The 72,089-nt window shown below is 41.3% G+C and overlaps 1 protein-coding gene across 1 annotated transcript; it reads right to left on the minus strand.

Annotated features, from left to right (window-relative positions):
- Window positions 1-26,632: 26,632 nt before the first annotated feature.
- Window positions 26,633-37,427, minus strand: LOC140906105 (uncharacterized). Its single transcript, XM_073329612.1, has 3 exons — window positions 36,845-37,427; window positions 36,112-36,256; window positions 26,633-26,753 (listed from the first exon to the last, which is right to left on the minus strand). The coding sequence occupies exons 1-3, from the start codon at window positions 37,425-37,427 to the stop codon at window positions 26,633-26,635; spliced, it is 849 nt and encodes a 282-aa protein (XP_073185713.1).
- Between the last annotated feature and the right edge of the window lie 34,662 nt (window positions 37,428-72,089).

Genomic DNA, 72,089 nt, shown 5'->3' on the forward strand with positions numbered 1-72,089 from the left:
GGAGCTGCCTGAGGTAAGCACCGTCCGGAGCCCTCACCCCCTCCCATACCTCAACCCCCTGCCCCAGCTCTGAGCCCCCTCCTGCACCCAAACATCCTCCAAGAGCCTGCATCCTGAATCCCATCCCGCACTCCAACCCCCTGCCTCAGTCCTGAGCCCCTCCCCATAACCTGAACCCCTTATTTCTGGCCCTACTCTGAAGCCTGCACCCCCTCCTGCACCCCAACCCCCTGTCCCAGCCCGGTGAAAATGAGTGAGTGAGTGAGGGTGGGGTAGAGCGATGGAGGGAGGGGGTGGGGCAGGGCAGGGGACAGGGAAAGGGTATTTGGTTTTCTGTAAATAGAAAGCTGGCAACCCTAGTTGGGGAGGGGAAGCATGTCACAGCCTGCCTGGCTGTAAAGCACTGCAAGAATTTTGAGTGAGCATTACTACAAGACAGGAGAGTATCTTGTTAGATAAGTCAAGATTCTAGGATGCATATTATGATTTTAATTAGTTTAGTCCAATACTTCTGCTTACTACTACTTGAATCTCTATGTTTAGTTAAGTAAACTCATACTTGATTTCACTACGAACCTAGGAAAATGCTGCATGTTAAGCTGAGCAGTGATCTGAGGTGGAACTTGTAAATTGGGGTGTAAGCAGTGAATCAGTGAATACTGCTCATGTGCAATGGGTCAGTTGTTGGACACTTTAGAAGGACACTCAGAGGACTCGAGGGTTGGAGGTGTGACATTGTACTCCATATATTTTATGGAAATATGCTTATGAGTGTGAATATGATGTAACTGGAATATGCTTTATGCAAAAGGTCTCTTGTAAGTTATCATAATAAAGTTATAACCTACTGAATATATTCCACCTATTTGTATGAATGTATCATTCTTGTATCTGAAGCTAGAAATATGAACTATAAGTCTGAGGTCCTATTGTAATTTTGTAAAGTGTGGGCCCTTAATAGTGATTTAGAATCTTGATGGCTCCCATTGACTAGGACAATTGGTTGTAAATGGTTTATTTACCTGCACGCCTTCCTGTGTACATGTGGGCCGACCCAGGAAGAATGGAGACTAGGGGTCTTACAGTGATACTGGACACCATTCCACATGATACTGGAATCCATCTTAATCCTTGTACTTTTCCATGGATGAAACGGTGGTGGGGACAAGCAGAGACAAAAGATTCCTGCCTTGTGCCAAAGTTATAAAAGGGGGTGGAGCAGGACAAAAGGGGAGGCCAGTTATGAGAAAACCCCTGCTTACTACCTGAGATGTCTGCTGGATCTAACAAAAACTGTACCAGGGAAAGGATTGGGCCCAGACTAGGAAGGAGTCTAGTCTGTGAGAGAAGCTTATTGGAACATGTTTAAGGGTGAGATATTACCTGTAATCAGTTTCTTAATGTATTAGGATTAGACTTGCATGTTTTGATTTATTTTGCTTTGTGACTTACTTTGTTCTGTCTGTTATTACTCGAAACCACTTAAATCCTACTTTTATACTTAACAAAATCACTTTTGTTTATTAATAAACCCAGAGTAAGTGATTAATACCTGGGGGAGCAAACAGCTGTGCATATCTCTCTACCAGTGTTATAGAGGATGGACAATTTATGAGTTTACCCTGTATAAGCTTTATACAGAGTAAAATGGGTTTATCTGGGGTTTGGATCCCATTGGAAACTGAGTGTCTGGGTACTGAAGCCAGGTAACCTGCTGAGCTGTTTTTAGTTAAGTCTGCAGCTTTGGGGGCGTGGACCAGACCCTGGGTCTGTGTTGCAGCAGGCCAGCATGTCTGGCTCAATAAGACAGGGTTCTGGAGTCCCAAGCGGGCAGGGAAAACAGGCTCAGAAGTAATTTTAGCACATCAGGTGACAGTCCCAAGGGGGCCTCTGTGACCCAACCCATCACAGGAGGGTGCCGATCATTAACCTGTAGAGTAACAGCAAGTCAGGTGAGAGCAAGGTGCCTTATAACTCTGGGTACCTTGGAAAGCATCATGGTCCCCCTCTGTGTAAATACTGACACACACCCAAGTGCATCTCTTTGCACTGGTTCAAAGCTCATAGGCTTCAGCAGGCATTAGATTGTCCCCTTAGTGAGAGGAACCTTAAATTTTAATAGTAATCTAACACTACCACTAAACTGAATTAATAGTCATTTATAACTGAAATATTAAAAACTAATAAATGTACAATGATGGCATATTTTGATGGCCACCCAATGAGTGAAGTGATCCCCACCTCAATAATTTCACTCATTAAGGCTTGTATTAAACAACCTTGATTTAGACACATCATTTTCTTGTGGCTCCTGTGTTATGGTAATCTTCTCAGAGTAGGATTAGAGACTGTGGAAGAATATGTGATGCATGCTGTCACTCCATTGTATGCAATCATTTGTAGTCTGCCCAGGCACCATTAAAGTATCTACTAGAAAATTTCTGTGCAAAGAAAAACACCTTAAAAAGAAAAAGAAATCTCTTAAATATAAAAAAAAAACAGGTAAAGAGGAAGCTGCTATTTTGATTGTTTGCTGATGCAAAAGAGAGCAAAAAGAGCCTGCTTTTCTCATTAGGAAGTGTTGAGAACTAAAATGTCCATGTTTTAATGAGCCACCTTAATTCTAGTTAAAAAAGTATATGTTTTTGATAAATAAACAACTGTTTTGTAACTTCCTGAGTTTCCATCACTTTCTAATGGGATAGCCATGTATTTGTTCCTAGTTTCCAGAACTTAGAAGGATTTAAGAAAAGATTAGACATTTATGTATAATAAGTACATCCACAATTATATTAAACAGAATAAACATTTTTATGAGAGAGAGAAACTCTCATACTTCAGGAGATTAGCAACAATTGATGGAGGCTAGGAAGAAACTTCCTCTAAGGCAAGAGTTATTCCTAAATTGTTCACTATGGAATTTTGTGCTCCTTCTTCTAAAGCACCTGTACTAGGACACTGTCAGGCAGGATATGGGGCTTGGTGGACCACGGTGTAATCCAGTTTAACCATTCCTTTGTTCCTGTCACATAGCACAGAAGAAGGGACTCATATTCTCTAGGATTCCAGTTCCTAGCTCTATCTTGTCCTCAAATGAGATATATAAAAGCAAGGGCAGCATAAGACTAGGATATCATTAAAATCCTTTGATTTCTATGTGAACTGTTTCTCTAATAATTTCTAGTGATTTTATTGTTTAGAATTGGCATTTGCTAGTGTTAATACTAATGGAAAGCTAATCTATTGGTGATATGGCTGAGGTTTTGGAATGGTACACAGAAGAATACTAATGAATGGTTCTGTAGGTGGTATTGTAGTCAGAAATGTTTGAAAAGCGGTTCGAGCCACAGTCAAAACCCTTTGAAGTTCTCCTACTCCTAAACAAAACAAGGCAAGAATTAAATGAGTGTACAAATTCTGTTTTGTACCTGTGGCCAAAGAATTGATTTAATACAGTGTCCTTTTGAGATACAGTATTGTGATGTAAATGTTGTTCTAGTTGGGTACTGAAGAACCTGAGGAGATGTCCATATGGCATTTCTATGGCAACTGATGATTGCAGTTTCCATGCTTCATTGTATTTGATAGTCCAAGTGCTGCAGTATTTAGTTTGTCTCTGGAATCTGACTTGAGAGGTTGTTTAGCTGCTCTAACTCATTGAGTGGGAATGAACTGGGAGAAATTGCCATCTTCTAAATAGCCTAACAGAGACAGAGATCTACTAAAAACCTCCTTTGAGATGACCTGACAAATTAAAAGGAGAGATTGTTGGAAATTCCCTGATGAGACTGGAAAGATACCAAGAGAATGTCTTCAGGGTGTTAAACTCTGCAGGAGGACAATGATAATGATTCATAAAGTAATTAGACAAGGACAAGTTATCATTTTTGGTTAAGAAGTTATTTCTGAATTTTTTGCTGAGTATATATAAAATGTGTTTTCCCTCTGTTATAACAGGTGTATATAGTTCAACACTTGCTTCTATAATTTCTTGTACATATTTTGCCAGTAGTGTTTTATGTTAGACTTAAGAATAAACTTGTTTTGTCACTTTCCCTCACCTTCTGTCTGCTATTTATAACTATATAGAACTGTAATTAAGGAAAGAAGGAAGCAGTCTAATGTGACTGCCCTTGAAACAGCCTACGATAACACAGAGGGAATTGGGGATACCATTCTCTATGCAAGCAAAAATAGTTAATTGTCAATTAATTATTTATTAAACATCCCTCTAAAAGTGGATCACCCAAATTCCCTTGTTATAGGTGGATTTTGGGAGTGAAGGAGTCAGGTATAATGATGTCACTTTTAAAAAGTTGCTGTCATTATGTTGTTCCATCTATGGGCAGAATGTATCTTAATGATGGATAAAGTGTTTAATTTAACCATCTTTATGGGGGGAATTAAAAAGCAAAGTGAAAAATGCCCCATATAATAATCTCACACATCAGAGGTCTCCACAGAGAACCATGTATATTGTAGGACAGAGAATAGGAGAAAATAAATACTTTCAAACGTATTAAAACTAGGATGTACTCTTGTGTGCCTATCTTTTTTTTGAATGGTCCAAATTCACAATTGTTTACTTTGTGTAGTCTGTATATTAAGAAAGCTCTAACATGTAAAACTCTTCTCTTCATGTACCATGTTACAAATCATGCAGATGATTATTTCACAAAGTGTTCTATTCTGTTCTATTCAGGTATTTTACCACACCCAATGTCATGGTATCTGAATTCTTCCCAACAGCATTAAATGACATGACTAGAATCTGTCACATGTGGTTTACTCTTGTAGTTGTAGTCCCCGTTAGGTCAAAATGTTCTTCATCTTTCATACTTGAATCAGATAGTCTCTATTAATATTAGTTATATTTTTCTTGCAGTAGTCTCTTCTTCAATACTTTCATCAGATTTGGTATCCAGATTATAGTGATTAGTTACCTCCAAACGTCTGGCGTCCAAAATGTTCTGTTGAATCAGTCTTGGAACAAATATGTAACATCTTGGAGCTCATTCCCGTATGCCTTGTTCACCAAAAATTTCCCATTGAAATGACAAAGTTAATTATTTTCTTTGTCATGGTATAGAGCCAAATGCAGCCTGTCATTGTGGGTTTAATATCACTTAAATTGTACACTCTTCCAGGCAAAGACCACCTTTTTGCTATATGTGTAAACAGTGCTTGGGGCCCTGATGCCTTGACTGATGTCCTCTGCATGCTGTTGAAATACAAATGATTAACCATAATAAGTAAAAATTACTCCCACCTTATCCAGATTCTCAAAAATCTTGGAATTTCAGGTGCTCAACGCGTCCTGAAAGTCTTTTATATGCACGCTTACCGAATAGGCAATAGAAGGTGCTGAATTTGGCATTTTTTTCTATACAGTTGGACTAACCAAAGACTCTTGGTTTGTATCCAAAAGTGAAAATACTTTTGAATGTTGAGGTCTAGACTTGACCTCAACAGCTCTCATCATTGAGTAGCTGTCACATTTGATAACCTAATTCAAATCTTTTAGATCTCTACAAAGACTTACCAAATTGGGTTTTATATGGTGACAATACTATTAACCCAAGCAGTTGGGGTCTAAATTAGCTAAGTAACATCTAGCTTCATCTGTCAGTGCTACCAGGACTTTACATGGTGCATGTATTTTGGTGGTGTCATAAATTTAAAGGGAAGGGTAACCACCTTTCTGTATACACTGCTATAAAATCCCTCCTGGCCAGAGGCAACATCCTGTTATCTGTAAAGGGTTAAGAAGCTCAGCTAACCTGGCTGGCACCTGACTCAAAGGACCAATAAGGGGACAAGATACTTTCAAATCTTGGGGTAGGGGGGTGGGAAGGCTTTTGTTTGTGCTCTTTGTTTACGTGGGTGTTCTCTCTTCGGAATGAGAGAGGCCAGACAGAAATCCAACTTCTCCAACCCATCCTAATCCAAGTCTCCAATATTGCAACCAGTATAGGTAAACCAGGCAAGGCAGATTAGTTTATCTTTTGTTTTATGTGAATTTTCCCTGTGTTAAGAAGGAGGTTTATTCCTGTTTTCTGTAGCTTTAAGGTTTTTCCCAGTGGGGGATCCTCTGTGTTTTGAATCTGAATACCCTGTTAAGTATTTTCCAACCTGATTTTACAGAGATCATTTTTACCTTTCTTTTTTTTTTTTTTAATAAAATCCCTTTTTTAAGAACCTGACTAATTTTTCCATTGTTCCAAGGTTCAGGGGTTTGGGTCTTTGATGATTTTGGAACCGATTGGTTAGGATATTATTCTCAAGCCTCCCCAGGAAAGAAAGGGAGTGTGTAGGGCTTGGGGGGATATTTGGGGGGGTGGGGGGAAGGAAGACATCTCCAAGTGGTCTCTTTCCCTGTTCTTTGTTTAAAACGCTTGGTGGTGGCAGCATACTGTTCAAGGACAAGGCAAAGTTTGTACCTTGGGGAAGTTTTTAACCTAAGCTTGTAAGAATAAGCTTAGGGGGTCTTTCATGCGGGTCTCCACATCTGTACCCTAGAGTTCAGAGTGGGGAAGGAACCCTGACTGGCATACTGGAACTATGATGCATTATACCCTTAAAGCATCTCAGTCTGCTACACACCTCATGAAATTATTTAAGAATATCTTTTGCATGCTGTTTGTAGACAAAGTTATTCACCTTTTTGATAATCTGCACTTGATGCTTTTTCAACTAAGCACTCTTTAAAACACTGTTGACTAGCATATGTCTACACAGACATGCCAATATGATTTTGCCTCTTGAGCTCATTTTGTGCATACTATATGAAACAAATGTAGCATTTGATATTAATAATTTTGTATGTATTTGGTATGACTAATTCATTTAGCTCCCGTATCTATTTTGAAATTCACTTTGCGTGTTTATTTCCAGTTTCACACACCAATCTGTTGCTAAATCCTGCTTTATTCATGGGACCCCAAAATTACCTGTTTTGGTAACATCGTCATCCGAGCTTTGTCTTGTAGCTGTACAGTTATGAATATGTTTCCTTTTTATATTTCTTTGCAACTTGTGCTGAGATTGACACACTCTGGCAAAATGATATATTTTATGAGATACATGAAACAGCACTCCTTGCACTGAGCACCTTTGTGTCATGTTGTGATTGTCTCCATATTTTTTTGCAAACAAATCTGGCCCCTATCATTTGTTTACTCTGGCATTTTGTTTCTATGCATTCATATGTAGATGTACTTTTTCTTTCATGCCTTGATAATGCTTTCATTTTGGAAGCATAGTTTTTACTAGTTCAGTAAATATTCACTGTTCTTAGAGTATGTGAGAACAGTGAATATAAACTATATATAATGTGTGGTATAACCCAACAGTGAGGTCAAAACAAGGTTATTATGAGAAATGAACTTGAGGCTGTTGGGTTATTCCACACATAATTCAGTCTGTAATCACTCCACCTGTTCAATGTTCAAATTCACATTATTTAGGTTAATTGCACTGGTCTGTAACATCATTGTCAATGGCCCTACCTTGTCGGTGGTTTCTCATAGAGAAAATGTGCCTTGGGTCTTATTCTCATCTCATGTATACCATTAAACTCCATTTTCTTCAGTGGAATTACTCTGTAGTTGCACACGGATGACATAAAAATCAGGTCAATGTGACAAACTGAGTCAAAGAGCTACAAAGTAATCACGGCACAATGTCTTGACTATTCTTGGTGATGGTTTCATGGTGAAGTTGCATCCATATATAATAATATTTATCTAACAGTGTACTCACAGTGTGAGAATCTGAATAAAAGCAGGTTTCAGAGTACTGATGGAATATCCAGACACACTATATTGCAATGTTAGGAGATCATACCCAAAGCTGGAGCCCCTTCCTGCTAGATACTAGCTTTATTCAGATTGCTGGCATATTATAATAATTGGACCTACAAATTTATTCTAATTGTGAGCTCAACTGTAAAAAGTATGTGAAAGTTCATAAGGTGTCATAATAACCTATAATAACAAATGTTGATGGGAAAAGGTGTGAGAAGGAGACAGACTGAATTAATCTAAACAAAAAGGCCTACTGATATAACTCGAGGACTGCATTGAAATCATGCCTGGTAAAAACAGAAGATGCGGAACCTGAACTTAATGAACCAAAATGGGTGTGTCAGGTATTAGGCCTAATTGGGGGACAAATAATGAGGCGATGGGCAGTTCCACCCATCACTCTCTTTTTTTAAAGAAAGAGACTTTTGGGGGGGGGGGGAAATAAGAACAGATGGAGGATATTGGAGCAAACTTCACCATCATGACTGCGACCTTCACCATCTCCTGGGACCCGGGTCTTTGTCATCCTAATTCTGAGATCCTAATGACTGGGCCACAGAGAGGGACCCAGATAACATCACTACCTTAATTAGCACTAGCTGAATCCCAAACATCACCTGTGATGAAATGAGATCAGACTTTTACAACACCAGCTCCAACAATCACAGCTCCAGCTCATCTCAACTGACTTCTTCTCTTTTACCCCAAAGGACAATCATTACCATCTTTGATGGCGTATAAGAGGCTGTCAAAACTCTCTCCAGCTTAAGGGAAAGGGAACAAAAAATGTTGTTAAAATGGAAATCTTACTTAATACTTTACATTTCAAATGCCTTAACCATTTCCCCATGTTTTCTGTATCCTTAATGAAGGGTTAAAAACATTTTTAATGGTGTGTTTGCCATGGTGCTAAGCAGGCTGAGGTCTCTGTATACCAAACCCTGGACCTTGTTTAACTTTGGACAGAGACTAGCTTATGTTAACACCTTTGGCCCATTTATTGCATCTAAATTAATACAACAGGCGGCATTACTGCTCAGGATGCAAGTCCCATGCTTTGTAGCTGTCTGAGATGGTGTTTGGTGGTAAAATGGCTATGGTGCTATTCAGGCTGGAGTATTACTGCTCTAACCTCACTACAAGTATTAACTCTATAACAAAATCTAACTGCATTAGTTGGCTTTCAAAAACAAGCCTCCTGTTCATATTGACTCTTTTCTCTCTCCCCATTACATTCATTTATTTAGGTGTACCATGTTTCAGTTGGTATAATTACATTATGGGCCCATATGGTGAACATAGGACCTAAAAGTCAACCCAATAATGTACAATACTGGCTACCTAGTATTCAACCTAATTAAGTCAGGACTTATGGAGACTTTACTCAGTAATGCTAGAGCACCTGTTTTAGTCAGACTAGGAGGTAGATTGCTAAAGTGAACCACCAAGATCTCAGTCTATGGCCTGTCAGCTAAATAATCTGTTACCTTTAAATTCACTACAATTGAATTCTGCTTCTTCCAACCTCATGGGAACACCACAGCTCCCTAGAGTGGGAAGACTTCAGGCATTCATACAGTTAAATGATGGAGTTGGTTGCAAGTGTGGTAAGCCAATGAGAGACCTTAGGTTGGATTTTGTAGGATTTTTAGGATTCCATTTGTACTAATAACAGAGCAGACCAGCATGAACAACCAGCATAGTTCAATGAAATACTTTCAGGTCAAATTTTGCCAATGATTTATCTTTTGTGAATAATTCTTCACAAAACCTAATGACTAATAATTTTTCTGTAAAACAAACAAACAAACAAGCAAAAAAGAAAACAAGCCCCCAAAATAGATTTTTTTCAACAAACATTCCCCTGTACTGTTTGATTACAAACACTATAGCATTTTGCTAGGGCAGAAGGGACATAGTATGAAACTGAAAGAAAAATAGCTGTAAAAAACTGAATGTCTAATTAAATTTCAGGCTCCAAGTTGAAAGAAATGCAAAAAATAAACAGCACAAATAGGGAAGAATAAATTAGAGCAGACTTTTACTTTTTTCCCCCACTGTTGTAATTTAAGTTTACAGCATTTGTAACCTAAATAAGACACTTTCTAATATGAATTTTAACATGACAATGTCCATTAAAATAACCCTCAAAAGACTTTCACACATGTTTATACCCTATTAAGTACAAGCAGTGTTTTCTTTCTTTCTCTAGTATCTTCTGAAAGAGGTTAGTTGGTCTGATCTAATTTTCTTTTTTCTTTTTATCCAATAATACCTCTTTCTCTGAGGAGGAAGTTACATTTCCTATTTATTGAGCAGATATAATTAGAGGTGAGCCATATTTTTCAGAGCTGCTGTTGAAAGTCACTGACGCCCATCTCTCTTCCCTCCTCTCCTGCTACTTATCAGAAAGTAGACCAGGTACCATCACCTGATTGATGGCAAACTCCTGTGAGACTTCATCAGTGGTGTTTTCATAAAATGTTTTTTTCCTACAAGATTTTACAGAGTTCCTGGTTTGTACAAGATTTTTAGGACAGCAAATTTCTGGCTTGTGTTTGATTTGGATATCAGACCAAATGGATATTTTACCAAATGGAAAACATCTAAATTTTTCTAATGAGCTTCACTGAAGGAGTGAATAATGTTACTCTTCCCCCATCTGAAGGAGGCATGATATATACTTAGGAGTAACAGGATACTCTCTGGTAGCCTTTTGCATTTTTAATGTAAATGTGTTCATTTATGTATGCTATTTAGTTGAATCAAATAAAGAGAGGCTATTTTTTAAAAATTAGTGAACTTTATTAATCCAAAAAAAATGATTGAATTGACACAGTGAATGATAAACTGTACTATTCATTCACATTGCTTTTTGTTGTATCCCATTCCTTTTTCCATATTTATATGTTTAGGGACCTTGTGTTCCTGCCTGCCTGTAGAGAGCTTTGCTTGCTGCTATACAAATAACAATATAATCGTACCATGGCAAAAATGCAGCTAAGATCCTTCTCTGGTAATTTTACTTTTTTTTCTCCTCATTGATTCCCTTGGATCCTCTCAAACGTGAAAAGAAAAGGAGTACTTGTGGCACCTTAGAGACTAACCAATTTATTTGAGCATAAGCTTTCGTGAGCTACAGCTCACTTCATCGGATGCATACTGTGGAAAGTATAGAAGATCTTTTTATACACACAAAGCATGAAAAAATGGGTGGTTACCACTACAAAAGGCTTTCTCTCCCCCCACCCCACTCTCCTGCTGGTAATAGCTTATCTAAAGTGATCACTCTCCTTACAATGTGTATGATAATCAAGTTGGGCCATTTCCAGCACAAATCCAAATTCCTCCCCCCCCCACAGACCCACTCTACATAAAAGAATAAATGGACACAAATCAGATGTCAAGAATTATAACATTCATAAACCAGTCGGAGAACACTTCAATCTCTCCGGTCATGCGATTACAGACATGAAAATTGCGATATTACAACAAAAAAACTTCAAAACCAGACTCCAGCAAGAGACTGTTGAATTGGAATTCATTTGCAAATTGGATACAATTAACTTAGGCTTGAATAGAGACTGGGAGTGGCTAAGTCATTATGCAAGGTAACCTATTTCCCCTTGTTTTTTCCTACCCTCTCCCCGCCTCCTCAGACGTTTTTGTTAAACCCTGGATTTGTCCCGGAAATGGCCCACCTTGATTATCATACAGATTGTAAGAAGAGTGATAACTTTAGATAAGCTATTACCAGCAGGAGAGTGGGGTGGGGGGAGAGAAAACCTTTTGTAGTGGTAAACACCCATTTTTTCATGCTTTGTGTGTATAAAAAGATCTTTTATACTTTCCACAGTATGCATCTGATGAAGTGAGCTGTAGCTCACGAAAGCTTATGCTCAAATAAATTGGTTAGTCTCTAAGGTGCCACAAGTACTCCTTTTCTTTTTGCGAATACAGACTAACACGGCTGTTACTCTGAAACCTCTCAAATGTGATAATCCCAACTGGTTGTATTCTCCAAGGGCAGTAAAAAAATCTCACACCAATAAAGAAATTGTGATATCATCAGCCAAACTCTGGGAGTACTTCTGCCAGGGTATTTCTCAATGACGTTAATCTGTTCAGCAGTGCTGAACAAGACAATGAGAAAATAAGGAATTTGTTCTATACCAAGTGGAAAGAGCTCTTTCTTCATATTGATGCATTTCAAAGGAATACAAGAGATTTCATGTGGCTTTTTTTCTTACTAATCTGAGACACTGGCATATTGTTTTCTAGAATACTCTAGAAGTATTCGATAAGTTCTTGGGTTCCGTGTGTTTGTTTCTCAGATCCACATTTGGCGGCATCCCGTGACAGATCAGGGCTTTATTTAGGCAGACACTGGAGAATCCATTGTTATCAGCTGACATTGGGTTGTTCCAATCTGTGGCTATTTCAGCCTTTTCATGGGTTACATTTTTGTGGCTGTGGGTACAGTCAGAAACCTCAACATGAGTTTTGTCCCTTCTCTGTTCTTCCCCTTCCAATGGGATCTTTGTTTGTGTTTCAAGGCTCTTGAATACAAATGTTCGTTTTATCACTTTAATTTTCTACATGGAAACAATCTGTCTATTTGTAGTAGCTGGAAGGATTCCCTTGGCTTGGTGGTCTCCAGTTACTGTGGAGGTCTCCAGAGGCTGCAGGTGTCGCTGGTGCCTATGTCTACCATCATGGTTTAAACTGAGCAGCTGAAATAGAGATTTGATTTAAATTTAAAATATGTGGTAATCACTGTAAATTAAATAGAATTATTAAGACATGCTGTATAAATTCTTCATAATTACATACTTGTTATGCCACAGAAATTGATAGCTAATAATAGAATTATTGGTATTTATGGAACATGTGATGATTGTATTAGTATTGATATTTATGGAACATGTGATGATTATTCAATTAAATTGTAAATTAATAATCTAATATTAGGGTCTCTTAAAATGACCCAAGCTGTGGTTAAAAACAAAAAACCAAAACCAAAATAATCTACAACTTGCAAAAATAAATCTTACACCTTAGGTGTCAATATGTTTGACATGAATGCTGAGGTCTGATTTTTGTGCTTCTCACATGCATAATGAAATGCATTTCTTTGGAGCTGACCAGTGTATAAACTGCAGGGAGATGTTTTAATTGGATTCATTGTGATTAGGAGTTGTGGAATAGCAATGTTAGAATGCCACAACTGTTTGATAGGAGACATTTCAATCTGTCATCATCTTGTGTGCCCTGACCCCAATAATACACCCCATTCAACCTGAGACACAAACAGAAATGGTGAGGTAGGGTTAGATTTATTTTATTTTATTTTATTTTTTTAACACAGTACTAGTCACAGCTTCTGTGGGCTTTTGAGAGAAGAAAAAGATTTTTTATTCCTCATGCTGTTGATCTCCTGCCTACTGTTTTAAAAGGTGCTTTGTTTTCCTGAAACACAATAAACAAATAAAAGGGGGAAAATCCTTCTTTAGGTAACCTCAGAACAGAAGAACTTTGTGCATTATGCAGCCCAGGCCATGCCAAAATGCAATTTGGAGGGTGTCCAGCACTTCATTGGAAAGTAATGGTTTTCACTGAACTGAGTTATGACCAGCTGTTTACAGACAGTCTGTGACATACTGATAGAGCAGAACACCGTATGTTGCTTTCCAAATCAAATGATACAAGAAGTGTGACAGAGTGGAGAAACATCTGTCATTAGCAATTTTCAGCACGCTTCACTAATTCTGGACAAAATACGAGTAATGAACTTACCGCAGGAAACTTCAAATACTACGACTGCTGAAACAAGGATATAAACAGCTAGTGCTCCTAATGGTGTCTAATTTAATTCATTTGCAGTAAGAAACAAACAAAGTGGGTTATTTTGTTTTTGATCATGGGGTAGTAAATAGTAATGCTGATCACAAACGTTCATTTTAATCAAAGAAAAGGGCTCATGGAACTCAACTTTCTTCAAGTTCAGGCAGAAGTAATTATCTCTTTTTCTTACCCCTTAATTGTTGTTCATCTCTTTTTAGCAAGACAGTTTTAGGCCAAACAGGAACAAAGACAATCATTCCTCTCTTTCTTTTCAGTTTCCTTCCATGAGCAAAATCTCGAGTATCCTGGATAATATCACACCACCGAACTTTGGAGTGAGAGGGGATGATGGAAATAATACAGTACAGCACTGTCTGATGTTCCATTCATGAGGTAGTTCAGATTGCTTTAAACCTTCTGACTTTTTAGGATGTTTCTTGCCTATCACACCCTTTTCACGTGTTATATCACCATTAGTATGTTCAAAATCTCACAATTCCACTTTTTTTCTTTTGAAAAGCAGTGCTTTAATGAGTGCATGGCTCTTACGCCTTATGCACATTATTCTTTTCCGGTTGACATGTTCATGATATCTGGAGCCCAACCACTGTAACTTTGTAATGATTTTAGTTTTATGTCTCTGAAATCAATTGACTTGTTATGCCATTCTCATTCAGTGCCTACCACTAATAACAGAACAAAATCCTGAAACTGTTAGGATTAAGTGGAAGTCCACAGCGGGAAAAGGGGAGAAAATGAAAAGACAGGTTGTTACTCTTTATCTGAACTTTCAACTAATGTTCACACAAAGCTATAATATAAAATGTGGAGGACAGATTTAGTCAAATCCATTGGTGTGCCACCTATGGGACCTACTTTGGAATGCATCCCAGACCAAAGAGACTGAAAGCCATTCGGAACTGATGACTGTAAAATGAGTGTAGGAGGTCTTTGAGTAGCTGCGTAATTACAAAATTATTCATGATGAAAAAGCACTAATCTAGAATTCCCAGTTTCTTATAAATTTTACCGAGAACCCACATAAAAATGGTTTAACTTTCTAACACCTTGGATAAACCAAACTGCTCCCAGTACAATATATTGAGGAGGAAGCAAAAATTATTTGAAAATTTTTTAAATGAGATTATGCTAGAAATATTTTTCACACTCTTTTTTTTAATGAAGAAAAATTGAATGGTTCATAAATATTCCAAGTTCTGCAAACGCAAAGTTCCTCTGACTTTTATAGACACCTGCATAGGAAAGCAAGACAAAGGGAAAACCATAGATGTTTTTGAAACCCATCATTACGGTTGTGATCTAGATAATAAAGCAAGCAGACCCGAGCAATTCGCTAACAGTAACGCTATTCTTTACATAAACAGTAAATGTTTAGATTTTCCTGTTCACTGACTAACAGCACACATATCATAAACACTAAGCTGTTATAGTACGTTTCGTGTGTTGATTCACTTTAACAGTTGTTAGTGTGAAGACAGGAAAAGAAAAGTGGGTGTAATGAGACCATGTGCAGTATGCTGTGAAAACAGAGGCCCTTATTTGGCATAATGGGTTGCACCATAAGGGCCATAAAATTGTGCATGTGTTAGTATCATTTTAATTATTACGGGTGCCACATGTTAAGCAGAATAGCGGAACTACTAAAACAGCTTCAAAATCCTTACTGCTGATCGCTGCATTTAATTACAAATAGGAGCATTTGGAGATAGGTCACCATAAAACCCTTCTGTTGTCAAATGAGCTCAAATCTGACTTTTGTAATTATGTTTTTCTACCACAGATCCTGTTGAATAGCTATAGGGAATAAAATTTTAATAAGTACTGATTAAATACAGGTAAATCTTGCTTCCTGAGAATATTTATGAATGTTTTTCACCACTTCAATGAAGGTACTATCACTAGTTTTACTTTGGTCACTGCTGATCATTCAACCTTAATGCAAATAAGATGAATAAATTTATATGTGCCATGAAATATTGTTTTTTCTTGTGAAGCATAAAAGCACTGGATTTCAATTATTCATTATTTGCTAGGACTGTGTACAATACTGTAATCTTCTAGTACTGAAGCACTTTCATAATACCACTACATGTCACACACAGTACAATATTATAATTAACCTTCCTAAGGAAGAGTTTTAGTCTAAGACATTACAACTTTTGTAGATTTTTTTTCTCCTTTTCTATTATAACATATTTCTAAGATCATATCAGTAATGAAAAAATAATGCTCTTCATTAATATCAAAATGAATATCATAAATCAACTTATCAAAATGTATCAAGTATTTAAAGTCAGTAAGCATACAGAATATATAAAGTAGGGCTGTCAATTAATCGCAGTTAACTCACATGATTAACTCAAAAAATTAATCGTGATTTAAAAAAATTAATTGCGATTAATTGCACTGTAAATAGAATACCAAATTGAAATTTATTAAATATTTTTGGATGTTTTTGTACATTTTCAAACATATAAATTTCAATTGTACACTTTCTATTCTGTGTTATAGTGCTCACTTTATATTATGTTTATTACAAATATTTGTACTGTAAAATGATAAACAAAAGGAAGAGTATTTTTCAGTTCACCTCATACAAGCACTGTAGTGCAATCTCTTTATCATGAAAGTGCAACTTACAAATGTCTTTTTTTGTTACAGAACTGTACTCAAAAACAAAACAATGTAACACTTTAGAGCCTACAACGCCACTCAGTCCTACTTTTCGTTCAACCAATCGCTAAGAGAAACAAGTTTGTTTACGTTTACGGGAGATGATGCTGCCCACTTCTTAATTACAATGTCACCTGAAAGTGAGAACAGGCGTTTGCATGGCACTCTTGTAGCTGGCGTCACAAGATATTTATGTGCCAGATGAGCTACAGATTCATATGCCTCACATGCTTCAGACATTGCATGAGGACATGCTTCCATGCTGGAGATGCTCATTTAAAAAAAAAAGCATTAATTAAATTTGTGACTGAACTCCTTGGGGGAGAATTATATGTATCCTGCTCTGTTTTATCCACATTCTGCCATATATTTCATGTTATAGCTGTCTCGGCTGATGATTCAGCACATATTGTCCGTTTTAAGAACACTTTCACTGCGGATTTGACAAAATGCAAAGATACCAATGTGAAAGATAGCTACAGCACTCAACCCAAGATTTAAGAATCTGAAATGCCTTCCAAAATCTGAGAGGGATGAGGTGTGGAGCATGCTTTCAGAAGTCCTAAAAGAGCAACACTCCGATGCAGAAACTACAGAACCCAAACCACCAACAAAGAAAATCAGGCTTCTGCTGGTGGCATCTGACTCAGATGATGAACATGAACATGCATCGGTCCACACTGCTTTGGATTGTTATCGAGCAGAACCCGTCATCAGCATGGATGCATGTCCCCTGGAATGGTGGTTGAAGCATGAAGGGACATATGAATCTTTAGCGCATTTGGCATGTAAATATTTTGTGATGTCAGCTACAACAGTGTCATGTGAACACCTGTTCTCACTTTCAGGTGACCTTGTAAACAAGAAGCGGGCAGCATTATCTTCTGCAAATGTAAACAAACTTGTTTGTCTGAGCGCTTGGCTGAACAAGAAGTAGGACTGATTGGACTTATAGGCTCTAAAGTTTCACACTGTTTTATTGAATTCAGGTTTTTTTGTACATAATTCTACATTTGTAAGTTCAACTTTCATGATAAAGAGATTGCACTACAGTATTTGTATTAAGTGAATTGAAAAATACAATTTTGTTTTTTAAAAGTGCAAATATTTGTAATCAAATATAAAGTGAGCACTGTACACTTTGTGTTATGTGTTGTAATTGAAATCAATATATTTGAAAATGTAGAAAACATTCAAAAATATTTAAATATATGGTATTCTATCATTGTTTAACAGCATGATTAATCATGATTAATTTTTTTAATCGTGTGATTAATCGTGATTAAATATTTTTTTTTATCGCTTGACAGCCCTAATATAAAGCCCTTCATTTTCAGTTTTTACTGATTTTTTTTTTTTACTGAAAAGTTCCTGGACTTTACAAAAACTTAAATTTTTACTTATTTTCATCTGAATTTTGGACCACTCAAGTGCATGAAAATTCTGATTATGTCAAGAAAATCCAATACATTACATAAGGTAGATATGGTTATGTTTCTAATAAATGAGTCTAAGTGTAAATGTATGACTGCCGACGTAAGACAATGTAGTGGAAGATACATACATATGTACACACATGTGTATGTACTGTTAATAGGCAGTTCATAAAATAAACCACAGCATTAACTGCTTGTGCTTTCAGTAGTCTCACTTTTTCTATTTGTTACTTTTTTCTGTGCTCCTGCTCCTACAATATTAACCCTGATATATTTTTTGCACTGATTTTTACCCATTTTTTAAATTTTAGTAATAAACATGATAAATTTCCAGGAAATTTTAAACAAAATAAAAACTGAAAACCAGATATATATGTTTCTATTTTATGAAGATATTGTGTAGAAAGTTTTCTAAACAAAGATTAATAGTTGGGGGAGGGGAAATGACAAACCTATATTCACATGCAATATATTTTGTAAAGTAAATGACAGGTGGAAATAAAATAGATACATGATTTCTATATATTGTAAATTCAATATAGATTATAAGCCTAATTCTAATTTACACTAGTGTTAGACCACGAATAACTCTAGCAAAGACAATGGCATTATACTGATATAAAACCAATCTAAGCGTGAGATCATATTTAGAACCACTTTGACTCAATAGCTATATTATGTATCTATCTCTGTGTATTTGTTGATGGTTGACAGGGGCCTGCCTTGCTTTGGTGAAATATAAATCCCTTAGATAGACAAGATATGACCCGGTCACAAGGATCTTGCAGTTTAAATATTGTCACAAAATATGACAAGTTTCATGATGCTTAAACGTGTTCATATTTTATTTCAGTTGAAAGAGTGTAATTTCAATGGGATGAGATGTATCTTCATGAGAAATTGTCACAAAGGGTGTGAACTAGAACCCATTTTACCAGACAAATTAAAGAAACAACCCTATTAGCAAAGCATATGAGTGGAGTACTTAATCCACAGCACTTCAGAGGTAGTTAAACCCTGTTCATCTTGAGATGCAGCTCACTAACTCAGGAACAAGCTTCAGCCCTAGTGTAGATGTGCCTGAATCTAGATTCCATCAACATAATAAAAAGATATACAATGCTTCTTGTACACACATTGCAAAACTGTCATAAGAAGAACATTCTAATACCAGGGGCACTTCAGTGCACTACCGCTGTGTTTACAACTGTAGGGTAAACGGAGAAGCATTTAAACCTCATAACAGCCCAAATCTTGAAGTCCTGACTCAGGCAAAAATCTCATAGATTTCAGTATAGGTTTTCCCTAATACTGAGTGAATGTGAAGTGAATCAGGACCTCAGGTAATAGCCTAAACTGAATTAAAGGTTTATGAGTATCAACAAAAAAAATGTTTGCACGTACCTTTATGGGTTTACACCCGTCCCACCCTTTAGTCCCTGAACATGATTCTTATGAATAGTTATGCATATGCAACAAGGGGAAAATAACCACTTCCTATAGATCCAAGCTACGCAGTCACCAGAATGGCATGTATCTAATATAAATCTGAGTAGGTGAAAGAACAAACACTAACAAAAACAGATTTTTGGGCTTGATTCTGATCTCATTTGCACCAGCTGTACCAATATACTGTAATTCCATTGGTGCCTTTCCTGAGTTTCACCTGAGGAAGTGAGAGGAGAATCAGCCCCACATGATGATGTTTGGCCCAGGGCTGGAATTAAACATTGTTCGTAAACCTCACAAAACTGCCTCTCTCTAGTGTGTGAAATACTAATTGGACAATGTCCCCCCCACCCCCTCCATTTTTTCTCTGAAATTCAGGTTGCTGAAATCAAACACTTGACAGCAATTCTTCCACCGTCATTCTGAAACACTGTGTAGCTCTGGGTGTGCTCTTATTCCACACTGTAAAGGGTGCTTGGTGTGGGATGGAATTATGTTCTTGTAGAGGAAAAGCAATAATAAAGGCATGTCAGGAACACTCAGCTGATTAACTGTGTTGTAAATGGGGAGTGGGTGGAATAAAGGGAGCATTTTATTGTTGGGGCTTGTGACAGTATTGTGGGACCATTAATTGATGTTGCCATGCCATAGAAACAAGTTCTGTAATAAGGGAGATGAGGTGGAAATCAGCATGAACGACTGACAGATTATTAGGAATGATAACGTTACCTTTCGCTACCAGTGCTCAGACTATAGGCATTACATAAACTGCACAGGGAGTACACCCCTGCTACTGCATCTCCCCACTGCATCTCCCCTTTCTGGGCCCAGCGGGCCCTGGGGAGTAGTGTGAGAGAAGTCCCAGTGCTCCCCTGAGTGAAAGGACCTGTACGTGTGTGTGGCTCGCAGAAGGGCCTGGCACAAGTGGAAAAGAAGGTGGGTGCCTTCCTACCCATGCACACCCAGTGCAAAATGCTTACGTAAGTAAACAGTAAGGTGTATAGCCATAGCCTAGGGTAAGTTGGTACAGCTATATTAACTTCACTTGTAATGGGATGATTTACACCTGCTGAGGGATAGGGCTCATTAACTTAATTCTGCTTAGACTGATTTTACTACAGTATCTATCTTAAGGATTCCGTGGTAGCTCCCACCACCATAGTATCTGAGAGATTTTCATTAAAAACGTTTATTACAGTGCTGAAATTCAGTTATTCATGTGGCCAAGATGCTTACCTTATCATGCTTTGTACCTTAACCTGTTGTAGTACAACAAATACTTTCCTCATGGTCAAATTGCATTTTCTAAATGGACCACCAACCTAATTCTCAATTACAGAGGGACAATCTTCACTCACTGATATATTTTGCTTTCCACCACCAACTCTCTGTATAACTTTTTTCATGAGTAAGGTACCCACATGCATGGAAGATAGATATCTAAACTGTATTCTTAAATTCATTCACCTGAATTTGGGTTATTGCTGATTATACACTATATGTATCTTATGACTTTAAAAGCAAACTTTGTATTTGTGGATAATTTAAGCACTATACCCACATGTACAGTCACTCTTTTCTCAACCTATGTAGTATATAATTTTTTTAACATTAGCTTTAATAAAAATTTTAATTCTATTTCCCTTGGCTATGCTACCCATATTTTAAGGAGTAAACAATGAACAAGTTGGCTATTCAAATGTGTTTGAATTTCACAGTTTTGAGCACCTTATGTTTGCTGGTATTTTTCTCTTGAGTATTTTTATTACTAATTTGTACTGAAGCTTTGGAGGCGATTTCCATATTGATGGCAAGGTAAAAGGTTTTCTGAGTTCCTAGCTGTCCCTTGAACACTTTGAGGCATAAATCAATCAACAAATAAAAGTTCTGAACTGTGACTTTTAGCTGCCAAGGCCTTGGAAGATCTCAGTTATACTTACTAGGTACTTCGCTTCCAAAAATCCTAGTTACCGAGGCCATGCACATGGTCATGTTTTTACAATAATACAATTTGCATACTGTATAATATCATATTGCTGGTGACTCTGCTTTATGAGATTTGCCCCAAGAATGTTGACTCCATCCCATCAGCTACAACACAAAGTACCATATGAAGCAATGGGCCCTAAAAGTAACATATTTGGAAGGAAATTCAGTATGATGTTTTGCATTGTAACCGTTACATTTTAATGTAATCATAGATAATACCAAAAAAGCACAATCATCTCTTTATGTCATCTGCCAAAGGGTATGATTGCATCTCAAAAATCTTTCTTCTGTTTTCCTTTGACAAGGAAGATGTCTGCATTCATATTAGTGGCTGTTCTGCTAAGAATTTTGCAGTCACCATGTTGTTTGTCCAGTGCATGGCAAAGTAGTGCCCTGATCTTTACTGGGGTCTGTAAGTGCTACTGCAGTAAAAGTAATAACTAATAGTGCAGATGGGCTCAAACGAAAATCCACAAAGCAAACATCCCTGAACTTGGGGTTAGTCCAGATCTACTTTGTGACTTTGGCCCATCGCTACTAATTTGATTTCTTGTCTCCTTGAGAGTCTGTATGCTATGGGAATATTCCAGAAAACTGATTATTCCATCCTTTTTACTCTGGAATTTGAGTTCCAAATCCTGAAGCCCTTACAGGCCATTATCCTCTGATCCCACTGAGGATTACCAAAAGAAACTACACCATCTGCTCAAGAAACTCCCTGAAAAAGCACAAGAAAAAATCTGCACACACAAACCCGTAGAACCCCGAGCAGGGGTATTCTATCTGCTACCCAAGATCCATAAACCTGGAAATCCTGGATGCCCCATTATGTCAGGCATTGGCTCCCTGACAGCAGGATTGTCTGGCTATGTAGACTCCCTCCTCAGGCCCTACGCTACCAGCACTCCTAGCTATCTTCGAGACACCACTGACTTCCTGAGGAACCTATAATTCATCGGTGATCTTCCAGAAAACACCCTCCTGGCCACTATGGATGTAGAAGCCCTCTACACCAACATTCCACATAAAGATGGACTACAAGCCATCAGGAACAGTATCCCTGATAATGTCATGGCAAACCTGGTGGCTGACCTTTGTGACTTTGTCCTCACCCACAACTATTTCACATTTGGGGACAAGTCTGCGGCACTGCTATGGGTACCCGCATGGCCCCACAGTATGCCAACATTTTTATAGCTGACTTAGGGGACGAGAGCTAAGGAAGCGTTGTTCTAACACCCCTACTCTACTTGAGCTTCATTGATGACATCATCATCTGGCCCCATGGAAAAGAAGCCCTTGAGGAATTTGACCATGATTTCAACAATTTCCATCCCACCATCAACTTCAGCCTAGACCAATCCACACAAGCGGTCCATTTCCTGGACACTACTGTGCTAATAAGTGATGGTCACATAAACACCACCCTATACCAGAAACCTACTGACTGCTATACTTACATACATGCCTCCAGCTTCCATCCAGGACACACCACACGATCCATTGTCTACAGCCAAGCTCTAAGATACAACCACATTTGCTCCAATCCCTCAGACAGAGACAGACACCTACAAGATCTCTATCAAGCATTCTTAAAACTACAATACCCACCGGCTGAAGTGAAAAAACAGATTGACAGAGCCAGAAGAGTACCAGAAGTCACCTACTACAGGACAGGCCCAACAAAGAAAATAACAGAACGCCACTAGCTGTAACCTTCAGCCTCCAACTAAAACCTCTCCAACGCATCATCAAAGATTTAGAACCTATCCTGAAAAATGATCCCTCACTCTCACAGATCTTGGGAGACAGACCAGTCCTCACTTACAGACAGCCCCCCAACCTGAAGCAAATACTCACCAGCAATCACACACCACATAACAAAAACACTAACCCAGGAACCTATCCTTGCAACAAAGCCCGATGCCAACTCTGCCCACATATTTATTCAAGTGACACCATCATAGGACCTAATCACATTAGCCATGCCATCAGGGGCTTGTTCACCTGCACATCTACCAATGTGATAAATGCCATCATGTGCCAGCAGTGCCCCTCTGCCATGTACATTGGCCAAACCAGACAGTCTCTACGCAAAAGAATAAATGGACACAAATCTGACATCAGGAATCATAAAGTTCAAAAACTGGTAGGCGAACACTTCAACCTCTCTGGCCACTCAGTAAAAGATTAAGGGTGGCAATTTTGCAACAGAAAAGCTTCAAAAACAGACTCCGATGAGAAACTGCTGAGCTTGAATTAATATGCAAACTAGATACCATTAATTTGGGTTTGAATAGAGACTGGGAGTGGCTGGGTCATTACACATATTGAATCTATTTCCCCATGTTAAGTATCCTCACACCTTCTTGTCAACAGTCTAAATGGGCCATCTTGATTATCACTACAAAAGTTTTTTTCTCCTGCTGATAATAGCTCATCTTAACTAAATAGCCTCTCACAGTTTGTATGGTAATTTCCAACTTATCTGTATGTGTATATATATATATATATATATATATATATATATATATATATATATATATATATCTTACTAAATGTTCCATTCTATGCATCTGATGAAGTGGGCTGTAGCCCATGAAAGCTTATGCTCGAATAAATTTGTTAGTCTCTAAGGTGCCACAAGTACTCCTGTTTTTTTTGCGGCTACAGACTAACACGGCTGCTACTCTGAATCCTCTATTACTGGTACTCAGTAGGGACCTAATGTATATAACATATTGTTCAAGTTTGTTGCAGTTATATTTGCTGGAATACACAGGCAGCACAAGAATAACACTGGAGGCAACTTTACTGTAAGCTCCAAATCAGCAATGTAGCTGTATGAGTAAAGTATCCACAAAGGAAAGAAATAGTGAATGTCCATAATATGTCGGTGGTACTGCTGTCATGTGACAATACTGACCACTGAAAACTCTAGGCCAACATCACTCCATTCCTTTTGCTTTTGTAATCAGTTTGTTAAATTCATCCTCAGATCTTGGAAGTTTCATTTCACCATTTCAGAATAATAGAAGGGAAGGGACCCCGAGAGGTCATCTAGTCCAGTCCCCTGCAGTCATGGTAGGACTAAGTATTATCTAGACCATCCCTGACAGGTGATTGTCTAACCTGCTCTTAAAAATCTCTAATGATGGAGATTTCACAACCTCCCTAGGCAATTTATTCCAGTGCCTAACTTTCCTGACAAGTAAGAAGTTTTTTCTTAATGTTCAACCTAAACCTTCCTTGCTGCAATTTAAGCCCATTGCTTCTTGTCCTATCCTCAGAGGTTAAGGAGAACAATTTTTCTAACTCCTCATAACAATATTTATGTACTTGAAAACTATTATCATGTCTACTCTCAGTCTTTAAACAAACCCATTTTTTAGTCTTTCCTTATAGCTTATGTTTTCTAGATCTTGAATAACTTTTATTGCTCTTCTCTGAACTTTCTCCAATTTGTCCACATATTTCCTGAAGTGTGGCACCCAGAACTGAACACAATACTCCAGTTGAGGCTTAATTGCATGGAATAGAGCGGAAAAATTCCTTCTTATGTCTTGCTTACAACACTCCTGCTAATACATCCCACAATGATGTTTGCTTATTTTTGCAACAATGTGACACTGTTGACACATCTTTAGCTTGTGATCCTCTATGAACCCCAGATCCCTTTCTGCAGTTGTCCTTCCTAGGCAATCATTTCCCATTTTGTATGTGTGCAACTGATTGTTCCTTCCTAAGTCGAGTACTTTGCATTTGTCCTTATTGAATTTCATCCTATTTACTTCAGACCATTTCTCCAGTTTGTCCAGATGATTTTGAATTTTAATCCTATCCTCCAAAGCACTTGCAACCCCTCCCAGCGTGGTATTGTCCACAACCTTTGTAAGTGTACTATGTATGCCATTATCTAAATCATTGATGAAGATATTGAACAGAACCAGACCCAGAACTGATCCCTGTGGAACTCCACTTGATATGTCGTTGCAGCTTGACTGTGAACCACTGACAACTACTCTCTGGGAATGGTTTTCCAACCAGTTATGCACCCACCTGTTAGTAGCTCCATCTAGGTTGTATTTCTCTAGTTTGTTTATAAGAAGGTCTGCAAGGTAGTTTCAAAAGCCTTACTAAAGTCAAGATATACCACATCTACTGCTTCCCCCCATTAACAAGGCCTGTTACCCTTTCAAAGAAAGCTATTAGGTTGGTTTGACACGATTTGTTCTTGACAAATCCATGCTGACTGTTATTTATCACCTTATTATTTTCTAGGTGTTTGCAAATTGATTGCTTAATTATTTGTTCCATTATCTTTCCAGGTACTGAAGTTAAGCTGACTAGTCTGTAATTCCCTGGGTTATTCTTATTCACCTTTTTATAGATTGGCACTATATTTGCCCTCTTCCAGTCCTCTGGATTCTCTCTCATCTTCCATGACTTTTCAAAGATAATCGCTAATGTCTCACATATCTCCTCAGTCAGCTTCTTGAGTATTCTAAGATATATTTCATCAGGCCCTGGGGACTTGAAGACATTTAACTTGTCTAAGTAATTTTTAACTTGTTCTTTCCCTATTTTAGCCTCTGAATGGTAGTTGGCTACAAAGCAGCCAGTTGTGGTTCTGATACTCTTCGTCTCCTGCAAAGCTGCTTCAAGGATGTTGAGTGAGAAGATAAACACTGTATCCTATAAAGCATGAAGGAGAATATTTTCATCTCCAGATGTATTCCAATCTTTTATGTCCTCCAGAGTATCCAGACTCTATCGATCTATAATATGTGGGAAAATGACAGCATCATATCAATCAACCCACTGAGTGTCAGTAAATGTGAAGAGAAATTTATTTGCTATATGATTAGAAGCATTCTGACATGACATTCCTGCTAGCTCACTCTTTTTGCAGAGTTATTGATGAGTGATGGTGTTTGCAATTGTCCTCCAATAATCACAGATTGCGGGAACCTCATTAGATTAGTTGATCACCAAGGTTAGACGTTGACTCATGCAATGGACATTAAGAGTAGCTGTGTGTTCATGTGAATGAGTTCCTGAGTTCAAGAAAAGCATCCATCCATTTCAATAACTCTGGTGACAACAAAGTCTAAGTTCACCAGTCCACTGAGAAGCACTGTTAAGGTATGCAGATCAGTTATTCTCTTCTCTGTTATGCCTCTTACAAAAACACAGATCTTTATAGATTGAAAGACGTTCTTTCTGGCATTGTGCAAGTGCCTTAAGCAAAGGGTAATTTATTTCTTTATCCCCTCTGCTTGTTGTTTTGTCTGCAATCCACTTGTAAACTTTGAAATGAATAATTTAGTGTGTTGTTATTTCTTGACAAACAGTCATCTGATTTTGAATAGGTTTTTTTATTTTGTGCATTTTTGAACCATATTTTAGAGGATTTTACAACCCCTTCTTATCAACATCAACAAATGCATGAACACTCTTATTCAGTATTCCATCATTCTGAGCAGAGCAATTCTCTAAGATAGGACTGTCATCCCGGCTTCCACAAAATGGTGGTCTGCAATGTCCAGGAACAAGGGTTGTCAGTATAATTTTATATGGGCTCTTTCTGTTTCTCACAATTGATTTGGCTAAGCTGACTGCAAATATAAGATGCTCCATTAGTGTCTATCAGGGAGTTCTTTGCCAACTCTGTGTTCTTGTTCATCATATGCTGTTTTATTGTGATCTGAAAGTATATAGGACTGTAAGGTTTTTTTTCACTAATATCCGAATTTCTGTGAATCATGAGACAACAGAAAAGCTGTACAGATATTCAACTGATGATGAGCATGATGAAGATAGTGTTTTTCTGTAGTGTCTCTAGCACTGATGATGGAGTGAGGCACAACAAATGTGCAGTCTGGTACCCATATGTGCAGAAAAACATCTTGGCATTCAAGAACCCTTGAAGACAGCGCTCAGATAGGTGTTAATGGAGAAGGCCCAACAGAGAGTTACAGTGCTGGTAATGCAGCAGATGTAGATGGGGTGTAATTATGAACCATATTGCAGTAGAACCCAAAGACCCTCATTGGGATTGCCCAGAACAGACATATACGGGCACGGTTTCTGCCCCCAAAAGCTTGCTATTTAACTAAAGTCAAGATGAAACAAGTGAGAAACAATACAAAGGATGAGGGGAGGGAGGACAGCCTAGGGTAACAGTAATAAGTAAGACAAGCTTATGGCTTTACATAAGCTTCCTCTGTTCACAGTTAAATAGTATTGAATGTTTTAAGCATTATATTTTAGAGAAATTGGCAATTTAGGAATTCCCTGTCAACCCATAACCCTCTGTTCTCCCATCTTACACACAGTCCATCCTGGAAAGAGCAATTCAGCGTGCTCTGGCTATTATTTTTATATTATTTTATTGATTAACTTATTTCTAGAAACAACAGTTGTTAAAGAAGGATGAAACGTTGGAGTAGGTAAATTATGAGATGCCATCGTGCAGAAGCAGCTGAAGATGGGATAAACCAAGAGGATAATTCATGTACTGAAACAGGAGCAGATGTTAATAGAGACAGCTTGTCTGGTTGTTTGGATGATGATTCTGTAGCCTGTATTGACGGGGCAAGATTGTCAGACAGACTGTATGTGAAGTTCAGTGTTGCCTGTCTTAATCAGTTGTTAGAGGGAGGTGACGTTTTGTTGCGTGCAATTGTGAACTCAATTTTTTTAAATGGTTTAGAATGAACCACAACTATATTACCCAGCAGTGTCCTTCTCGAAAATGAAAAATCCAGTTGAAATATTATTTCCCTTTTATAAACAAAGAGTGACAGGAAGCCAGACTCCAGGATTCTGTGTCCTGTGCAGAGTTATTCTGCTGACTCACCCTGTCAGCAAGACTAGGAGGGGCTTATGAGGAGCTTAACAAGGAAGGATAGTCCCTCTGGATAAAATGCTACGTAGACAGGTCATTCAAGAAAAAGCACTAACAGCCAACATATTTTGGGAGAGAAGCTTCCTCAGATCGTAGCCTATATGGTGATTTTACATCTAGATGGGGAAAAAAATAAGTAGTGTCCGCCTGGCTTACACCAACACTCAAATTTACAACTTTCAGCTGAAATATTAAATTAATACATAAAAAAACTCACTTGAAAATGAAACATCCAGGTGCATAACTAGAAGTAGTTTTTTAAAATAATCAGAAGTGCCCCTTATCTTGTATGAAGCCCAAGGCTATTAGGGAATCCATGAGTTTTTTTGCAGACAGCTCAAGACCAAAGAACATCCCTAACAGAAGAATGATAAAGTTCATGAGTTGAAACTCAGAGAATGTCCTCTCCCCGCCATGGATTTTCCCCAGGTGTTAGGAAAACCTGGGCCCTCAGATTTTACTCAGTCCTTCTTCAGGCTCAACTCCCATTGACTTCAATAGTTTTGTCCGTAGAAGGAGCTCAGATCTGAATCGTTGTTAATTTTCTACTGTTAAAATACATTTTTCTGAAGTAAACAACTGATTTCAATGGCAGAAATTTGCCCCAATGGGCCAAATTAATTCTTGGTGTAAATGCATTGAACTCAGTCAAAGAGTCTCATACTTGAGTCTTGCCCTCTGAGTATGTTTTAAGAGAAACGTATTGAGCCATTTTAGGGCATTTCCATGTACCTCTGCTGTTTCTTGGAGGGAGAACTGTAGATTGTGGTTATCGAATACTAAAGACAGGTCAAATAGAATGAATATTGATGTATTTTGCCACTCTGTGCAAAGAAAGAGGTCATACACTAGTGCAACAAGTTCTGTCTCTGTACCTTACTCCTGGGAGAATTCTGTGCCACTGCACAAGTGCAGAATTAATGTCCCCCACAGATTCCCCCCCCCCCCAACAGAATAACTGATTCTGACAGGGAGGCAAAGGAAAGCCGTGAGAGGGGTCATGCTGCAATTACACCCTTTGACCACCAGGGGCTGATGTGGTGCCAGAAGAGAGGACAGCTGACATACAGGCTGGAACATCCACCTGTGGAGAGGGAGGGGGCAGAGGGTGCCTTCCTCATAGCACTCTGCCTGCATAGCAGGTGAGAAGACACGAGATATGGGGGGATGGAACACAGGGATAGTGCTGAGGGATAGTGGCGGGGACAGGAGCTAGTGGGGTGACAACATTGAATTAGGGCTGAATGAGAGTGGGGGTGCAGGACACATGGGGATGGGGCAGCTATGCCTGGATGAATGGGAAGTGGGGGTGCAGGGACACACGGGGATGGGACAGATATGCCAGACAAAATTGGAGATGCAAGGGGTCAATCAGGGTCTGCTTGGGGGAGGCTCTCCAACTCCCAAACAATTCTTCCCCCGTCCAAAAAAAACCTGTTCCAGACTTCTACCGACACCCAACAACTTGTTCACTCCCAGGCTCCTTCCCAGCAATTACTTCCCTTTCCCTCAGGTCCATTTCCTCTGAGTGCCCTAAGCCTTTGCACTGCTTCTACGAGATGAGGGAAACTAGTTTTTGTATTGTAGTTTAAATTAATTATTACTCAAAGTTCTATATTAACATGCCTAGTAAGAAATCTTTGTAAAAAAAAAAAAACATTTCCTGAATCTTTTTTTTGTTGTCTGTATTGTTACAGACATACTTGCTGACAGGTATTTTGAAATAAATTACCAAAATAATTGAAACTGGCATGATTATATTGTGTTACTTTGACAAAGAAAATATGCAGAATTTTAAAATATTGTGTGCAGAACTTTTAATTTTTTTGGTGCATAATTTTAATTTTTTGGGTGCAGAATTCCCCAGGCGTAGTACCATGTTCTAGCCTGAACCTGGACTCTGATGGTTTGGAGACCTTTATTTTTTTCACCCTTTGGTCAGTTTCTTTTGCTTAGCTGCTTAGGGGAAGGAAGGTTTGACAGAGTGGCAACTGACAAGGTCACCTGCACTGAGTGATGGGTTTCTTCAGCACAGGCTGGGCTATTGAATACTTGATTTTGTATATGTGTGTGCGTTTGTACATTTTACACTACTTGGTCAATGAAAACATATAGCCAGTTTCACTTTTGTTTATAATCTGTTTCTAACCAATTTTACTTGTTGGCACTAGAGCAATGTTGCAAACACTGCAGAGGAATGTTCCAGATGCATTTATATATATTTTTATGATGCTTCTCATTAGCATTGAATCCACACAAACTGTTTAAATTGAAATTTTAAAAAATCACAGTGTTTTTGTTGATCCTAGATTTTGTAAAACTCTGTTTCTACAAAACCTAAATTTTGGTCCTAATCTGAGAATCATATTGGACCCCTCTCTCTTTTCATCCTACATTAAAGCTGTTGCCAACCCTGCTCTATCTGTTCTTCCATTAAAACACCTCCAATATCTGTCCTTCCTTTTCCTCATGACTCCTAAACTCCTGTCTGTGCCTGGGTCATTTTGATTTAATTTCTGTAATGTCCTCCTCTCCACCCTCCTTGCTGCTTCTTCTCACTTTCCTGGAGTGCATCCAAAATCTGGTTGCTAACATCTTTTTCCTCACTTGCTGTTACTTAATTCCTCCACTGGTAATCTTCTCCCATTCTTCTCTTTGTGCCTTCTTCTAAACTACCGCTTATGTTTGGAGTAGCCTTCCACTTCCTGGGTGCCAGCCAGCCATCTTCTTGTCATTCAAATTCTTTATTATGTAAGCGGGGGAATAGTCCTGCTATTGTGGGGAACTTTCCTGGCTTCTGCACTACCCCGGTGAAGTGGGCTAGCTAAAGGATCTGAGTCCTTGCTCCTACTTCCTTTATCCAGTGGCCTCCCTGCCCTTGATGACTCCCCTTCCACTCTCCTGTCTGGCAGAGTCCTCGTAACCCCAACTAGGCTGGGCCCAGGATTCCTGGGGTGCTCTACCCCCAACCCTGCTGTGGTAACCTAGGACAGGGGCTAGGGTGTCCCCACTCCAGGGTACTCTCTCTGCACTGGGCACTTCTCTGACCCACTGACCATTACATAAAAGTTAAAGCAAGTGCAAGTTATTTAATCAACAATCAATTTTAAAAAGAATAAGGAAAAATGGGAAAGGTTAAAGGAAACACATCAACCCGCTCTGTGGCAGGGAACATCACAACCAATGTCTCTGGAATGTGAGGGCAGTTCACAGTCTGTTTCTTGTAAGTCCCAGGCTTTCTTCTCAGGCCCTGGCTTTGGTGCAGGGATGCTGTAGGTAGGACACTTGCTCTGGTGGCGGCCACACGCTCTCAGGCTCTAAGTGGTAGGACCCTTCTCTCCAGTGTCGCCCCTGCCCTGTTGGGATTACGATCCAAGCCTGGCCTGCAGAGCCTCTTGGCTGAGGTGTCTTCCTGTGCTGGGCCTGGTGCCCAGGGTCCCCCTCGGTCTTCCCAGCCGCTCACCGCACCCAGCTCCGGACTGCTCCAGCCCTAGCTCCACCACTCTGTCTCTGCTGCTCTGCCTCCAGCTCCCTGGGCTGCTTCTTTGACCCCTCTGGCTCTGGTTGCTGCAGCTCTGCTCCCAGGACAGGTCTGCTCTGCAGGCTGCTTCTGTGACTCTGCTCCCAGCACTGACCTGCTTCGTGGGCTGCTTTCCTGGCCCCTCTGCCTCTGGTTGCTGCAGCTCTGCTCCCAGGGCAGGTCTGCTCTCTTTGGGCTGTGCTTCTAGCTTTGGGGCTACAGCTCTGCTCCCAGGACAGGGTGTGCTCTCGCTGGGCTGCTTTTCTGGTCCCTCTGGATCTGGCACAGCTCTGCTCCCCAGCTTAGCTTGAGCCCCTGCTTTCTCCTTAGCTTGGCCCCACTCTGTCTGACCCAGGCAAATCCAGCTCACACGGAGGACGGGACCTCCCTGGCCTCCTGACTCTCTGATTAGCCTGCTTGCCCTGTCATTCAGGCTGACCTGGAGCTTTGGCCTCTCCCCATTGTTCCTGGGGACTGTCAGTCTCAGGATCCTGATTCCCCATCGACCCTTCCCCCTTTTTAGTACTGGGAGCTAGCAACTAAAACACCCCAACTGAATGTTAGTAAGGGGGCAACAGTCCCTTACACTTAGAACACATCCTCTGTAAACTCATGCAAGTGATAACTTCTCCTAAAGTAAGAAATATGTATTATAAACTGTTGTCTGGCCATGCTGGAAGAAATACAACAGGCAATGGATGTGGTTTAATTAGACCACAACTTTATTCACTTAAAATACCTCTGAGCACCTGGCAATAAATTGTACAGTGGAGGTCACTATCCTTTTCTTAATCATTTCCAAGTAATCCCTGACCAGGTCCCAGACATCCTGCTGCTGAGACCCCACTACGAACCCCACTTCTGAGGGTTAAGGGGGGTTGTAAAAGGAGGGGGGTTGACTCCCTGCTTTAACAGATGTAGGAGCCCCAATCCCCATTGCTCAGCTCCCTTAAGGGATATTTTCCCTTAAATCCTCTGCCAATCCTTTTAGCTGATAACCAGACCCCTTCCACACCAAATACATTCACTGGACATCTGCCACAAGTTTTATATATTAAGTTGCGACATGATAACCTAATCTTCTGCCCCACCCCACATGGTCCCAAACCTGTTGTGGGGAAGGTGAAAAAACAGGCCCTGCCTTGGCTAATTTGGCAGTGAAGGAAAAATTCTTTCTCAGTCACCAAAGAAATAGGGGTGATTAGCATAAAGCCCACAGATGATTATGAAGGGACCCGCTCCTCTCTCAGATTTCCTGGGTGGGAGAATGGGTGCTGCCAGCCCAATCCAGATCAGAGAGGGCTTCTTCAGAGCTGCAGCCCACTCTTCTATTCAGCTGGAAGGGCCATGACCCCCATACCTCTTCCAGCCACTTCCTCCTCTTCACTGCTGTATCCAGTAAACTTTCCCCTTCCTCCCGCTCTGCTACCAGTTGCACAGGGAGCTCTGAAAGGGGAAACAACCCCTTTCCTTCTGGTCAGCGGAACAAGGACCCACTGTGTACAGTTGTGGTGAGCACAACTCCTCAGAGACAAACAAAATGTAACAATCAAGATGTGCAATACATAACTTACGTGATCAGCTCCTCCTAGAAACACTTCCGCACCCAGCAATATGCCCTCTCTTTGTTTCCTCTTGTGTCCCATTTCCTTCTACATTCCATGCCCTGTTGTCATTTTCATTGTCAATCTAACTTAGACCCTGCTGCTGGGGATAGGTGTACTAGTGAGGATCCTTACACCCAGACAGAGGGTATGTCTACACTACGAAATTAGGTCGAATTTATAGAAGTCGGTTTTTTTGAAATCGGTTTTATATATTCGAGTGTGTGTGTCCCCACAGAAAATGCTCTAAGTGCATTAAGTGCATTAACTCGGCGGAGCGCTTCCACAGTACCGAGGCAAGCATCGACTTCCGGAGCGTTGCACTGTGGGTAGCTATCCCACAGTTCCCGCAGTCTCCGCTGCCCATTGGAATTCTGGGTTGATATCCCAATGCCTGATGGGGCTAAAACATTGTCGCGGGTGGTTCTGGGTACATATCGTCAGGACCCCGTTCCCACCCTCCCTCCCCCCGTGAAAGCAAGGGCAGACAATCATTTCGCGCCTTTTTTGTCTGCTGCCAGCCAAAGATGTAAAGGATAGATGGAGTGGGTCAGAACAAGAAATAGACCAGATTTGTTTTGTACTCATTTTCCTCCTCCCCTGTCTAGATCACACTGCAGTCAGTCACAGAGAAGGCGCAGCGAGGTTAATCTAGCCATGTATCAATCAGAGGCCAGGCTAACCTCCTTGTTCCAATAACAACGATAACTTTGGTGCACCATTTCTTATTGGAACCCTCCGTGCAGTCCTGCCTGAAATACTCCTTGATGTACAGGCACACCCTTTGTTGATTTTAGCTCCCTGAAGCCAACCCTGTAAGCCGTGTCGTCAGTCGCCCCTCCCTCCGTCAGAGCAACGGCAGACAATCGTTCCGCGCCTTTTTTCTGTGCGGACGCCATACCAAGGCAAGCATGGAGGCCGCTGAGCTCATTTTGGCAATTAGGAGCACATCAACCACCACACGCATTATCCAGCAGTATATGCAGCACCAGAACATGGCAACGCGATACCGGGCGAGGAGGCGACGTCAGCGTGGTCCCGTGAGTGATCAGGACATGGACACAGATTTCTCTGAAAGCATGGGCCCTGCCAATGCATGCATCATGGTGCTAATGGGGCAGGTTCATGCTGTGGAACGCCGATTCTGGGCTCGGGAAACAAGCACAGACTGGTGGGACCGCATAGTGTTGCAGGTCTGGGACGATTCCCAGTGGCTGCGAAACTTTCGCATGCGTAAGGGCACTTTCATGGAACTTTGTGACTTGCTTTCCCCTGCCCTGAAGCGCATGAATACCAGGATGAGAGCAGCCCTCACAGTTGAGAAGCGAGTGGCGATAGCCCTGTGGAAGCTTGCAACGCCAGACAGCTACCGGTCAGTTGGGAATCAATTTGGAGTGGGCAAATCTACTGTGGGGGCTGCTGTGATGCAAGTAGCTCACGCAATCAAAGATCTGCTGATATCAAGGGTAGTGACCCTGGGAAATGTGCAGGTCATAGTGGATGGCTTTGCTGCAATGGGATTCCCTAACTGTGGTGGGGCTATAGACGGAACCCATATCCCTATCTTGGCACCAGAGCACCAAGCCGGCGAGTACATAAACCGCAAGGGGTACTTTTCGATAGTGCTGCAAGCTCTGGTGGATCACAAGGGACGTTTCACCAACATCAACGTGGGATGGCCGGGAAAGGTGCATGACGCTCGCATCTTCAGGAACTCTGGTCTGTTTCAAAAGCTGCAGGAAGGGACTTTCTTCCCAGACCAGAAAATAACTGTTGGGGATGTTGAAATGCCTATATGTATCCTTGGGGACCCAGCCTACCCCTTAATGCCATGGCTCATGAAGCCGTACACAGGCAGCCTGGACAGTGGTCAGGAGCTGTTCAACTACAGGCTGAGCAAGTGCAGAATGGTGGTAGAATGTGCATTTGGACGTTTAAAGGCGCGCTGGCGCAGTTTACTGACTCGCTTAGACCTCAGCGAAACCAATATTCCCACTGTTATTACTGCTTGCTGTGTGCTCCACAATATCTGTGAGAGTAAGGGGGAGACGTTTATGGTGGGGTGGGAGGCTGAGGCAAATCGCCTAGCTGCTGGTTACGTGCAGCGAGACACCAGGGCGGTTAGAAGAGCTCAGGAGGGCGCGGTACGCATCAGAGAAGCTTTGAAAACCAGTTTCATGACTGGCCAGGCTACAGTGTGAAAGTTCTGTTTGTTTCTCCTTGATGAAACCCCCCGCCCCTTGGTTCACTCTACTTCCCTGTAAGCTAACCACCCTCCCCTCCTCCCTTTAATCACGGCTTGCAGAGGCAATAAAGTCATTGCTGCTTCACAGTCATGCATTCGTTATTCATTCATCACACAAATAGGGAGATGACTACCAAGGTATCCCAGGAGGGGTGGTGGAGGAGGGAAGGAAAATGCCACACAGCACTTTAAGCACAGCACTTTAAAAGTTTACAACTTTAAAATTTATTGAATGACAGCCTTCTTTTTTTTGGGCAATCCTCTGTTGTGGAGTGGCTGGTTGGCCGGAGGCCCCCCCACCGCGTTCTTGGGCGTCTGGGTGTGGAGGCTATGGAACTTGGGGAGGAGGGCGGTTGGTTACAGAGGGGCAGCAGTGGCAGTCTGTGCTCCAGCTGCCTTTGCTGCAGCTCAACCATACACTGGAGCATTCTGGTTTGGTCCTGCAGCAGCCTCAGCATTGAATCCTGCCTCCTCTCATCACGCTGCTGCCACATTTGAGCTTCAGCCCTGTCTTCAGCCCGCCACTTACTCTCTTCAGCCCGCCACTTACTCTCTTCAGCCCTCCACCTCTCCTCCCGGTCATTTTGTGCTTTCCTGCACTCTGACATTATTTGCCTCCACGCATTCGTCTGTGCTCTGTCAGTGTGGGAGGACAGCATGAGTTCGGAGAACATTTCATCGCGAGTGCGTTTTTTTTTCTTTCTAAGCTTCACTAGCCTCTGGGAAGGAGAAGATCCTGTGATCATTGAAACACATGCAGCTGGTGGAGAAAAAAAAAGGGACAGCGGTATTTAAAAAGACACATTTTATAAAACAGTCGCTACAGTCTTTCAGGGTAAACCTTGCTGTTAACATTACATACATAGCACATGTGCTTTCGTTACAAGGTCGCATTTTGCCTCCTCCCACCGTGTGACTACCCCCTCAACCTTCCCCCCTCCCTGTGGCTAACAGCGGGGAACATTTCTGTTCAGCCACAGGCAAACAGCCCAGCAGGAATGGGCTATACTGAGTGTCCCTGAAGAAAAGCACCCTATTTCAACCAGGTGACCATGAATTATATCTCACTCTCCTGAGGATAACACAGAGAGAGAAAGAACGGATTTTGGTTGAATGCCAGCAAACATACACTGCAATGCTTTGTTCTACAGTGATTCCCGAGTATGTGTTACTGGCCTGGAGTGATAAAAGTGTCCTACCATGAAGGACGCAATAAGGCTGCCCTCCCCAGAAACCTTTTGCAAAGGCTTTAGGACTACATCTAGGAGAACCGCAAATGCCAGGGCAAAGTAATCCTTTCACATGCTTGCTTTTAAACCATGTATAGCATTTTAAAAGGTACACTCACCAGAGGTCCCTTCTCCGCCTGCTGGGTCCAGGAGGCAGCCTTGGGTGGGTTCGGGGGGTACTGGCTCCAGGTCTAGGGTGAGAAACAGTTCCTGGCTGTCGGGAAAACCGGTTTCTCCGCTTGCTTGCTGTGAGCTATCTACAACCTCCTCCTCCTCCTCATCTTCTTCGTCCCCAAAACCTGCTTCCGTATTGCCTCCATCTCCATTGAAGGAGTCAAACAACACGGCTGGGGTAGTGGTGGCTGAACCCCCTAAAATGGCATGCAGCTCATCATAGAAGCGGCATGTTTGGGGCTCTGACCCAGAGCGGCTGTTCGCCTCTCTGGTTTTCTGGTAGGCTTGCCTCAGCTCCTTCAGTTTCACGCGGCACTGCTTCGGGTCCCTGTTATGGCCTCTGTCCTTCATGCCCTGGGAGATTTTCACAAAGGTTTTGGCATTTCGAAAACTGGAACGGAGTTCTGATAGCACGGATTCCTCTCCCCAAACAGCGATCAGATCCCGTACCTCCCGTTCGGTCCATGCTGGAGCTCTTTTGCGATTCTGGGACTCCATCATGGTCACCTGTGCTGATGAGCTCTGCATGGTCACCTGCAGCTTGCCACGCTGGCCAAACAGGAAATGAGATTCAAAAGTTCGCGGTTCTTTTCCTGTCTACCTGGCCAGTGCATCTGAGTTGAGAGTGCTGTCCAGAGCGGTCATAATGGAGCACTCTGGGATAGCTCCCGGAGGCCAATACCATCGAATTGTGTCCACAGTACCCCAAATTCGAGCTGGGAACGTCGATTTAAGCGCTAATCCACTTGTCAGGGGTGGAGTAAGGAAATCGATTTTAAGAGCCCTTTAAGTCGAAATAAAGGGCTTCACTGTGTGGACGGGTGCAGGTTTACATCGATTTAACGCTGCTAAATTCGACCTAAAGTCCTAGTGTAGACCAGGGCAGAGTCTCACTGATGTGAATCTGACTCCATGATTCTGTAAAGGTCTGTACTACCACATCTATTTGCCATTTCTGGGCCTTAAGCTGAAAGCTCCTCAGGGCTCTGATGTTTATATGTGAAGTATCATACATACCTATGGCACTACATAAATAATATTAATAGATTCAATTAGATAGCCTTCAGAGGTTAAACTTCATTCCACTCATTTTGCTTCAGTGGAAATCAGGTGTTTCTATGTGCCAACCATGGCATAGACACCAAGAAAATGGAGCTGAAAACTATTGTTAGAATTCATGAGCATCAGCTTGCATTTTCAACAGTGTAGTCTAATTTGCCTGTTTAATTTATACCAGTGTGTGTTTACATATATGACTAACTATGTGTATGCTTTAAAAACCTTACTTATTTGTATTTGTACCTAATTTTGTGTTTCTCAGAATTTTTCTGTCCTTTCATATTGCTTTATGGTGTGTTGCTTGAGTCTATTCTCTGTAAGTGTGAACAGTCAGGAGGAAAGTTCACAGCAGGTTGATGGCCTGGAGACTAAAAGTCTGTCTAAGGACATTTCAAAGTTGTAAAGGTATTATTCTCACACGTACTTATTTCTCAGAGGGTGTGAACAACAGCAACTCATCAAGCTGGTGTAGTGTGAAATAGTTTTCTGTGAAATGATGTGCAGACATATGCAGAAAGCCACATGGATTGTACATGCACAGACTCCATCCCTTATTTATGAGCACTGGAATTCTTGCTACTAAAAGAGCTAGGCAGGAAGATTGGGGCATCCAACATTTTAATTACTCATACGACTATGTTGTCTTTTCTCTACATGCTACTAGGGGGGAAAAGTGCTATTCTGTCCTGGTGCTTTGGTAGTAGCCTTCTGTACTGCAGCACAAGAGACCTTAGTCTGGAAATGACCCTGGGAGTCTCACTGCTTGGGTCATTAGCACACAGGCCTATTACAAAAATTCCTAGAGATTCACTGGCCACAGATTTTGAACATGATGATCACTTGCATTTTAATCCTGACATTCTGAAGGGCAGAAGAGTGGTTGGGGACAGAGGAGGGGGCAGTAAATTCTTTGTCTCCCTGTACTAAAGACATGAGAGAATGGTACAAGGCTGTGGATACAGTTACTGCTGGATATTGAGGTATTATGTTCTTTATTTTACTTTACCTATTTTTAATATGTATATTATGGAGGTATTAGTAGTGACTTTGTAGTTAGGATACACTGCGATTTCCTCCCAAAGCAGAACTAAAATCATTATGTTTCATATTTTAATGCTTGAATTTAGTCTCCAAATGTGGCACACTAAATGGTCAGGTGACAATTGAATTTTCTGTAGAATTGTTCAAGGAGAGTATTTACTAAGTTTTGCAAAGTTTAACATTTAAAAACATTCTTTTACCAAAAACATGCCCTCATTTTTTCAAATTTTTTGGAGTCCTTTAACTGAATAACGAAATTCTGTCACTTATGTATTCGGATAACATTGTGAATGTAAGGCACTTCTGAACTTTTTAAAAGTAAGCACCCACTGTTTCCTTTTTTCTAGAAAACCTAGGTGCTTAGTTTAGGTGGTAGAACTGTTCAGATCCATCATCTAATTCCTTGTCTGACTAAATCAAAAATGAAAAGGTTCATGGATTTTTATTTCTGCTTTTCATTGAAATGTTTTGTTTAAATTTTCCAACCAGCTCTACTAGAAATTCAGGGGAACATATGATGTTGAATTCCTGAAAGAGGAGCTCCTGAATGTCCCATCCCTGCCAGCTCTTGTTGGGTAGTTATTGGTATCTTATATAGCAGTGTTCCTCAACCTATTTATCATTGTGGGCCGCATATGCCGCACAATGTGTTACTGGGCTGCAGGTTGAGAAATACAGTGCCCCCCCAAGTCCTCCACAGACCTCTATACCCAGCCCCCCTGCCCAGAGACCCCTCCACAGAGTGGGACCAGGAGCAGAGCCACGGGCAGCCAGGTGGCTGGGCATCTGGGGCCCTGGACCCTGCCACACCAGGTGGCCTAGTCCCTGAACCCTGCCCCCACACCGGGCAGCCTGGAACCCAGACCCTGCCACATGCACCAGGTGGCCTTTAGCACGCAGCTGGGCTGCAGCTGTGTGCTATTTGGGCCATGGGTTGAGAACCACTGTTATATAGCGATAAATTCAGAAATAAAATTTAAGAACTACTGGCATTTAGTAGGGAAGAAAAAGTATTCCACTGTACTAATTTATATATTTGACATTCGATGACAGTTGGCACTCAACATAGTTTTGCTTACCTTTATCATGTTACTTTGTTAAACACTGAATATTCAAACAATCTTTGTTTCAAATTTGATTCCTACCAGTGATCTCCCCTTGCATTTCTTGGCTGTTTTGTGCCGGAATCTCAGCCTGGCTTTGTTGGATTTTGTATTTATTTTTTGCAGTCTTCATGGCTGTGTATTCCCTCCTACCACATGTTCTGCTGTGCAGTCTACCCACCCCTTTTACATGGTCTCAGGTGGAAAAACTGAAGTGAGAGCATTTTGATCAAGACAATTCTGAATGCTGAAGAAGTTTAAACAAAGCTGCTGTGCCACAGAACATAATGGAAACCAGTGTGTTGAAAACCTTAACTCCAGGCTTTAGCCACTTTCTCATGTCGTTTGATGAGCTCCATCTTGCAGTTTTTATCCATTTATGTGCATGTCACTCTGGAGTTGCTCAGTCCATATGATGTCCATAACAAGTTCAGTTTCTTGTTCTCAAGGGCTCAGTAAAGGAAATGAAACCAAGCTAGAAAAGGCAATTCGAGACCTTAAAGATGCTGATGTCTGGGGTTCTATCCACTCTCTCTGATAGCTTATCATACATGTCTATTGGGATGCATTCTACAGCGATGGTCTTATTGGTCCTCTAATCGTCCAGGATACTAGGATACTGATAAGCTTCACTTATCACTGGCACTTCAGTGAATATTCTGTGATTGGTACCGCTTTCAAGATAAATTAATAGGCAGTTCTGTTTGAGACTAAAACAACTAATGCAGAACAAGACAGACATGGCCCAGGTACTGTCACTGCTTGAAGGAATGGAAGTTCGCATCTCCTGCTAGAGCAGTGGTTCTCAAACTATGGGGCGGGCCTCCCAAGGTAGCCCTGGGAATGTGTCCAGGGAAGTCAGCTGTGTGCTTTTATTTTTTAAGAGCTCTGGCTGTCAGCCCTGTGTGGCTGGAGTTTGTGCAAAAGGGCCGTGCACACCCGTAAGGTGGGGATAAAGAGGAAAATGGAGCCCTGCGGCTCGGGTGCTGTCTCCTCGCCCATCCCTCACCAGGAAGCAGCCCAGGCTTGGGCTCTCCCCCGCCACCAATCCTCCAATTAGAGGCAGTGGGACTCCAGCTGTCAGCCCCGCGGTGATGGCAGCAGCACGGAAGTAAGGGTGGCAATGGGGCGCTGAGACTGCTGTGAAAAGAGATATTGACGAATATCACTTTTCACATTGCCACCCTTCCTTCTGTGCTGTGCTGGCATGGCGCTGCCTTCAGAACTAGGCACCCAGCCAGCATCTGCTGCTCTCCCCTCTGCCGTCAGAGATGGGTGGCAGTATATGTCCTTGTGGGAGAGGGGTGCAAACAACAACAGACACAAAGAAAGGGGACGCGATGAAGTTTGAGAACCACTGTCCTAGAGTGTTTGTGCCCTTCCAATCCAGACCAAGAAAATGAAACAAAGCTTGAAAAAAACATGCCATGAAACTCCTCTGGTCTCAGTCCTGCCTGTGTGTGATTGGTCACTTAAGTTAGATATTGCTTCTGTTCTATGACTAGATCAGCACAATTTGATAAAGATGGGGCATATACTTCTAGAGCAAGAAAAACTGCAATTCCTAAAACATTTGTGTGACTTTACACTCCATAAGCTTTATGGAAATAAGACAACAGGCCATCAGCCTTGATGGGCCATTAGGAAGAAACAATAAGACTTTCAAGATACTAATTTCTCTCCCTCCTGAGAGGCGTCCTGGGACTTTATTGTGGCACTATTAACTCATGTGTTCATGTCACCTGGTACTAAACACCATCTTGGACTTCTAGTAATTTTCCACTAAAAGGAGGGGGAGATCAAGGTTGGGAAACAAAAGATTCCTGCCTTATATAAATCTTATTTAAGGCTGGGGAGTAAGTTGATCTAGGTTCACTCTTCACTGAATTCCCACCCAGAATGACTGCTGAAAACACCTAAGGATTCAAGGAACAAGGACAAAGGGAAGCGGGAAGGAGTACTGAAAAGGAATCTGGTCTGTGAATAAGATACCTGAAGATTTAAGCTTCAGCAGGGTAGCCAACCTTCAAGATTTTCTGCAACCTGCTCAAAATCAACGTTTAGGGTGAGAAATGACTACTTGTAACCAGTTTCTTTAAGATCTTAAGCTTCGTATGCTTGTTTTGTTTTATTTGCTTATTAATCTGCTTTGTTCTGTTTGCTATCCCTTATAATCACTTAAACCTTACCTTTTATAGTTAAAAAACTTGTTTTTTAGTTTATTCCAAAACCCAGTTTGTGCAATTCATATCAGGGGCGGGGGGAGGAGGGGCAAAAAGCTGTGCATACCTCTCCCCATTGAGGGAAAGGGTAAATTTTTATGAGCTTGCGCTGTGCAGATCTTTCTATACAGCACAAGACAATATTATTTTGGGTTTACTCCCCAAAGTGGGTGTGCAATTTCCTAGCTGAATCTTCCCATAGAGAGCTGCTCGCAGACTCTATGTGATTCTACAGCTGGTGTGTCCCTACTTGTGTGTGTCCCTACCAGAGACCAGCGAGCCTGATTCAGCAAAACAGGGAGAGGGAGCCCAGGCTAGTGGAGCAGGCTGGCTAAGTGAAACCCCAGTATATCAGGTGGCATCCTGTATGGAGGGATCCAACCCTTCACAATCTGTGTGGAGAAAATCGCTTTCTCATGAATGTTCATGAAGGGAACAAAAAAGGTGCTGATATTGACAAATCAGGGAGATATAGAATTTTTGCTAAAATGTTCATAAATTAGATTTCCCACTGTCCTCCTAGCTCTGATGTAGGTATTACCATTTGTCTGGAAAATTAAGAAGGAGGAAAAGGCTTAACTAGTTTTAAAATGGAGCTTGATATATTTAGGAATGGGATTATATGACGAGGTTGTCTGTGATACCAGGGGACTGGACTTGATGACCCAGGAGGTCCCTTCAGATTCTATGCCCCCGTTCCTGTGTGTAATCTGGGTGGATTGGATGCAAAAAGGAGATAAATTCAGATGGGTGAGTTTCATTTTTCAGGTGCAATTTGTATCTCAGAATTTGCCCCGACGATTCAACTGAGCACATGGATCAGAGAAGTTGCACCTTTTGTGACTACCTGACTTGTGACAACAGAAGAAAAAGTACTCTGACTTCTGCCTGCAAAAATGTAAGTGCAGTTTTTGTGACTGTAATTTACAGACTCAAACGTGGAGGCTGGATTTTAGTTCAAATGAAAATATATCCCCTGGTGCACAAAGATTTTAAATTGAATGCAACCCTTATAATTAAGGGTTTCAGAGTAACAGCCGTGTTAGTCTGTATTCGCAAAAAGAAAAGGAGTACTTGTGGCACCTTAGAGACTAACCAATTTATCTGAGCATAAGCTTTTGTGAGCTACAGCTCACTTCATCGGATGCATACTGTGGAAAGTGTAGAAGATCTTTTTATATACACACAAAGCATGAAAAAATACCTCCCCCCACCCCACTCTCCTGCTGGTAATAGCTTATCTAAAGTGACCACTCTCCTTACAATGTGTATGATAATCAAGGTGGGCCATTTCCGGGACAAATCCAGGGTTTAACAAGAACGTCTGAGGAGGGGGGGGTAGGAAAAACAAGGGGAAATAGGTTACCTTGCATAATGACTTAGCCACTCCCAGTCTCTATTCAAGCCTAAGTTAATTGTATCCAATTTGCAAATGAATTCCAATTCAACAGTTTCTCGCTGGAGTCTGGATTTGAAGTTTTTTTGTTGTAATATCGCAACTTTCATGTCTGTAATCGCATGACCAGAGAGATTGAAGTGTTCTCCGACTGATTTATGAATGTTATAATTCTTGACATCTGATTTGTGTCCATTTATTCTTTTATGTAGAGACTGTCCAGTTTGACCAATGTACATGGCAGAGGGGCATTGCTGGCGCATGATGGCATATATCACATTGGTGGATGTGCAGGTGAACGAGCCTCTGATAGTGTGGCTGATGTTATTAGGCCCTGAATAGATATGTGGGCACAGTTGGCAATGGGCTTTGTTGCAAGGATAGGTTCCTGGGTTAGTGGTTCTGTTGTGTGATATGTGGTTGCTGGTGAGCATTTGCTTCAGGTTGGGGGGCTGTCTGTAGGCAAGGACTGGCCTGTCTCCCAAGATTTGTGAGAGTGTTGGGTCATCTTTCAGGATAGGTTGTAGATCCTTAATAATGCGTTGGAGGGGTTTTAGTTGGGGGCTGAAGGTGACGGCTAGTGGCGTTCTGTTATTTTCTTTGTTAGGCCTGTCCTGTAGTAGGTGACCAGCCGGAGAACACTTCAATCTTCTGGTCACGCGATTACAGACATGAAAGTTGCGATATTACAACAAAAAAACTTCAAATCCAGACTCCAGCGAGAAACTGTTGAATTGGAATTCATTTGCAAATTGGATACAATTAACTTGAATAGAGACTGGGAGTGGCTAAGTCATTATGCAAGGTAACCTATTTCCCCTTGTTTTTTCTATTCCCCCCCCCCCCCGACGTTCTTGTTAAACCCTGGATTTGTGCTGGAAATGGCCCACCTTGGTTATCATACACATTGTAAGGAGAGTGGTCACTTTAGATAAGCTATTACCAGCAGGAGAGTGGGGTGGGAGGAGGTATTTTTTCATGCTTTGTGTGTATATAAAAAGATCTTCTACACTTTCCACAGTATGCATCCGATGAAGTGAGCTGTAGCTCACTAAAGCTTATGCTCAAATAAATTGGTTAGTCTCTAAGGTGCCACAAGTTCTTCTTTTCTTTTTTCCTTTAGAGAGATTGTTCAATAATAGTGGACTTTACTGATAGGAATTTTTGAAGTGACATGTTTCCTCCTATTTATTCAATTACTGCTAATACACTGTGATGTTCTGGGGACCGCCCAGATTAATAAGGGGTTTTGTGACTGCCTGTCTTGTAACTTTGTGCCCGTGCAGCTATGGTTCAGATCACTGACACCAGCAGCCAGCTCACAAGCATAAGGGCTCATTATGGCTCTCAGCAATCTAGTTACTCTTTGCAGGGTAACAGTAAGAGCCTTCCAGTCCTGAGTCTTCCCAAATCTATCCTTCCCGAGTTCTTAAATGCCAGACACTTGGACCGTTCCTCTCTGGTTTGTCACTGCCAAAAGTGTGAAACCAGCCCCCCCTCCCCCCCCCCCCAGATACCACCTTACTTTGGCACATGTACTCCATGCAGCTTGCACACCAGAGACCTGCTTGAGGTAGAAGTAAACAAAATGTTTATTTAATAGAAAGCCCCCAGATTCAAAGATGAAATAGTAAGGCAAAGCAAATATAGACAAGTTACACAGAAAATAAATGCAACATCACACTTTACAGTTCCATATTAATTGAAATCCCTTTTCTAGTACAAACTGTGTATTGCATTTAAATAATTTCCTAGCATATCCCTTAGCTATAAGGGGCAACAGCATTCACAGACAGCTTCCCGCCTAGAGACCATCCCTCAGTTTCCGGATCCCCAAACTCAGTTTCATGCCTCCTTTTATAAAAGACTTTTTCCTTTCCCCTTGTCTTCTGGCATGCTGACTCATGGTTATTCAAAGAAGAGAAAAATCTCCTCTTGTCTTGATAGCTGGACTGTGTGAGAGGCTTTCCACTACCACTAAAGGCCCAAACATCATTGTCTTTTCCTGATTTACACAATGGACTGTTACTTGAGTCCGCTTTTGTGTAAACACCTGGTTTGGGAGGTGCTGCTCCCGTCTGATCACTCACGGCCCTGCTGTGAGGAGGAGCTGAAGTTTATGAGCACAGTTCTATCTGTACACCATGATCTATATACATATCTCATAATAACCATCAAGTTCAAAACATTACAAGCTTTCATAAAAGACCTTCCTTGATATATTTTTATAGTACAATAACATTGTATACAATTAGTTGATTTAACTACTTATAATTGGGGTTTTTAAACCTGCTGCTTTCCCCTTGGAGTGTCTGGAACCTGATTGTCACATACACCTATTAACTGTTGTCTGCTATAGGAACATAGGGAAGCATTGTTTCTTGGCCATCCTAGCATATACACTCTTCCATATAATCATCTTAAATATTGAACCATGGGTTTGATTCCTGACTTATATTGCTACTTTTGCTTGCCTAACTTCAGCTGTTAATGTTCACAAGATTGCTCAGGCCCCTTAAGGTTCCTGCTTCATGATTTACCTCAGGAACTTCCTCCAGCAATGAACTGCAGTTGATGATATGGCTTGTAAAGAAACAATATTATGCAAGCCTTTTCAATTTCATTGAGTGCTGCCTTTTCCCATTATGGGACTGGTAAAAAAGGCGTCTATGATCAGCTCTCAGTCTATCCGGGGACCTATGACAGTCAGCTAGCAACAGTTATCTCCTGACTCCTTTTTAGCTTGTGCTCCATTATTATCAGTAAAATGAGACTCAATTATTATGCCAGACTGCATTTTGTCAAAATGCAGTGTTTATATGAGTGAATTCTACAAATTTTGTGCCCAGAATAAAAGTTGAGTTGGTGAAGAACCCAAAAAGTTGGTGGAGTCAAACTTAGCAGGGTAAAAAATTTCCTTCATGGAGTGCAAGATTCTGCTACAGTGAACTCATACGCGGCAGAACCTGAGACCCAGATACTGCATTTTTTTCTGTGCTGGTGAAGAACAAATTGCAAGATCAAGGCTTTAAACTGCAAGTAGCCGCATTCATTTAGTGGGGTTAATTAGGGAATAAGGCACTACTCAGTGTGAAGAAAGGGGGCAGAATATGGCCCTGAATAAATGTTAATTTTTTCAGCCAGTACTTAGATTAAGCTAAGGAGGACATGGGCCAAAGAAAGTAGACCAGAATTCTAACAGGGGATTTAACAGCTTCAGAAAAAGCAGCCCATATTAATTGTGGCAGTCAGCCCATTTTCAAAACAAATGACCTAATCCCCAAACATGGCAAGCACATTTCACGTTAAACCTTATAATAGAAACAGTGACAAAGGAAACTTAGACATAAGATTTAGATAAAATAGCCCCCAGCAAAGTAAAATTGGTTTAATATTTTAAATGAATATTACAGTTTGTTAAACATTTATTCACTAAGCAGAAAGATAGCATCAGTGCAATCCTGTATCAGTCTATTTTGCACTCTTGTTTTCTTATCTACAGGATTTCCCTGAAGTGAAATAGAAAAGAACAAAATAGTGAAAACGGCCCATTTGGTGAAATTATCATTAAACATGAATGCCATTGTCTGTGATCAAGCACTGTTCCCGTCAAAAAATGAATCCCAGAGCTGTTCATCATGATGCATGTTTTCTCATATCCGAGTCTCTCAGTAGGGGTAGGGCTTATGCCTCCAAAATGTGATGGATTTCCTTCTCTCTCATCCCTTCCCCAAAGGAAATGGCTTTTCTTACCTTTTTGCTTTTTTCACCTCTTTCTAACCCCTTTATTATTTTCAGTCACTAGTAGTGAGAGACTGGGGCCATGGCTGCCCACCTATGTGTGTCTCCCAATTCAAGCAAATGTTTGTTAAGTGGAAATAGTCATATGTTTTAGCCAGATTGTTCTATCATAAGCCCCCCTTTCATCCATCCCACTGTAACACAAGAAAGAGATAATGTTACTGATCAATAGTACGGATTGTCTGTGTTAGGGGAGAAATTTCTAGTCCACCCTATCAACTAGTTTCATGAGGTGGTTTTGAAGTTACAACTAGAAAAAAAATTACCCATTTTCCACATTTAGAAAAAAATCTTCCCCTCCCCCCCGCATTTCCCTTCCTCTTAAACGAGAAATGTATTCATGTTGACTGTCAGAAATTTCTCTATCTATGGCATAGAAGATTCCATTAAACTTCCTGCTTCAGCAGTGTGGTGTTGAAAATGTTCCCTGCCAGCAGGATGGTACAGGGAACACTTTTTCCATCACCTCTTGGCTTGTGGGGATTAAACTAGGCCTAATTTTTAGCTGGACTCAGTAATATATAGAAGCATCTTTATTTCTGTGCACAAAGCCCCAAATTTGCAAACAAAAACCAAGCATTTGTGCATGAAGCATTAAGTGGGTGGGACTGGGAGTCAGCAGATCTGGGTTCTGTTTCTAGCTCTGTCACTAACTCACTCTGTGGCCTTGAACAAATCACTTAGAGACAGGTTCTGATACCCTTATACATGCTGGGTAGCAGCTTACTTCAAATGTGGTCCCACTAAATTCATTGGGACTCTTCATGGAATAAGGTGCTTTTTGACTTAAGTAAGGATGTCTGAATCTGGCCCTTAACCCTTCTGAATCTATTTCCTGAATGGAGGGGTGGAGACAGGAGTGTAGGGGAGAAGAGTGAGTTTAGGGATAATTATGATTACCCATCTTTTATAAAGCTCTTTGGAGTCTATGGCTGACAGGTTCTATATAAGTGAAAAGTATTGTCATTGTCATTATTATCATTTCGTCTTTGTTGTTTGTTAGTTGGGTACCTAACTACAATTGATATATACAAACGCATGTTTAAGTATGTATAGACAAAACCAGCGAGGAGTCCTTGTGGCACCTTAGAGACCAACTTGTTAAGGTGCCTCAAGGACTGCTCGTTGTTTTTGCTGATACAGACTAACACGGCTACCACTCTGATACATATAGACAGATCCCCCTGCATGTTTTGTGGATATATTATTTGTGGGGTGGGGGCAGCCATAAAATTGGGCCTGACATAACACTGCTCATCATTTATGGAATTGACCTAAGCCCATTTATTAAAGTGCTGTGATTTTTTTTTACATTTGCACTGGTGAGATGAAGTTCATTGCGCACATTATAGCACTGCAATGAAGTTTATTTTTTGCCTGCTCGCTCTAGGATTTTTGTTATACACATTTCAATAAAAAAAATTGAGTGATTGCAAATTATGGGCTAAAATTCCATTTGAGGGGTTCTGGTGACATAAATGTGGCAAGCAAATCTTGATTAATCTGCTGAAGATGTTTTACCACTTCCTTCAACATGAGATCTGTAGTCACCAGAACCATTTGATGGAATTAAAGTGAAGTAATTCAAAATGTATCTCATAGTTTATATAATGCAATAATCTGAGCTCTTGAACCAGACCCTAAATGGTCTCCCCTTTCCACTGCTCCTTCTCCTCTATCCATCTCTCCTACCTCCCACCACTGCCTCTCCCTCTCTGTGTATCCCTCCTTCCTGGCAAAGGCTGCAATATCTAACTGTATATTAAATATTTGCCAAATAGTGATTGCACTGTTGGTGGCAGTAGCTGTGTTTACTTGTACCTCTCTTTATTACAGTCTTACTTCCATAATAACCAAAGATGTTATTTCTGAGCATGGTCTCTTTTGTGGATGGTTCACATCTGTAACTTGGTAACAACTGAAATAAATCGTTAGTAAATGTAGTGGTTCGGAAAATGATTTATTGGCTAAAGGCACATATAGTGAAGGAATGCATTGTGAAGGAATGCATTCTGCTCTCTTCTGCATAGAGAAAAGGAGTACTTGTGGCACCTTAGAGACTAACCAATTTATTTGAACATAAGCTTTCGTGAGCTACAGCTCACTTCATCAGATGCATCTAATGAAGTGAGCTGTAGCTCACCAAAGCTTATGCTCAAATAAATTGGTTAGTCTCTAAGGTGCCACAAGTACTCCTTTTCTTTTTGCGGATACAGACTAACATGGCTGCTACTCTGAAACCTGTCTTCTGCATATAGCGCTGTAGCTGACATATAAACATCGTTGTCTTATGGTCCTGGATCTGTCTTGAGTACAGAATATTGGTTGTGCTCAATTACATCAATTACATGATAGGGTTAAATGTCCACTAGAGATCTTATGTTTGTTTGTGACCAGTGCAGAATCTGAACCCAGGTTTCTAGACGTGCAAGGCAAGTGTATTTATCCCACTGTGACTATTAACCCTGCAAGGTACATCTACACTTCAGTGAAAAACCTACAGCACTGAGTCTCAGAGCTCAGGTCAATTGACTCTGGCTTCGGCTGTGGGGCTAAAAACAGCAGAGGAGACATTTGGGCTCAGGCTGGAGCCCAGTTCTGAGACTCTCCCTTGCCACAGGTTTCAGAGTAGCAGCCGTGTTAGTCTGTATTCGCAAAAAGAAAAGGAGTACTTGTGGCACCTTAGAGACTAACCAATTTATTAGAGCATAAGCTTTCGTGAGCTACAGCTCACTTCATCAGACATGATGAAGACTGATGAAGTGAGCTGTAGCTCACGAAAGCTTATGCTCTAATAAATTGGTTAGTCTCTAAGGTGCCACAAGTACTCCCTTGCCACAGAATCTCAGAACCCAGGCTTCAGCCCAGGCTTGTATGTCTACACTGCAATTTTTAGCCACGCAAGCCTGAGTCAGCTGACCTGGGCCAAGTGCAGCCATGCTACAGGTCTTTTATTGCAGTGTAGATGTACCCTGAGTTGCATCATTTTATTGTTTAGGCCTGTGTTGGTCTGTGTCAACACAGATTGACAATGTCATAGAATTTTATTGAACAATGTGAAAACTCGTTTGCAAATTTTATTGCACGCCATCATCGCTTGCATTCACAGTCCAGAGGCCTTCCATTGTTGTGAATAACAATTGGGAGCAATTTCTGGCTATGGTCAATATAGAGGTTGCAGTCTTCCACCGACAGGTGTTCTTTCCTAATTGATTCCATTAGTTTCTCTTTATTGCAAGGCTTCATCGCCCGATGAATGTAGTGCTTCTACGAATACCAAACCAGACCTATCAGCTTCAGTGTGCAGCATGATAATCAATGTACACTAATCAAGCACAACCTTCGTAAAATGCTCTAGTCAAATGCACAGCCCTTATTGCACAATAAAATAGGTATTATACAGAATGCAAAATCTATTGGTGCACAATTTGTGGCAAATACGAGTAGTTGCTAATACCTGCAAATGTGCTGACAGGAGAAGGCTTGATTCCCAAGGAACACAAAGCTACAAACTTCTGAATGAGTAACATCACCTCACCTTAAAGTGCAATTCTATTCTAAAGAGTGACTGCCAAAGAAGGGAACCATCTTGCTCAACAGATCTCCTTGCACTTTTGATTCAGAGTTATATCTGCTTACTAAAAAAATATCTTTTTCACTTTTCCCCCTCCAATTATCACTGCACATCTGACACAGGTGAGAGTGTGAGCTGGATTCTATTCTGTCACCTGTGTTTTGTATTATCAATGGAGTTTTGTGGGTTTGCACAGATGTAACTGAGGACAGAATTTGGCCTGCAGAATCAATGAGAAAAAAAAGTTCTTACTTGTAAACTGAGCAAATTTGAACTGGAAATCCCTGAGGCACAATAAACTGGAAATCCCTGAGGCACAATAAACATGGCACCCCATGATACCATTTTAGAATCACTTTCCAGAGCAGAACTGTACTCTAAACCAAACTCACAATTAAATGAAATATATAGGTACAGCAAACAGTTGCAACATGGCACTGTCAGAGTATTACCTTCAAAAATGTGATAGGACCAAGTCTCTTAAGGGATTTAGATCCCCCCTATATTGACCTCTGCTCAGTGCTTCAGCTGTAGCTTCAAAGATGTGTGTCCTTCTTGCCTAAAGGCATTGGTGCTATTCATATTTGAAATATATTGATCTCTCATTGTCTTTTTGCATAGTTCATTCCTTGTGTCTGTTTTCCCTATGGTAACACTTGGGACAATAACAATGAGAATTAGTTAAATGCAGAAAGATTGAAAAGTGTAAAGAAGAGTAAAATACAAAAATAAATTTCAATCCTTGATCAGAGCTGCAAAATATCACTTTATCTTGTGCAGACCTTAAGCTTTTTCCTGTTCTATTCAAGTATTTCTGAAACTTCCAAATGATTGCTTGGATCATTTCCAGGAATTGCTGGATTTTGTTGATTTCTCACTGAATGTTCCCATCTCCGTTCTCCCCAAAGTTCCCTGCTTATTGAACATTTCAGGCAATAATTCTGGAAGCAGAAGGATATGCTGCTACTACCCAGAACTTAAAGACAAACAAAGCCACAACCAATGGCAGGTCCTAGATGAAAAATACCAGCAAAGAACCAATCAGTTATAGTGTTACAGTCAAATCACTAGGCAGCCCTGTTTCAGCCCTCGGTTTTTAAGGCAAAAGACAATGTCTTTGGCTCAAGTTTATCTGAACCTATGTATTTGATTTGCTGGCAAATTCTGTGTCATCCATTACCATGTTTGTGGCTGTTTTGCCTGGCCTAGAATGTGAAGCTGGGAGACACCTTTTGCACCGAAAGCAACCCAATAATTAGCTGGACCTGCTTTTTCAATCTATGTAATTTTGTCTGTCTACTGTAGAAGCCAAATTATTGAGGGAAAGGCCTGTTGAATTCTCTTTGGTTTCAGCCAGAACACATAGGGTGCCCAGATATCCATATCTGCTGATGCTCTTTCCCGATGCAAACAGGATGTGTTACTGTAAGTGCTATTACTGTACCCAGATATTTTGGACTGGATTGCCTATGGCCTAATAACCCCTGCATTACTTACATGTCTGTTGGCCGCATTGCTTAACCAAGAGGTGCTCAATGTGGCCAGAGGACTCAGAAACAGTCACATGGAGAGGGCAGTCATGAACTGCATTGAATTCAAATGACTACCAGTTACAATTAATCTACCAAGAAAGATACAAGTTCAAGCAAATACTAAGGCCACATACATTTTTTAATTTAAAAAAATCTAAGTATGTACAAAGTAGGTACAACCCAGGCAAGCAGCCAGTGTAGCAATCTGTCTCACTAAGGTTTAGACGCAATTGGCTTAATCTTGCCTTCTGGCATGCCCAACTGGGCAGCTGTGAGATAGCTGCTGTATCTCGGAATGGAATGAGGGCATCTTCCGCAGTGCTGGCTCCTTTGTCAATACTTTCTTTCAAAGTTGCTCTGACTGAAGGCTGCACAGTGGTGTCAGATTTGAAGTAGACGATGCCAGCCTTTCTATCGACCTTCAAGACACTCCTTTGACAAGGTGCCTATAAAAAAACTTGACAATGGTTGGGTTGCTGGTGCACTGACACTACTGTCTGATTATGCTGGCTGATATTGTCTCATTGTTTCCTTTGACCCCGGCCCTTGGTTTGTATCTACCTTTTGTCTCTTGTCTTATACTTAGATGTTATAGTTTTAAATTTGCTTGTTCATAGGCTCCCCATTCCCCAAAAGTGGTCCTATGGTAGACCTGTAAATCTAAACATTAAGGGGAATGGCTAGCTGCCACATCGAGGGGCTTTTCTAGCTTCATTCCCTCAGTGAAAGACTGCTTAGTTGAGATTTCCAAACATACGTCTGGTGCTCATCACCAGACCTTTTGGCAGAATGATGGTCCTCAACGTTTGCTGCCCTGCAATCTGAAAGATAGTAAAAATAAATAAATAATTAAAAATCCTGTAACCCAGCATCTCCCACAGTGTTTGCAGTTGCCCAGGATGTCACAACAAGAAACCTTGGGTGGGATCTGCTGAGGAATCTGGGTGCTGATAGGATGGGTATGGAGTGATAGTGGGAGGGTTAAGAAGAGGACATTGTGTTCTTATGGGTTCAGGGGGCTGACAGTTGGGGGCTGGCCTGAGTGCCACCTCTTCCTGTCCTCTGCAATATCACTGGAATGGCCATTAGTAGTTTGCCCTTTATACCGAAAGTCATGATCTAATATTTTCTAGATATGGGACACAGTGAAAGTCAAAAGGAACCCTACAGGTTTGCAGATGCTAGGATATTATGAGCGAGTTACGCTGTGCTGCTTTCACTTACTGCCTCCTGTGCGGCCACCTGCCCGAGCCAGCCCGCCTCCTCTGAGTGCCGTCTGGCAGCGCTGGAGCATGCGGGGCACAGCCTCCCCGTGAAGGTGGAGTATGTTGGCACTGCAGGCCAACAACCTTTCATGTTCAGTATGGCTGGCACCCAGAGTCAGAGCAGGAGAGGCTTTTTTTTTTCTTGAGTCCAAGTATCTAAAACAAAGCCAGTTACAGAGCGTGTTTCAAACCACATTGTTTTTTCCTTAAAGCTACTAATACAAGTAGAATATAAAATATGCACTAACGCCAAGTGCTTTATTAGATGTAAAATGTTATGCTCATTTAGCAGCTATAGAAGGCAAACACTAAACCTTATTTAAGATCTGGTGTCAGTGGATGCAACTCTTTTGGAAACCACTGAACTGTTTATATTACGTCTAAATTTATCTTGTATTCTTCAGTCATCATGTCTGATGTTATAAATTTTGTATAATAATTGCTTAGAGGCAAACCCTTCTTCTCACAGTCTTGTTGGCCCAGGTAAAACTACAAAGCACAGTCACTCTAAGGATATGTCTACACTACGAAATTAGGTTGAATTTATAGAAGTCAGTTTTTTAGAAATCTTTTTTTGGCGATTGTGTGTCCCCCCACACAAAATGCTCTAAGTGCATTAAGTGCATTAACTTGGCGGAATGCTTCCACAGTACCGAGGCTAGCGTCGACTTCTGGAGTGTTGCACTGTGGGTAGTTATCCCACAGTTCCCGCAGTCTCCGCTGCCCATTGGAATTCTGGGTTGAGATCCCAATGCCTGATGGGGCAAAAAACATTGTCGCATTGTTCTGAGTACATGTCATCAGCCCCCCCCCCTCGGTGAAAGCAACGGCAGACAATCGTTTCGCGCCTTTTTTCCTGAGTTACCTGTGCAGACGCCATACCATGGCAAGCATGGAGCCCACTCAGCTGTCACCGTACGTCTCCTGGGTGCTGGCAGATGCGGTACTGCATTGCTACACAGCAGCAGCAACCCATTGCCTTGTGGCAGCAGACGGTGCAATAGGCCTGATAACCATCGTCATTGTGTCCGAGGTGCTTCTGGTCACCTCGGTAAGGTCGGTCAGGAGCACCTGGGCAGACATGGGCATAGGAACTAAATTAGGAGTGATTCGACCAGGTCATTTTCTTTAGTCCTGCCGGCAGTCCTATTGTACCATCTTCTGCCGGGCAGGCAGGAGATGAGGATGGCTAGCAGTCCTACTGCAGCGTCTGCTGCCAGCCAAAGATGTAAAAGATAGATGGAGTGGATCAAAACAAGAAATAGACCAGATTTGTTTTGTATTCATTTGCTCCCCCCTCCATCCCTCCGTGAAATCAACGACCGACAATCATTTTGGTGAGGTCTGTTAGGGACACCTTGAAAAGTTTAATGGAGATTCAGTCCTGCCTGAAATACCAGGGGGAGGGATAGCTCAGTGGGTTGAGCATTGGCCTGCTAAACCCAGAGTTTTGAGTTCTATCCTTGAGGGGACCATTCTGTGTGACAGTTGTTTTTGTTTCTCCTTGGAGTAAAGCCATCCCCTTTGTTGATTTTAATTCCCTGAAAGCCAACCCTGTAAGCCATGTCGTCAGTCTCCCTCTGTCAGAGCAATGGCAGACAATCATTCTGTGCCTTTTTTCTATGCAGACGCCATACCATGGCAAGCATGGAGCCCGCTCAGATCACTTTGGCAATTAGGAGCACATTAAACACCACGCTCATTATACAGCAGTATATGCAGCACCAGAACCTGGCAAAGTGAAACTGGGTGAGGAGGTGATGTAAGCACAGTGACGAGAGTGATGAGGACATGGACACAAACTTCTCTCAAAGCATGGGCCCTGGCAATTTGGGCATCATGGTGCTAATGGGGCAGGTTCATGTTGTGGAAAGCAGATTCTGGGCCTGGGAAACAAGAACAGACTGGTGGGACCGCATAGTGTTGCAGGTCTGGGATGATTCCCAGTGGCTGCGAAACTTTGGCATGCATAAGGGCACTTTCATGGAACTTTGTGACTTGCTTTCCCCTGTCCTGAGGCGCAAGAATACCAAGATGAGAGCAGCCCTCACAGTTGAGAAGCAAGTGGCAATAGCCCTGTGGAAGCTTGCAACGCCAGACAGCTACTGGTCAGTCAGGAATCAATTTGGAGTGGGCAAATCTGCTGTGGGGGCTGCTGTGATGCAAGTAGCCAACGCAATCAAAGATCTGCTGATATCAAGGGTAGTGACCCTGGGAAATGTGCAGGTCATAGTGGATGGCTTTGCTGCAATGGGATTCCCTAACTGTGGTGGGGCCATAGACGAAACCCATATCCCTATGTTGGCACTGGAGCACCAAGCCGGTGAGTACATAAACCGCAAGGGGTACTTTTCAATAGTGCTGCAAGCACTGGTGGATCACAAGGGACGTTTCACCAACATCAACGTGGGATGGCTGGGAAAGGTACATGACACTCGCATTTTCAGGAACTCTGGTCTGTTTCAAAAGCTGCAGGAAGGGACTTTATTCCCAGACCAGAAAATAACTGTTGGGGATGTTGAAATGCCTATAGTTATCCTTGGGGACCCAGCCTACCCCTTAATGCCATGGGTCATGAAGCCATACACAGGCAGCCTGGACAGTAGTCAGGAGCTGTTCAACTACAGGCTGAGCAAGTGCAGAATGGTGGTAGAATGTGCATTTGGATGTTTAAAAGTGCGCTGGTGCAGTTTACTGACTCGGTTAGACCTCAGTGAAACCAATATTCCCACTGTTATTACTGCTTGCTGTGCACTCCACAATATCTGTGAGTGTAAGAGGAAGACATTTATGGTGGGGTGGGAGGTTGAGGCAAATCACCTGGCTGCTGGTTACGTGCAGCCAGACACCAGGGTGGTTAGAAGAGCACAGGAGGGCACGGTGTGCATCAGAGAAGCTTTGAAAAACAGTTTAATGATTGGCCAGGCTACGGTGTGAAAGTTCCGTTTGTTTCTCCTTGATGAAACTGCCCCCCTTGGTTCACTCTACTTCCCTGTAAGCTAACCACCCTACCCTCCTCCCTTTGATCACCGCTTGCAGAGGCAATAAAGTCATTGTTGCTTCGCATTTATGCATTCTTTATTAATTCATCACACAAATAGGGGGATAACTGCCAAGGTAGCCCAGGAGGGGTGGTGGAGGAGGGAAGGACAAGGCCACACAGCACTTTAAAACTTATTGAATGCCAGCCTTCTGTTGCTTGGGCAATCCTCTGGGGTGGAGTGGCTGGGTGGCCGGAGGCCCCCCCACTGCGTTCTTGGGTGTCTGGGTGAGGAGGCTATGGAACTTGGGGAGCAGGGTGGTTGGTTACACAGGGGCTGTAGCAGCAGTCTGTGCTCCTGCTGCCTTTCCTGCAGCTCAACCATATGCTGGAGCATATTAGTTTGATCCTGAGCATTGAATCCTGCCTCCTTTCATCACACTGCTGCCACCTTTCAGCTTCAGCCCTCTCTTCAGTCCGCCACCTCTCCTCCCGGTCATTTTGTGCTTTTCTGCACTCTGAGATTGTCTGCCTCCACGTATTTTGCTGTGCTCTATCAGTGTGGGAGGACAGCATGAGCTCAGAGAACATTTCATCTTGACTGCGTTTTTTTCTCCTTCCAATCTTCACTAGCCTCTGGGAAGGAGAAGATCCTGTGATCCTTGAAACACATGCAGCTGGTGGAGGGAAAAAAAAGGGACAGTGGTATTTAAAAAGACACATTTTATAGGGTACACTCTTTCACAGTAAACCTTGCTGTTAACATTACATACATAGCACATGTGCTTTCATTCCAAGGTTGCATTTTGCCTCCCCCCACCACGTGGCTAGCCCCTCCCCTCCCCGTGGCTAACAGCGAGGAACATTTCTGTTCAGCCACAGTCAAACATCCCAGCAGGAACGGGCACCTCTGAATGTCCCCTTAAGAAAAGCACCCTATTTCAACCAGGTGACCATGAATGATATCACTCTCCTGAGGATAACACAGAGAGATAAAGAATGGATGTTGTTTGAACGCCAGCAAACATACACTGCAATGCTTTGTTCTACAGTGATTCCCGACTACGTGCTACCAGCCTGGAGTGGTAAAGTGTCCTACCATGGTGGACGGAATAAGGCTGCCCTCCCCAGAAACCTTTTGCAAAGGCTTTGGGAATACATCCAGGAGAGCCGCGAATGCCAGAGCAAATTAATCATTAAACACGCTTGCTTTTAAACCATGTATACTATTTTAAAAGGTACAGGCACCAGAGGTCCCTTCTCTGCCTGGCGAGTCCGGGAGGCAGCCTTGGGTGGTTTCGGGGGTACTGGCTCCAGGTCCAGTGTGAGAAACAGTTCCTGGCTGTCGGGAAAACCGGTTTCTCCGCTTGCTTGCTGTGAGCTATCTACAACCTTATCGTCCTCATCTTCCTCGACCCCAACACCTGCTTCTGTGTTGCCTCCATCTCCATTGAAGGAGTCAAACAACACGGTTGGGGTAGTGGTGGCTGAACCCTCTAAAATGGCATGCAGCTCATCGTAGAAGTGGCATGTTTGGGGCTCTGACCTGAAGCGGCCATTTGCCTCTCTGGTTTTCTGGTTTCTGGTTTCTCTCTGGTTTTCTGGTAGGATTGCCTCAGCTCCTTAAGTTTCATGTTGCACTGCTTTAGGTCCCTGTTATGGCCTCTGTCCTTCATGCCCTGGGAGATTTTGACAAATGTTTTGGCATTTCGAAAACTGGAACGGAGTTCTGATAGCACGGATTCCTCTCCCCATACAGCGATCAGATCCCGTACCTCCCGTTCTGTCCATGCTGGAGCTCTTTTGCAATTCTGGGACTCCATCATGGTCACCTCTGCTGATGAGCTCTGCACTCACCTGCAGCTTGCCACGCTGGCCAAACAGGAAATGAAATTCAAAAGTTCGCAGGCCTTTTCCTGTCTACCTGGCCAGTGCATCTGAGTTGAGAGTGCTGTCCAGAGCAGTCACAATGGAGCACTCTGGGATAACTCCCAGAGGCCAATACTGCGTCCACAGTACCCCAGATTCGACCTGGCAAGGCCGATTTCAGTGCTAATCCCCTTGTCGGGGGTGGAGTAAGGAAATTGATTTTAAGAGCCCTTTAAGTCGAAAAAAAGGGCTTCATCGTGTGGACGGGTGCAGGGTTAAATCGATTTAATGCTGCTAAATTCGACCTCAACTCCTTGTGTTGTCCAGGGCTAAGACGCTATAGTGGAGGAGCATTGAAGCAATGATTGTATAGGAGCATGTGGTGTTTTGGTAAGTGATCAGAGAGGTTGGAATACAAGACAGAGCTACTGGCTCAAAAATACCATGGAGTAGATCCTCAGCTGAGGATCTACCCCCATATATAGGGAGCTGTGGACCGGGTCCATTTCTCCATCCTACCCCCTTCCCCTCTTCACTTGTATTGTATTCACTTGATCCAGGTGGATGCTGACTTTTACGGGTTTGAGCTGGGACTTTGTTCCCTATCGCTATATCTGTTGAGTTCATTTTCCTGAGGTTTTGGCTTTCAAATATTTGAGTTTGAGCCAACCTCAGATAGTCCAGAAAATCCTGAATTTAAAAACAAAAGACTTAAAAATAGTGTTTCTCCATCATTTCTGTCCCAGGATCCTAAAACTCACATAGAAGCAGGAAAGTTTATTTGGAAGAAATTGTTAGGGGTTTTGCTGCTGCTATTGTTTTAAATTTTATACGTTTATTTTATTTTAAAGTTGACTTCCCTGGGAGATATGGGATGCTGTTGGATTGGAACCCAGTATTGGCATGTAGCCTTCTAAGCCAGGGTGGGAAGAAATAAATCCTAAATAGAGCTGGATGAACTATTTATGCTGAAAATGTATCCAACAAATTTCTTTCTTCTTTCTGTCTGCGAATTATCCTCAAACAGACTTTGATGTTTTCTAGATTTGTTCAGTATTTGAAATTGTTTGAACACATTATATATAAATATTATAATTTGAAGGTTGTTTGCTCAGTATTTGTTGTGACTTTTCACTATTTGTGATGTGTGATCGCTCCCCTAAATACATTGGATTTCTAAAATATTCATAAACAAGAGAAGGGTAATTAAAAAGATTCCAAGATGGCTGCATACACACTTAATGTTCACTTAATGTGAACATTCTTGTGACTAAAACAATCATCAAAACACATGTTAATGGGCAATGACTATCAGTGGGGAATGTGTGAGTATGGTAGAAATGAATGTTTGTTTTTTATTGAAATTAATGCTAGACATTACATGTTTTCAGTCTGCACCCAGCAATGAGTATTTCTATTTTAGGGATCCAATATATACTGAAAATTTGCCGTGGGATCACACAGAAAACCAACTGGAAAAAACAAAAATGGCTATTCATCCTGATTTACAGCATACATAATACACAGTCGACACAGCTTCTTCCTTCAATTGGTGTTAAAAATAGGCAGTTTGCTTGTCTGAAGAAACAAACAGCACAATTAATAGAGCTGGTTATAATTTCTCAGATTGTTATAAATACCTTCCCTGACATATTTTGCTTTCTTTTCAACCTGCTTTAATGGCTAGAATTTAGGTCCCTTATCGTTCATTTAATTAATGATAAATAAATCTTGGGTTAACTGTTTATTTATTATTTATTTATTGGTATGATGATGATTATTATTTATTTGCATTCTAATAGCATGTGAAGACCCCAATCAAGGTTAGATCCTGTTACTACGCCTGAAATAAACAATCCCTGCCCTGATGAGTTGATTGTCTCAGATTCAGATCCTGCAACTGCTAGCATAGCAGGTAGACTGCTGCACCCATATGGAGCCACACTGACTTCAGTGGAGATTTGCATGGGCATAGCAGTCCTCTCACACTCTGTCAGTTGCAGGGGTGGAGCCAACAAAGAAGAGACATAGACAAAGGGTCAGGGGAAGTGGTAGAATGTACAAACAAGGCTTAGGGCCCCATATTGCCTTAAACCAGCATATGCAAAACGAGTCCTTTAAATATATGATTGAAGCATTTCATCTTGGTTATACTCTACACAGATTTAAACTTGCTCATGCATGATGCAAATGCTGCAAGTGAAGAGGAATAGTTAAAAGACTCAACTTTGACCTTGATCAAACATAAAAATGACTAAAATAATGGCTACAAGAAATACCTGTACAGGGCAAAATGCTTGCCAACTTAGTGCTGTAAGGCCTGTGGTCAGAAGACTACGAGAGAAAGGTGACTGAGTGAGGCAGTACCTTATTTACATATCAACTGTGTTTTTTGCTGCCATCTGCTGGAGAGTAAGGGGAGTCAACTGAATGAGGCAATACCTCATTTACATATTAACTGTGGATAATCTGGGGACATTGTGTTATAATTTGGCTAAGTTCTGTACTTGGGGCTGATATTTTGGAAATTATCCTGTTGGGAACCAGCTGGGCAATGCTCAGACAATACCTGGATTCGTGGTCACCCTGATGAAGACTGATGTTTCAAGTTTACCCTGTCATTTCCCTTTCCTTTTATCAATAAAGTTCTCTTGTTTAAAATCCTGTGGTCACTATGCATGTGAGTGGAGAATAAATTGCCTATCAAGGGTGCCCAGAGGGATATATGTGTGTATATATAATGTGTACACACACACACACATTAGGTTCCCAGGTTACTGGGTGGGGGCTCAAGCCACAGTTACTTAAGTTTCAGAAAAAGCCCTAGAAAATGGGGACCCAGCTGGTTATGCTGCCAGCACCATTGGCTGCAGGGTTACAGTACTATTAATCGGTCTGCATTTCTGTGTCTGGAAGTAAAGTCAGACTACTGTGTCCAGTTGCTACCCTCCAAAAATGCAGAGGAAGGTATGATGAGGAGCACATCCATCCTCTCTTCCTAGTCACCCTTTATGCTTAGGAAAAGCTTGCTGTCGAAATCCAGAAAGCCTCTTTCAAATTCCTCTTTAAGATTTATTTCTGTCATGATGCCTACAAAGCATTACCAGCTGCCAATGGCTAGGGAGGTGGAGAAAAGAGACTAATGCCTACAATGCAAATGTGCTCATTTCATCTTCTCATTGGCCTACCCCAACCTATTCCTCTCTGTCTGTTTCAGATAGCTGTTTGTGTCACTGGTTTTGGTCCATGTACTGAGTCTTAGGACTCTCCCATGGTCATCTTCCATCCATGATTATTGTAAGACCCATCCTACTATTGTAGATTTCAGATCTATACTAGATATGCCCATACTGAAGTAGCCTAGCCTCCATCAACTTGTCTGCAATTGGATCCATCCATATTAGGCCCTGTACAACATCATTTTGTTTTCTATCTTGGAGTATCCAACTATTCGGCCATTTCAACATCTTCATTTCTGTGGTGGAGAGCATATTGATTTCTTTTCTTATGGCTAGCCAAGTCTCTGTTCCATACATTACAATGAGTCAAATTACCTTTCAACCTTTTAACTTTATTGGCATCTTTTTGTCACCAAGAACTGGGGTCAGCTCCCACCATTTGAAGCCAAGCAGCTTTAGTATGATTCCAGGCATCACTGAAAAGGGCACCATTGACAGGAACCATTGATCCTAGGTATTAAAATTCTTTTACTCTTCTAAGTTCTTTGCCTGTGATATCCTTTATGGTGAATCCTCCTCCCTCACTTATTATAGCCTCTGTCTTACCAACATTCACTCTAAGTCCAGCCTGCTCAAACTTATATTGCCACTGTTCAAAGTTGGCTTGTAGGGACTTACGATCTGCTGCACATATCACAAAGACCTCAGCAAATAGCAGCTTCCAAGGCACTTCCCTTTTATATTTCACTTGCACTTCACTTATTAGATCTCAAAAGACCACAGACTAAAAGGGATTCTACGCTGACCCCTGACGCAGGCTATTGTTTACTAAAAATTCTCTACTGTAGTCCCATTTATTTTTGACTCTGGTAGTCACTGTATCACACACATTCTGGATAAGAGGGACATATTCTTCTGGCACACCTCTCCATCACAAACTCTGCAAAACTAATTCTCTTGGTACACGATTGTACGCCTTCTCCAGGCCAGTTGCTATCTCTTTTCTCTGAATTTCTCTCATGAGGATTCCTAGTGCACTATGGCATCAGTTGTGATCCTTCTTTGTGTGAATCCATACTGGCCCTCCCAAATTCCACACACATGCTTTTCAGTAATCTTCTCTCACACTTTCATAGCTTGTGATGTCATCTTACTTGAGTGATAATTAGCACACAGTGTGATATCTCCTTTATGTATAAAAACTGGGAGCTACTGTGAAACAAATAAATAATAATGAGTTCTTTGGTATTTGCTCAAACAACAAAAATAAAATGAAAATGAAGAGCAAACTTCTCAAGTGCAATCATCCTATATTTCTATCATCATATTTCTATCATCCTATAGACTATACAGCAATTTAGCATGCTGTTTAAATCTTGTGGCGAAAGATGGTAACATCTACCACAGTTTTAGTGTGCCCTGAGTTTAGACATTCTTCAGCAACCACTATGATTCTCATGGTTGGTTGTCTGAAAAAGGGAGGATTCCCTTTCCAGATGACACTAATGGAACTCCCAGACTCTCTCTCTTTGCATCCAACTATGCTAAGGAGTTGTCTACTGCTTAAAATGCTACCTATGCTGATGGGAAGGATTCTCTTGTTGGCATATGTAATCCACCTCCCAGAGAGGCAGTAACTAGGCTGATTGTAGAATTCTTCCATTAACCTAGCACTGTCTACACTGGAACTTGTGTCACCTTAACCACACTGCTCAAGGGTGCGGATTTTTCACACCTTTGAGCAACATAGTTATGCCAACCTAAATTTTCTAGTATAGACCAGGCCTAAGTATTTTGAAATTTGTACTGATCATGAAGAAAAAGCTCTACAAAAAGTCACTTAACAAAACAAACAACCTCCCAAAGTAAACAATCCCTCCCCAAAAACAAACATCTGAAGCAGTTTTGGAGGATTTTATAGCTTATAGACTGATGATACTGTCACAGTATCTGTGTAAACAACAAAACTGGAATTAAAGAACAAAATTGAAAAATAATTCAGAAAAGCTATGGAACCTTTTCATTATTGAGCAAGCATAACTAATCTCAAATGCAAAGAGCATAGGTAGAGCCTAGAAGAGGAAGAAGAAGCTGAAATGTGTCAGACAAAATGTAATCCCGAGTTTCTTCTTTCTCCTTCTTGTACATAAAATTGAAGATCCAAATTTTTACCCCAAATCTGTTTGTTTAGAAGGCTCTGTCACAGTGTGTTGCATCAAAATTAAAGTAGACTCAGAGAAGAATGGAGAAACTCAACTTTCTCAATTTTTATGGAAGCAGGTCTGAATGAGCTCTCCCCTGACATTTAGTGATGAGCTGGGGAAAAGACTTCAGGAACAAACCATGTTTGGATAGACATGGCTACTCTGCCTAGGTGCACAGCATGATGGAGCTGTTTTGACAAATGATTAGTTTTGGCTGGTTTGGGTTATAAATCACTCTAGTATTCGAATGCACGGGTAATGAAATGTTATCTTTATTGTATGGGTAAAGGGCAGCAGAATGGTACTTAGCATGCCCTGATTGAGGGGATCACCCTAAACTGAATGTCACTTGTTAAGCAGGTGGTAGGGATGCCAAATCCCAGTGAAAAAGAGTGGGGACAGGTGTTTTGGATTCTGCCTGACGGGTCCTAGACACCGTTTGACCTTTCCCTCTCCACTGTTTAAAAACAAAGCTGGTTAGACTCAATTGAGAGTCCTTGTTTTGTTCAGTGGTCATTAGAACTGGAATCACTGTTAACCATGAACTGTATCGGAATTCAAGGGCAAAGAAAGTCCGAGGCCTAGCTAGATAGTAGACTGGACACTTGATAGACTATTCCTATGTTTTACTTAGAGAATTGTAAGCTTTTCATTTTAAATAATGCTTTCAGGCAATATGATGAGCAGAAGCAAAGGTACCAATATTCACATATATTCAAAAACAAACCAGACATTTTTAAAATGGTAGTAGAAATGCATCAAACTGCCCTCTGCCATTTTCAGTAGAGACTCCGTATGAACCCTTTCCCATGTAAAATAAATCAATAATAAAATAACATTGTGTATGTGTGACAGTTTGCATGTGAGTGACTGTAATGTGCACTGCTGTAAAGCCAGCAAGAAAGTGAATGATTGTTCATTGCACACAGTGGGGCCTGGCTTTCCCCTGGGTGGTTTTGCAGCAAGAGAACAAATAAGAGGGATGAAAAAATGAACTCACAACAACCACTGCCCTTGAGGTTAGATTAAGTAGGCAGTGAGAATTTAAAGAACCCAACAAAACCATGCTTACAGCTCCAAGAGAACTCGCTGTGTGAGAGGTGAGAGAAGAAGTGTTAGCAGCCTCTTGCTTTGCCCGCTATATCTTTTAAATAGGTGGTGAGACATATGTCACAGGAGCTGTGCATGTCAGGAAAGTTTTCACTTGTTTCTTTAGTCTAGAGGCTCACCCTGAGCAGTTTGATATTCAAAAGGATCTGTCAGGAGCCAGAGCATGGTGCTTCAGTTCCTGCTTGGGCCTGATGACATTGATTTGTGAGCATAGTGCTTGACTACGGGATGTGTGACAGATAAATTTTATCAAAATTAAGGCACAATTAAACATTTCATCTTCCTAATTACTGGCTGTAGATTCAGCCTGATGACCATGTGCTGTAAGAAATCAGCGACCATTACACATTTTAATGGAGCACAGCTGTCTTACAGCTTGGTAATATTTGCACAGTGCCACAGAACTGTAATTTATGATAAAAAGAAAAAATGTGTATTGGCTCTTTTTTGCCAAAATAGATTAAGGATTCATATAGTTTAATGAGATTTGGACCTAGCCTTGGATTATCGTTATAAATGATTTATGTGCATGTTGGTGGACTCCTGTAGTTTGAGTTGATTTGTGTTTTGGTCGACCAATATGTAATTCAGTATTTCCTTGTGTGCCAATATTTACATTTTACCCCCACCTTTCAGTCTTATTTTTCTGCCACGACCTAGAGAGAAGGGCAAGCGGAAGGTTAAGAAGGCATCATGGCTCAGTTGCAAGTAGCCTCCTTTTTAACAAAATTGGTCGCTCTAAATCTCCAAAGGACGGGTTGGGGGACTGAGGGGAGAATGGGAAACTTCAGTTGTTGTGCCTAAAACAGTCTCACTTATGTAACCAAGGAAGCACAAGAAAGCATAACTGCCACAAGGGAGCAGATACCTTTTGAACCCCTGTGCAGGACTAGACTGGCTTCAATCCTGCCATGTCCCAAGGCAAAGATATCCAAAAGCTTCCTCTGCTTGATGAAATCGTGACCCACAAAACTGTGGGTTGTTTGTTCCCCCCAAATTGTATACGTTTTACTTCCAGTTTTTGCCAGAAAAAGGAACGTAACCATTTGTTTGTTGGTGGAAATAATGTTTAAAAGTTGTAAAATATACATTGTTGGAGTACCTCCACTATTATTTTCATATCCATCTTAGTATTCTCTTATTTCTCCTTAGAAATTGTGTTTCAGATATTAGTTAGAAAATTTATGGAGGAGGAGGGAAAAGGTGAAGTTAAATTTATATATACTGTGCTCTCTCTGTGTGCATGTGCATATGTCTTACTTTTCCATGAAAATCCATGGACCACATTCATCCCTGGTGTAACTGTCTGGATTTCAGCAGAGTTACGGTTAGTACTGGCTATGTTCTGAAGCCTTGAAATCCATATGTACAAAGAAAAGGAAAACTAAATTCTTTAATTTTCATAATAAAAAAGTCTGTCCAGGCTTGATTTACTTCAGCATTCATATGCTGGAATGTTTCATACTGTACCAGGTTGCATATGCTTGCACACTAATTCTCAATTGCCGTATGCAGTTTGTGACAACCATCTGCTAAGACCTCCCTTGGAGTTCTTTCTCCCACTCAGCCCAGCTGAAATAAAAATATGGACAGAAACAACTTCTGCAGGGAGATGAAAAAGTTAATAGGGGAGTTGGAGTTATACTGAATATCTGATTTGCATTAGTGTTCCTGCAACTTATGCCCTGCTTATAAAATATTTCTGAAGTGTAAAACATTAACTATAACAGAAAACTGTAAAATAAAGCCATGGCTTCCTTTGACAGTCTTGGATGTGCTAGAAAACTAATAATAAAATATGTACACACCGCATACATGTGTTAGCTAGCTCCCACTAGCAATTCTACAACAGCAGCTCAGTTTTAGTATATAGAGCGCCTTATCACATTAAAGCATCCTAACACAGGAGGGGGTTGAGAGGTGAGGAAAAAAGGGTGTGAGAGTAAAGGGGCTGTAAATCTGCTCTCTTACATCCATGGAAATCAGCAGTAATTCCATTAAAGCCGATAGAATCTGGTTCTCAGAAGTCCTGAGCATCCACATCTCCAACTGAAGACAATAGACTATGGAGGCACACAGCCTGGTTGAAAACAATGTGCTGTAAAGTTATGCCAGTTTTATACCAGTGTAACTGAAAGCAGAGTTGGGTGAGAAAGAGGAATGAAAACAAAACTGCATATTTAAAACCAGAAACAATGGCCTTATTCCGACGTTAGGTACACCAATGTAAATCAGGAATAATTGAGTAAATCAGGAGTTGCACCAGTGTGACACCAATGTAACTGAGAAGAGGCTGAAGATCAACAACTACTCAACTGAGACTTAATGAGAATGATAGTGATCATCACTCCATTGCCACTAGACAAGGAACACCATTAAAAGGGTATGTGTGAAAATTATTGGTTTTAATTAAAATACATGCCTGGACCTCACATTGAAAGGAATGGGTGTTTTTCATTAAATCTTTCCAAGATGACATATCCGGGTATTGTGCGAAACGAGGGATCCTATGACAGATGATAACTTGGGTTATAATGAATCAAAAATCATCATGATTGCTTGGCCCCAGATTTTGTAAGGCCTTATAAATGAAATGAAAATCTTAGGGTAGAAATGGGCTTTAACTACTGTTCAGAGCTTACTAATGTAGTTTATTCATGGTTGGTGTAGTAAGTAATGTTTTCAATCTGTCTTCCCTTGGTTATTATCTTTAATACAGCTTTAAATGTAGGCTATCGGTTGTGTACCTATAGGAATACTAGTAAATAGCACATTGTGATAATAAAGGTGGGACAATTTTTAAAAATGTGTATTTTAGGCTTTTGTACAACACCAGTCACTCTAGTAGCTGAATATTGAGAGAGAAGATGTGACCAAGTTCTCTTTCTTAAATGACAAATATTTCAATAATCATCGTCACAAAAAGTAAATGAATATTCCATTAAAATGCCTTCATATTTTGTAGGTAATGTAACTATCTCTTGTTTATTACTAAAACAGTGAAAAGCTTCGAACACATGGATGAGAACACATGGAGTGGAGACTAGACTACAATCGAACATCCAAGCTTCCAGAAACAAATGATGGTTTACACAAAACAGTGGAGTAGTAGTGTGGAAATGATAGAATAAAGTGATGCATAGGTTCATCAAAATGTGATACAATTGTGAAAAGGGCTAATACCATTCTGGGATGTATTAACAGGAGTGTCATATATAAGACATGGGAGGTGTTTTGCTCTACTCAGCACCAGTGAGGCCTCGCCTGGAGTATTGTGTCCAGTTTTGGGAGGCACACTTTAGGAGAGATATGGACAAATTGGAGAGAATCCAGAGGAGAGCGACAAAAATGAGAAAGGGTTTAGAAAACTAGACCTATGAGGAAACATTAAAGCAATTGGGCATGTTTAGTCTTGAGAAGAGAAGACTGAGAGGGACCCTAATAACAGTCTTCAAAGATGTTAAGGGTTGTTGTAAAGAGGATGGTGATCAATTGTTCGCCATGTCCTCTGAAGGTAGGACAAGAAGTAATCAGCTTAATCTGCAACACGGAAGGTTTAGGTTAGATATTAGGAAAATCTTTCTAACTATAGGAACTGTTAAGTACTGTAATAGGTTACCAAGGGCAGTGTGGAATCCCCATGAATGCAGGTTTTTGAGAACAGCTTAAACAAACACCAGGGATGGCCTAGGATGGCCAGGGATGGTCTAGGTTTACTTGATCTTGCCTCAATGCAAGGAAATGGACTTGATGATTTCTCAAGGTCCCTTCCAGCCCTACATTTCTCTGATTCCCTAAAATGTATGTATATTTTTGCTGCATTGAGCTGTATGTAATTATGAGGCATCCATGTTTTACTATCGATGCACAGACAGCTGAGACTAATTTTAGGGTGGTTGCGTCACAGCTAGCGGCAGTTTCAGGAATAAAAGGTTGCGCTCATGTAAACAGATCGCCTCACCCAGTAAACTGGGTCAAATATGAAAATATCAAAACCTAACAGTCCAGGATCAGAGATCTGGGTATAGGCTGCTCCTTCCAGGAGGTACGATGCTCTTATAACTAAAGCACCGACTTAGAACTTGGGAATTTTGGCTGTAATTCTCCATTCATCAACTGACTTCCTGTGTGACCTGGAACAAGTAACTTCTTTGGCCTTCATTTTCAAAAGTGACTGGTGATTGTGGATGCTCAACTGGAAATACCTTGAAAAGTGTTTATCTGCACAGGTGCTTTTGCACCCTCCTTCTGAAAAATTAGGACCCATTAAGGTGTGTCAACCTGGACACCCAAAACAGAGGCACTCAAAAAATCACCAGTCATTTTGGAGTAATTTAATCCTTTATTATTCAATCCATGATCTGTAAAATGGGGATAACTTCATTAATAACTGAGGGAAGGTGGGTGAGGTAATATCTTTTATTGGACCAACTTCTGTTGGAGAAAGAGACAGGCTGTTGAGCTACACAGAGCTCGTCTTCAGATCTGTAAAAGGTACTCAGAGTGCCGTATAAGGTGGGATGGATTATTTAGCCTAAGGAGTAAACAGATGTTGCAAAAAAAGCATTTAAGCTGTAGTGCGCAATTAACACCTCTGCAGTCAGGGGACAAAGGAAGGTTAGTAGATTACAGATTGTTGTAGTGAGTCATAAAACCACTATCCCTGTTAAATCCACTAATTTTAGAGTCTAGCAGAATTATGAATTTAAGTTCCCAGGCTCATCTTTTGAAGGTGTTGTGCAGATTTCCTTTGCGGATAAGGACTGAGAGGTCAGATATAGAGTGATCACTCTGTGAAAAGCGCACGCCCATGGGTGAAAGGATATTTTTGTCTTTTTATCATTTTTCTGTGTGAGTTCATTTGAGAGCAAAGTGATTTTCTGGTTTCACCCACCTAGCTGTTGTTGGGGCATTTGATACACTTAGATGAGGTACACCACATGTTGTGATAGGGAAGTGTAGGACCCAATGATCTTGAAAGGTATGTTGTATGGGGGTATTGATCATTGTAGTGGTGGAGATATATGGGCAGGTTTTGTTCTGTTTTCCTGGCAGGGTCTGGTGCTTCTCTGAATGAGTGTGTCCTGGTCTGTGGGGACCTTGCTTCTGATGATGAACTTGAATAGGTTGTGGGGGGTGGGTTTGAAGGCCAGAAGAGTGCGTTCAGGAACGATTTATTTCAGGATGTGGTCCCATTGTGTATGGGTTATAACTGTTTGATATTGTCACACTTACCTCCACAGAACCAGTAACCACTCCAGACACACCAAGAAATCTGTTATCTACAGCCAAGTGCTCAGAAACCACAGAATATGCTCCAAGGAGAAAGTCTGGGGTATACACCTTAACACACTGAAAACCGCCTTCACCAAACAAGGACACTCCACCTGAGAAGTAGATTGCATCATAGAATGGGCCACCCAATTACTCTTTGAGAATATTCTTCAATATAGAAAAAAGAAAAGGAGTACTTGTGGCACCTTAGAGACTAACAAATTTATTTGAGCATAAGCTTTTGTGAGCTACAGCTCACTTCATTGGATTCATTCAGTGGAAAATACAGTGGGGAGATTTTATATACACAGAGAACATGAAACAATGGGTGTTATCATACACACTGTAAGGAGAGCGATCACTTAAGATGAGCTAATACCAGCAGGAGAGCCGGGGTGCGGGGGGGAGAAACTTTTGTAGTGATAATCAAGGTGGGCTATTTCTAGCAGTTGACAAGAACGTCTGAGGAACAGTGGGGGGGAGGGGGAAATAAACATGGGGAAATAGTTTTACTTTGTGTAATGACCCATCCAATCCCAGTCTCTATTCAAGCCTAAGTTAATTGTATCCAGTTTGCAAATTAATTCCAATTCAGCAGTCTCTCGTTGGAGTCTGTTTTTGAAGTCTTTTTGTTGTAATATTGCGACTTTTAGGTCTTTAATCGAGTGACCAGAGAGATTGAAGTGTTCTCCGACTGGTTTATGAATGTTACAATTCTTGACATCTGATTTGTGTCCATTTATTCTTTTACATAGAGACTGTCCAGTTTGACCAATGTACATGGCAGAGGGGCATTGCTGGCACATGATGGCATATATCACGTTGGTAGATGTGCAGGTGAATGAGCCTCTGATAGTGTGGCTGATGTGATTAGGCCCTATGATGGTGTCCCCTGAATAGATATGTGGGCACAGTTGGCAACATGCTTTGTTGCAAGGACAGGTTCCAGGGTTAGTGGTTCTGTTGTGTCGTGTGTGGTTGCTGGTGAGTATTTGTTTCAGGTTGGGGGGCTGTCTGTAAGCAAGGACTGGCCTGTCTCCCAAGATCTGATTACAGACCTAAAAGTTGCAATATTACAACAAAAACACTTCAAAAACAGACTCCAAGGAGAGACTGCTGAATTGGAATTAATTTGCAAACTGGATACAATTAACTTAGGCTTGAATAGAGACTGGGAGTGGATGGGTCATTACACAAAGTAAAACTATTTCCCCATGTTTATTTCCCCCTCCCCCCCACTGTTCCTCAGACGTTCTTGTCAACTGCTGGTAATGGCCCACCTTGATTATCACTACAAAAGATTCTCCCCCTCCCCTCCCCCGGGCTCTCCTGCTGGTAATAGCTCATCTTAAGAGATCACTCTCCTTGCAATGTGTATGATAACACCCATTGTTTCATGTTCTGTGTGTATATAAATCTCCCCACTGTATTTTCCACTGAATGCAGCCGATGAAGTGAGCTGTAGCTCACGAAAGCTTATGCTCAAATAAATTGGTTAGTCTCTAAGGAGCCACAAGTACTCCTTTTCTTTTTGCGAATACAGACTAACAGGGCTGCTACTCTGAAACTTAACAGAAATAC

Source organism: Lepidochelys kempii, chromosome 2 (assembly GCF_965140265.1).
Source record: "Lepidochelys kempii isolate rLepKem1 chromosome 2, rLepKem1.hap2, whole genome shotgun sequence".
NCBI classification, from domain to species: Eukaryota; Metazoa; Chordata; order Testudines; family Cheloniidae; genus Lepidochelys; species Lepidochelys kempii.

Excerpts from the sequence above, each read along its gene's own strand:
- LOC140906105 (XM_073329612.1), bottom strand. The coding sequence starts at position 37,427 with ATGCAGAGCTCATCAGCACAGGTGACCATGATGGAGTCCCAGAATCGC. Across the intron at positions 36,257-36,844 it reads AGGCGGAGAAGGGACCTCTG|CTGCATGTGTTTCAATGATC; the intron begins GTGAGTGTACCT and ends TTTCTCCACCAG. Across the intron at positions 26,754-36,111 it reads GCACAGACGAATGCGTGGAG|ACCACCATTTTGTGGAAGCC; the intron begins GCAAATAATGTC and ends TGGACATTGCAG.